This window comes from Abramis brama (assembly GCF_963993115.1).
Source record: "Abramis brama genome assembly, chromosome: 2".
Classification (NCBI taxonomy): domain Eukaryota; kingdom Metazoa; phylum Chordata; class Actinopteri; order Cypriniformes; family Leuciscidae; genus Abramis; species Abramis brama.
In genome coordinates, this window is record NC_139964.1 from 26,073,082 (window position 1) to 26,145,170 (window position 72,089).

At 37.6% G+C, this 72,089-nt stretch overlaps 2 protein-coding genes and 1 long non-coding RNA gene across 4 annotated transcripts in view; 1 reads left to right on the plus strand and 2 right to left on the minus strand.

Moving 5' to 3' along the window:
- Window positions 1–8,323: 8,323 nt before the first annotated feature.
- On the minus strand, window positions 8,324–14,036 carry LOC311078467. The gene is made up of 5 exons (XR_014605173.1): window positions 13,680–14,036; window positions 13,228–13,418; window positions 12,745–12,815; window positions 10,658–10,723; window positions 8,324–8,771 (listed from the first exon to the last, which is right to left on the minus strand). It is a non-coding gene; the product is annotated as an uncharacterized lncRNA (long non-coding RNA).
- Window positions 14,037–27,038: 13,002 nt separating this feature from the next.
- On the minus strand, window positions 27,039–39,204 carry LOC311074092 (somatostatin receptor type 5). Of its 2 annotated transcripts, none has more exons than XM_084100423.1 (3): window positions 39,016–39,204; window positions 35,671–36,799; window positions 27,039–31,099 (listed from the first exon to the last, which is right to left on the minus strand). In XM_084100423.1, the coding sequence occupies exons 2-3, from the start codon at window positions 36,790–36,792 to the stop codon at window positions 30,977–30,979; spliced, it is 1,245 nt and encodes a 414-aa protein (XP_083956549.1). In that variant the 5' UTR covers window positions 36,793–36,799; window positions 39,016–39,204; the 3' UTR covers window positions 27,039–30,976. The 2 variants fall into 2 exon arrangements, with proteins under 2 accessions (XP_083956549.1, XP_083956550.1); XM_084100424.1 differs by having other exon boundaries at window positions 30,960–31,326.
- Window positions 39,205–49,613: 10,409 nt separating this feature from the next.
- The window catches only part of pkd1a (polycystic kidney disease 1a), an 89,855-nt gene continuing 67,379 nt past the window's right edge, over window positions 49,614–72,089 (plus strand). Inside the window, exons 1-5 of the mRNA XM_084099658.1 lie at window positions 49,614–50,047; window positions 67,569–67,640; window positions 68,734–68,802; window positions 69,413–69,484; window positions 71,183–71,346. Coding sequence (XP_083955784.1) covers window positions 49,779–50,047; window positions 67,569–67,640; window positions 68,734–68,802; window positions 69,413–69,484; window positions 71,183–71,346 — 646 coding nt within the window. The 5' untranslated portion in view covers window positions 49,614–49,778. The remainder of the gene's footprint in view (window positions 50,048–67,568; window positions 67,641–68,733; window positions 68,803–69,412; window positions 69,485–71,182; window positions 71,347–72,089) is intronic.

Sequence of the window (72,089 nt, forward strand, 5' to 3'; positions counted from 1 at the left end):
TCATACCCATTACCATGCCAAACACTCCAAGAGTTAACATGAGATATGTATTCAAGCTTGTGTTCATGTCTTCCTGTCTTTCTTTTACCTTGACAGCTCTCATTAATGATGACATCACTGATGACATCGCTTGCTTGAAGACTTTGGCGAGAAGCCGCAGCAAGTTGTAAGTTTCACGCACGCAAAAGCAAGTGCACAAATGCACATATACGATCAGTTTCCGATTCAACCCAAATATCTTGTTTCTAGCAGTGGCTTCAATCCCAAGAAGAGATTCCTCGCTAAGATGTGAGTATGAACACTGTAACTGTTCCTGTGATTGTCCTGCAGCTCTGAGCTCCAGTACATGTGTATTTATGTGCTTCAGGTTGGCAATGGTTCTGGTGAAGGAGTGTCGCTCTGTCGTTCCATCTAAGTATTTTGCTGAGTGTGCTTAAAACATCCCAACGGATGAAGCTTCTCCGTCCGACGGCTGGAACGACCATCTTCACTGCTGAAGCCGTTTTTCAATCACATGCAGGAGATTCAACGGTTACATTTTCACATACTTAACGACCCAGTGAACTCAAAATTGGACCTTTAGGCTTTTAGATCATTTGTATGTTAATGTACCTGAGAAAAACAGAGAAAATTGAATTTGAGGTTATTATTATTCATGGGGAAAAAAAGGTTTATCCATATTTTTGTCCAATAAAATGCTCTATAGAAAGAAAATATCCCACACCCTAAAATATACATAAAGGCTTGTTTATGACAAGAAATAGCTTTTAGCAAGATTCAAACTCGAAAAACAAGCCAATTCTTGGTCTCTTTAAGTTTTTATCTTCTCAAGGTTAGATGAGTTCATTTTGAGTGGTTAAAAAAATCGGCATTTTGAAGATCTCTTTGTTCTCATCCAGTAGCGTTCGAAAGTCTGGGGTCAGTAAGATTAAGTTTTGTTTTTTTAAACAATTTTATTCAGCAAGGATGCATTAAATTAATCAAAAGTGACAGTAAAGACATTTATAATGTTACAGAACATTTCTATTTCAAATAAATGCTGTTCACTGTTTTCACAAAAATATTAATCAGCCCAACTCTTTTCAACATTGCTAAATCATAAATGTTTATTGAGCATTAAATCATCATATTAGAGTGATTTCTGAAGGATCATGTGACACTGAAGACTGGAGTAATGACGCTGAAGATTCAGCTTTGATCACAGGAATAAATTACATTTTACAATATAATCAAATAGAAAATAGTTATTTTGTAATAATATTTCACATTATTACTGTTTTTACCTTATTTTTATCAGCCTTGGTGAACATAAGGGACCTCTTTCAAAAACATATTACCCAAACTTTTGACCGATCTTTAGTTCATCTCTGATGTATTTGTCAAACAAAATGTCTGCTAGGATAATAAATATATTTGGACTCATATTCGTGTTCCTATAACCTAAACTGCAGGTTATAGGAACACGAATATGAGTCCAAATATATTTATTATCCTAGCAGACATTTTGTTTGATGTAGGGATGTTTTTAAAAGCCACAGTGAAGACCGTAAACCACCATAGCTTATATTTAACAGTATAAGCAACTGTCTTTAATGTACTGTCACTAAAAGTTGCAACCTAATATCAAAGTAAAAAAACCTCAGGCTCAAGTTGTTCTTTTTTAAAATCTCAGATATGACCACTTTTTCTTTTTACCCGAACCACATTTTTTTTGTGTGTGAAGAACTGAAAGAAGGCAAAGTGTCCGTTGTCCATGTGCAACACACATCAATAACTCTCTGAAACAGATCTGAGGCAGATACTTTGACTTCATCTATTGAGGTAGACTTATTTCATTCCCAACGAGCCCCGAGCGCTGTAATGACCCTGCAATCTTCTCCGTGGTCTTCAAGTGGGCCGTGGACGATCAAAGGCTCGTTCTCGGGTCACTCGACAAAGGGCCGTAATGAGGAGTGGGGTTAGACCTGGGAAACCTTTACACCAAGGAGAAATTGAAAAGCAGTGAAATGGAAAATACTAAATTGAAGGTTAATAATTCAGGATTGTTTCTTGGAGCCCATATTGCATCTATGCATTCAGGTTGAACAGAATCCAAAAAATCAGTGGCGTATTTCATATATTTTCAGATTAGGATCATTTGTTTTGCCTTTTTTTTTTCTTTTTAGAAATTGAATCCTTCAAACAATTCGTTTGGGAAATAACCAATGCCTCCAGAAAGAGATAATGCAATTACCATAATTTAAGTGTGTGTGTGTGTGTGTAGGCGTTTGGGCTCAGTTGGTTATAGTTATCTATTTTCAAAGAAAAATAACATGAATTTGCTTTAAACTAACAAATGCAGCTCCTACAGTAAATTCCCTTAGAGACAAAAATGAGAAACTTTATTTGGTTGGAAGAGTACCAGGTATTAACAGAGAGACAAGCTTAAAAGCTGTATGACATTTGAGAAACCGTGGGTGTGAGCTGTCGTCATCACACCCCTGCTGGCTAAACAAACCCCACCATAATAAAGATACAAGATAAATTCACTAAAAAAGCAACAATTTGTGAGAAGAAACACAAATGTGTGATTTAATTATTACCCTAAAGCAGGAACACACGTCAAAACTACGGTTACATAATTTACATAGACACTAATGCTGGGCTATTTTGTGTTTCTTGCATTTCTTGTGAAGAGACTATGACTAAACATCCAAGAAATAATGGTTTTCTTACTCACACCCATAGTGTAAGGACTGTAATTATCATAGACATCAGGGGAAGTTTTTTCTGTAAATTCAACATCACTATTGGATGTTTGTCCTATAACAGAGTTAAACTATTTATATTTAGTCATTTAGCAACACTTTTATTAAAAGTAACTTTTACAAGAGTCTACAACACCTGTAGTACAGAGAAGTATTTAGGAAGTGTCTTTTTCATAATTCACAAGTGTATAATTCTGATAGAATGCAATGTAATAGAAACTGCATGAGGAAATTAAGGTAGAATTTGACTTTTTTTAATAACATGATTAATGTAACAGTGATGGCATGCAAAATGGTAAATATTCTGATGAAAAACAAACATTTAAAGTCCCCCTGGGGTGAAAATCAAGCTTTTAATGTTGTTTATATCCAATGAGTGGATATGAGCTGAGCAGCTGTGAGTGAGTGGAGGCGGGGCTAATTTGCATATTCATAAAACCGCGTATACTAAATTAGGCAAAGGTGTAGAGTTACATTCAAGCTATTTTAAATCATGAAGAAATTTGTTTTCAAGGAAAATCGTTTAAATAGGCTATGTAATTTTGGTGATTAAAAAGTAGTTTTAAGGAATACAATTATTGGGGGACTTTAAAGTTACGAAATTAAGGGTTTATTTTTCATCTCATCATGAATTCTTCTTCAATTTGTTTATTTTGTAACTTTGTAATAATACTAATAAACCGAATGTGTTTGCAAAGTTTCATCAATAAATCAAATTTTGTAAAATTTCACCTATTCATTCCACAGCGATTTAACTGAATATAGACTACATTTAATTGTTTTCACAATGAACAGATTTATGCTGATTCTATGCCATTTGAAGAAAAGCATTTTGGAAATATGATTATTTATTTACACACAGTCAAATAGATGCAAATTAATAATAAACTGTGCCATGAAAATCTTAGGCTATGACTGACAAATATACATAACATTAAGTTTATTAGTTTATGTTAAAACTGTGTAATCCAAATGGTATGCAATTCAAATACATAAATCTTATAATTAGGCCTAAATATTTTTTCAAGAGCCTGACCCACCTTATATGCCCACATCTATATGCATGCATGCATGAATAATCGCCTTCTCTATCTCAGATGACTGTTATTTAGCTGTTAGTGGAATTTACCAATTAGACCAGATCGCTGTCCCTTCAAGCCTCTCCTTAATGCACATTCAAGCGAAGAGAGCTGAAAATTATTTTTTGCATATTTCTGCACATCTTAATCTGAAAAACTTCATCAGCCAAAAGCAAAGGTTCAATCACACATCTCCCACCCAGAGCGTGTCACACATAAAATCATCATTCTGTGTGTGATGAGACCCATTATTGAAATGAAAAGAGACTGGCTTTACTGCAGTCGCTCAAAGACATTAACGCCTGGCGGGTTCCCTTAGCTCACTGAATACTGAGTCTTATCATCTCATTATTTAAGGTGAGAAACAATGGATGTGCCTCTGTGACCCTTTACATCTGATTACAGCGTGACTCTTGATTAAAGTTATGTTTATATTATGTATTGTTGTATTAAATGTTTAAATCTAGGTGTATTTACACTATTTAATGATATATACAGTCCTGAATCATGACGCCTGCAACATTGTCATTGTATTTTTAAGGTAGCCTAAACTGGCCGCCAAAGGTGCCAATTTTACCGCGAAATAAATGAGATGTCCAGTGTATCATCCAATATCTCATTATGTCTTCATCAAGTCCAATAAAGGAAGAAAACTGCAGCGCTGTCGTTCCTCCGTCCAATTAGTCCACAGGGAAATTATCAAAGAAGACGCGGGAAACATATGATAAACGTTGGACGTGTGATTAAAATTTGGACGAGCACAGGTTGTTAAGTTTGTTAAATGTGTGCATTTGTGTGTGTCCACTCTGTTCAGATGTTTAAATGTATTACAGAATAAAATAGACCCCAAATTAGGTGACGAAATCACAGACAAACACACAGAGCATTAATAAAGTCATTCGAGGAACACACACACATCAGTAAATTAGACTCTTGGGAAATTACTCTAAAATGCATAAAAAAAGTGTACTCAAACTCATAAATCGGGAAACAGATGTGATCAGTTGCAAGTTTTTAATGCTAAGATGCTAACCTAATTAAAGTTACACTAGGCCTATGTAACTTTTTTTTTTGTTCAAAATTGACAAAATTTAAATGAGTCATTACATCATCAATTCTTCTTCCAAACAGTGTTTTAGTTTCACCCTGATTTACTATGGTAAGCCTATAAGTGTTTATATTTTAGTCCTGGCCGGATGGTTTCTGCAGGAAATTGCATAGGCTATACCTCACTCACCCGTACGTATCTCCTCATATCCGTTAATAGAGAAAGTTTACTCCGGCTTCTTTGACGCCTGTTTCAGAGCGAGAAAGGTTGACATGTTGCATCTCCAACCTCTGGAGAATCTCCTGTTTAAACAAACACCGAAGAGGAGAGTCTGCTGGCAAACAGATAACGTGACAGAGCTCGTAATTAAACAAGAATCGATATTGGCTTGGCTTTTCGGAGACGGCGAGAACAGAGATGATGGCGTTTTTATTACTCAACTGGTGAGTTAGGCATTTTATTGAACAGATAAACTATCATATGTATCTGAGTTCATTGTAAAGTATGATGGTCATTTCATTGTTGCTGGAATTTATTTTCAAGGAAGTACATGTCTATTAATGAGTAAAGCTACAGTAACGTCTTCAGCTAGTCAGCTTGAGATCCTTTCCATCTAAACTGATTATTTCTCTTAAGCCTATTAGTGAATGTTTTATACGCAGTATGATAATCTATCTCCCTTTTTTTTTTTTTTAGTTATGAGACAGAATTATTCACCCGCAAAGTCACGCAGAGCCGAAGCACAACCAAAAACAAAGTTCATGCAGTTTTGTTTGTAACTGCTAGATGGGCAAAAGTTACAGAGTTTACCTTAAACCAGGTGCAATGACAAATATGATGAAGGAATGGAGGGTGTTATGAATGTTAGAGCTCAATCAGACTCAGAATCCAATCAAAAATCTGTGGTATGCTTCAGAAAATGTCCCGCCAATTTGAATCTAAAAATGTTGAATGGTGAATAATTTCGCTGTCTAAACATGTTATTCATTCAGATATATTAAAGCACTCTTTAAATGCTGCCAATGGACTATGGAGTGGGTGAGTATTTTTGTCAATGAGAAATATTTAATTGCAGTAATATGTTATTGCATAATCACAACAGTTTGAAATATGCTAAAAATGTAATGCTAAAGGGCAGATTAAAACATTTCAGACCGATTTTAAAATACAGCATTTAACCTATAATTGTTTTGTAAACCTGCATGTCTAAATGTAATGCAGTGATAAAACAGACTGTTATTGAAGAATAAACCAGAGCAAACTACATTAGACCTGACTGGCAAAATGCATGGCGAAATGTCATATTTCACATGCAAGAGGTTAGCCAAATATAATTGAGCTCATTTACAGAACTTTGTGTACAGTAAAAACAGCCTTTTAAATTCATTGAAGCAAATGCAACATTTGCCGATGCGATAGCGATTCATTTTGTATAAAACTGAAGAGCTGCTGTGAGTGAGTGGAAGCGGGGCTCATTTGCATATTCATAGAACCGCGCATACTAAATGAGGCAAGGGTGTAGAGTTACATTCAAGCTATTTTAAGGCATGAAGAAATGATTTTTTCAAGTAAAAATCATTTAAATATCTAATTTTGGTGATCAAAGATGAGTTTTAAGAAATAAAATGATTGACTTAAGCGGGACTTCAACAACATGCAGATTGTTCAGCTGACGAAACATCTTTCTGGGGAAAAAAACTTTCAGTAGACAAAAGCTCCATAAAACAGTTATAAAAGTTAATGTGATCCAGAACCTTTATACAGTGCATGCAATTAACTGTAAGTCTATCCCTCATCGCCTTGTTTTCATCTGCGTTAAATTGCCATCTAACCTAACTAAGGTCCATTATACATACAATCAGGCTTGCACCGTTAAAGTTATTTGGGTAAGAAGATACATTTTCCCTCTTAAAATGCAGAATAACAGGAAGAAAAATGCTTTCGAAGGGGGTGAATACTTCTGGAACGCACTGCGCAGTCAAACTTCATAAATATTTACCAGAAATGTCAATGTGATTAAAGCCGCGCTTCAGTCACGACAGCAGTAATCGAGACTGAAGGGATCCAGTGACACGGGCCGTTTTGGCTTTATCTGATACAGACAGATAATTAAGGACTGATATTTGGAGTATCCCTTCATCATAATACAGAGACTTAAAAAAAAAGTATTTAAATAAGTTTAAATAAACATCCCCATGTCTGTGGTCTGTTAATGTAGGCAGTGCTGAGGAAATAACATCTTAATTAGAGCGAAACCTGAGGACGATGAGCATATAATGAAGAGGCTGAGAGATGTAACCGCTTCACACACACACTGCACACACTCACTCACCCAGGTGGCAGTGTTAAACAGCACTAATCAAGGTTAAGACTGAAGCTGCAGAGAGAGAGAGAGAGAGATGAGGAAAACTCAAATAAACAAGATGAGATGTTTCTATAAAGATACTTCATAATCATGTTTCTGAAACTGATTTGAGGTTAAGACCAACGCTCTCAAGAGATGAGCGTATCCCTAAAAATCATGGAAAACTGTATTTTTCTTGGATCTCTTTAAATTTAACCAGTCACATGACAGCAACATTTGCAGTCAATAACAGTGTTGCCAAGTTTGCGGTTTTCTTGCGGAATTGGGCTACTTAGAAGTTGTTGCCGTGGATTGATTGATTTTTTTTTTTTTCGGGGGTTGATATCCCCCAGACATGTACAATTTCGGCTCTCCAACACCCCCAAAACCACTCCTCATCCCCCTGGACGTACATCTAAGGGGAATAATTCATCCCTGTGATGGCTATTTTAATTGCTTAGACCTGGTTAATGATGTCAAACTTGGAGTGACGTCCAAAAGTGCCATTTCTTAATTGAACACTAGCACAAATAAAAGCACAAAGCCTCCAAACACCTTCATTATGAGTTCATTTCAAGCTAGAATTTCCACTGAAACAGGAAGACAGGGCGGGACATATCGAGCAGCTCCTCCCCTTTTTCAAATAGCCAATAGCGTTTAGTTTATATCACAGCTTGGCCAGAGCCGTTGAGTTAGGTAAAGGCACAGTTTTCTCCTAATCTATAACCATTTATCCTCCTAATCTCCTCCATACACTCTCAGAAAAAAAGGTACAATTTTGTACCAAAGAAGGTACAAACCCTTGTCACTGGGGCGGTACCTTTTACTGGTACAAAATTGTACCTTAATATAGAGGAACAAATTTGTTCCATTCCAGTTTGTACCTTAAAGGACATGATTTGTACCATGGGCAACCAAAATGTACCTTTTGTTTATTAAAACTTGTTGGTACAATATTGTACCTTTATCAAAGGTACAAATTTGATCTTTTAAGGTACCACCCCAGTGACAAGCCCCTTTGTACCTTAACTGTGTCAAATTTGTTCCTACGAGAACTATTAAAGGCTATTTTTCTATTGAATAACATGCACATTCAACAACTGAATCCAAAAGGCATCAATTTAATCATTTCTGTAAATACATATCAAATACATATGAACGTTTGAATACTTTCATTCCAACTTACAGTAAAGTATTTATTTGTGTAAATACATCAAAGACTTCACAATACAATAAAGACTTAGCAAAATTAACAGAATATCACTTCTTTAAAAAGATTTGAAAGAATTTAAAATGCAATTACACTAAAATGTTACAGTACATAAAATATATTTTCTCATCTACAACAAAGCTAGAATTGTTTTTTTTCCCTACTTTTCACACAATACCCTTGCATTTATTTAACTTTTTTATAACACCATCCTCCAACCGAACTGCTCGGCAATTTCAGATCCCTCCATTTTTACACTGCTGAAGATTCTCCTCTCACTGAAGACCCGTCCAGTCAAGAAGTTCCCAAGATTTGCACAGTGGGTTGAGATAGCCAGTTCTTCCTGAACATAATGAAGAATCAATATTAGTAAAGACAGATGTAAATTTATTAAATTTATACTCCCAATGACAAGCTCAAATTTGACCTCTAGACTTAAAGGGATAGTTCACCTAGAACTGAAAATTCTGTCATTTACTCGCCCTCAAGTTGTTCCGAATCTGTTTACTTGAACAAAAAAGAAGATATTTTAAGAATTGAAAATTAAACAGTTGATGGGGCCCCATTAACTTCCATAGAATATTTTTCATACTATTTTCATACTATGGAAGTCAATGGGGCCCCATTGACTGTTTCATTTTTTGGGTGAACTACAAATCCTTCAACATCTCGTTTGGCATCCATGTAATGTGCTTCTATTACGGATTTCAGCTTAGCCAACCTCAACAATTTTACTTAAAGGGATAGTTCGCCCAAAAATGATATTTAAGCCATGATTTACTCAAGCCGTTCGAGATGCATATGTCAATCTTTTTTCAGACAAACACATTTTCAGTTATTTTAGAAAATGTCTTAGATCTTTCAGTGGTTATAATGTGAAGCAATGGGGTCCAGCTGATTCAAGTCGCAAACTGTGCATGCATCCTTCACAAAAATAATCCATCCGGCTCCAGGGGGATAAACGAAGGCCTTCTGAGGGTAATCCGTGCAGTTTTGTCGTAAAAATATACATATTTAAAACTTTATAAACGAAAATAACTGGCTTCCGGTGGCGGTCGGCGCGCGTTCATGGAGATGGTTGCTGGCTTATGACGTAGGACGTAGCGCAGGAAGCGTCGTGACGTAGAACGAACGTGACAGCGCAGCCAGAGAGCAGAGCAAAACAAAACTCTACGTTCGCTCTACGTCACGACATCATTCATCTCCATGAACGCGCCGACCGCCACCGGAAGCCAGTTATTTTCGTTTATAAAGTTTTAAATATGTATATTTTTACGACAAAACCGCACGGATTACCCTCAGAAGGCCTTCGTTTATCCCCCTGGAGCCGGATGGATTATTTTTGTGAAGGATGCATGCACATTTTCCGACTTGAATCAGCTGGACCCCATTGCTTCACATTATAAACACTGAAAGATCTAAAACATTTTCTAAAATAACTGAAAATGTGTTCGTCTGAAAAAAGATTGACAAATGCATCTCGAACGGCTTGAGGGTGAGTAAATCATGGCTTAAATATCATTTTTGGGCGAACTATCCCTTTAAAGGGTTAGTTCACCCAAAAATGAAAATTATTTTGTTAATTACTCACCCTCATGTCATTTCACACCTATAAGACCTTTGTTCATCTTCGGAACACAAATGAAGATATTTTTAATGAAATTCTGAGAGCTTTCTGTCCTTCCATTGGGAGCAATGCAACTAACACATTCAAGGCCCAGAACGATAGGAAAGACATCATTAAAGTAATCCATGTGACTCCAGTGGTTTAACCAATTTTATGAAGCGATGCAGGTGCTTTGTTTTTATCAAAAAACACAATTTACCACTTTATTTAGTAGGGGGAGCACTACGACGCATGCGAATTGTGTTGACTCAAGACCGGGTGTTGTTCCGTGAATGTGCTTTAGATAATATTATTTTGTAAATATAGAGGTAAATTATGGGGTTTTTTTGTTTTTTTTGGGCAAAACAAAGCTTACATCGCTTCATAAAATTGAGGTTAAACCACTGGAGTCACTTGGATTAGTTTAATGGTGTCTTTACTACCTTTCTGGGGCTTTAATGTTTTAGTTGCGTAGGCTACCAATGGAGGAACAGAAAGCTCTTGGAGTTCATCAAAAATATTTTCATTTGTGTTACGAAGATAAACGATGGTCTTACAGGTTCGGAATGACATGAGGGTGTATAATTAATGACAGAATTTTTTTTTTTTTTGCTGAACTATACCTTTAAGGAATCCTGGAAACACCTTAAATCAACCACAGCATGCATTCGGTCCATTTTCTGGAATAACTGAAATGCAGATAAGAAAACAATTTTCACACACACAAAAAAAAAACTTTCTGCATTTTTACATTTTCCACAAAGTTTTAAATTATTCACTTAAAGCTTCATATAAAATACCCAGAAAATTAAAATGTTAAACTAATCATTTGAAACCATTTGAATTGAGAAGTTTAGTAAAAAATGTCTGAAGAGACTACCGCTTTATATAATAAACAGATTAAATTTAGGATTTTATTCACATTTAAACATTGAACAAACAGAAGCTCAACCGCAGTTGCTTTGACAAGCGAGAACAAACCTCAATGGTTCTTGCGGAAGCTCAAACGTGCTGCAAAACACACGAGAATGAACATCATCGGTTTTCGCACGTCTAGCAAACATGCTTGAGCTTCCGTTTACCTCAACTGATGTGTGAATTGATGAATATTTATATGTGAATAAAAGCCTAAATTAAATCTGTTCATCATATAAAATGATCGTATCTCTACAGAAAAACTTGGACTAAACTGCTCAATTCAAATTATTTTACGATCTCTTTATTATGGTAGCATACAGGTATCAAAAGACATTTTGAAATGTAATATGCAAAATGGCAATGTAATATATAAAATGGCAATGTATTTCTTATTTAAATTTATATTTTCCATACCATATGTGCAATGTTTGGGGCAAAGTGACAATTCAAATTCAATAATATAATTAAATTAGCCATCTCCTACACTTGTTTTAACATATAATTTAAACATATTACAAAAATGATTAGAGATGTTTAAAGGCATAATTCACCCAAAATTAAAAAAACTATGTCATTAATTATTCACTCTCATGTTGTTCCAAACCTGTAAGACTTTCGTTCATCTTTGGAACACAAATGAAGATCTTTTTAATTAAATCTGAGAGCTTTCTGTCCCCCCATTGACAGTCCATGCAACTAAAACTTTGATGCTTCAAAAAGTTCATAAAGAGATTGTAAGACCAATCCATTTGAATCGAGCAGTTTACCGTAGTTCACATTTTCTGAAGAGACATGATCGCTTTATATTATGAACAGATTTCAGAAGCTCAACCGAACATGCTTGACACGTGAGAACAAAAGCCTAAATTCAACCTGTTCATCATAAAGGAAGCACAAAATTTAGACTAAAACACTCAATTCATATGGATTAGTTTTACAATCACTTTAGGAACTTTTTAAAGCGTCAAAGTGGTAGTTGCTTAGCTGTCTATGGGGTTCAGAAAGCTCGTAATTGATGAAAGAATTTTCATTTTTGGGTGAACTAACCCTTTAACATGTTCAACGTAAAATTGTAGCAAAATGATAATTTAAATGCTATTTTTCTTAATTGCATTTACACTCACAGTTAAGACACTTATGATTGCATTTTTATTAAATACCCGCGATGAACGTGGCAAAATTCAATCTGGATTTTAAAAAAAAGGATTCCGAGACGATCATTGCATCAAGTGCCTTAACTTTGAGTGTAAAAGCAACTAGGAAAAATAACCTAAATTATAATTTTGCTATAATATTTGCTTGAACATTTTAAACATCTAATTTCTGTAATACATTTAATTTTTTATTTTTGAACTGATAACATTTTCAAATGTATGTTTTAATTTTATGTTAAAGCTAGTGTAGTAATGCAAATTATTATATTATTGATTTTGAATATTTTTTTGCTCCAGATGTTGCACATATCATATAGAAAATGTAAATATAAATACAGAAATACATTGCCATTTTACACATTGCATTGCCATTTTGCACGTTACATTTCATATTGACATTTGGTACCTGTATGCTACCATACTTTGTGAGTGTCAGAGTTTTAGGTGAATATACTTTCAGTTAAGAGACAGAAATCTTTCAGAGTTCATTTGAAGTGCAGTTACTGTGCTTTATCAAGATTGACATCACTCTGTCATTATGGCAAACATTTTGTCTTAGAAATATAAATTCAACCTCATCAGAAAAAAGAATATCATAAGATTAAGAAACTCAAATAACACATTGTACTGATACTTGCCTCACAGCTGAGGACGCAGGAAGACTTTCAGATGTGTGATCAGTGAGACCAGCAGTGACGGTTTACCCCATCTAAAAATCAAAGACACATTAGCTATGAGTATATGACATGTAACTGTATATGACTTAGGACAGAATCAGGTAATCGCATTCATTTAAACACAGAACGAGTGATCAACTATTTTATCTGCGCACTGTTCGTTGGCGTTCAATCACCTTGTTCCAAAACCGCATACAGTATTGTGGACTAATGTAAAGTACACCAGCATGGCACCTCTGGTTGAGCATTCATTTACAACAATAATGTTTTAAATGTGAACTTACGACACAGAAACTCAATTTTGCTTTAAAATATATTTGCAGACGGCTATCACTGACTGGATTCGTACAATTAACGTTAAGCTATTTACACTCGCTATTATCATGTTGAGTAGCTGTAATGTTTTATACATTTTATTTGGTTAAACATAAACATAAAACCCACCTTTGAATTTCCTCTTCTCTTCGTCTTATAATTCGAGTCCAGCCACTAAAGTACTTCTGACGACAAAGAGGGCGAAGCCATGGCTTGTGGTGGTGCTCCGTGCTCGTAATCTGCTTCGCGAAGTTCCCGCTCTCCGGTCTATTTGAAAATGCAGTAACGGCTGCAACCTTGGCCAATCAGTTTCATGTTGCCTAATAGCAAAGTTAACATTTAACAGTTAACGTTATAGTGGATAATGGAGAACAAACGCCATATATTGTACACGTGATGACTTAATAATAGTCAATAATTGCATTTTTTTTTTTAAAGTGTAACGTTATAACTTACAAGTCAAATGGCTAAAAAGCATTTGGAGCAAAGCTAATTTAACTCGCTAAATTAACGTTAAGTGGCTGAAACATTTATATTTTAGACTTGTGAACTAAATATATACATAAATTATCAGAACTCACCTTTAAAATTCGTCTTCTTCAAGTTTGATAAAATAATCTCGACCGCGCTGCAGTGTGTAATGTTAGCCTGCTGCTTCCCGCTGTCAGTTCGGAAAATTCCTGGCTGAAGCGATTTCGACCAATCAGTGTCTTGTTGCTATGCCAAATGTTCAACACAGCAACCAATCATGAATGAAACAGTAATTTGGTCCATCACTGTACCCTTGATGTGAGAACAATTATGTACCTTCATTTCAATTGTACCTTAACAGGTACCAAACAGTATCATCAGTGGTCTTTCCTGTACCATTAAAGGTACTATTATTGAAAAGGTACAAAACTGTTCTTTGAGGAACATTATTTGTACCACCGTGTACCTTTTTTTCTGAGAGTGTATCACTTTAAAACACAGCATTCAGTGCAGATTTCAAATGGGTCCGACACGTTTTGTAGTCTGCGGCGACTCAATCATATGATCTGCTCTGTGTCTCTGGACCGGAGCTGTGGCGGTGCGCGTGACACCAACGTGAAACCAGACTTCATTCGCCTCAATGAGCATATTTACACTGTCTGAACCGTTCCCTATCCCCTATATAGTGCACTATGTGCCATTCATCGTGTAGAAAACAGTAAATGTGTGAACAAGTGACCGATTTCAGCCGCAGCCTCAGCGTCCATTTATAGTGTAGGGGGCGGAGCTTCAGATTCAAGAGAGCATTTGATTGGACAGAAAATCTGATGAGAAGCTGAAGTGCAGAGTGATGTCATCAAAATCATTGATCCATATTGGCGGAAGTGAGAGATTTTAAGTTTTGAATGCTTATATCGTCTAAATGCGAATACTAGCTTATAGCTAACAGTAAGGCTGACATATTCATACTAAAAGCCAAAAAACTTCATTGATTGATTTCATGGGAACTTTAAATTTCAGTCTGCCAGCTTTCATATTACTATATATAATGTACAGGCATGAGGGTGAGTAAATGATGGCAGAATTTTTATGTTTAGAATTTTTTATGTTGTTGAACTATTCCTTTCATTTTAAGGGTCAGAAAGAGGGTGGAAAATGTTAATGAAAAGCTTTTTTTTTTTGTAAATGTAAAATGTAAAGCAATAAAAAAGTAAAATTCTGCTGAAAAATGTAAACGTATAAAAGTATCGTACATGGTTGCTTTAAAAGTGCTGATTTTCATCATCGTCACCCTGTCATGCTGATAAGTTTCTCTCTCATCAGCTCATGTCTGTCTAGATGTTCACTTTGATTCACTAGAGTTTTGTTCAAGGAATGGATGGGTATGTTTCACTCGTTTTCCGTTTTTTTCCATCTCAAGGGCACCCAGTGTCTTATTACGTTACTCTGATTCTGTCTATATGTTTCTTTCTCTGTCTGTCTTTATTTGTGCACGGACTGTCATCCATTCAGCTGCTGTCAGTATGTGTTCTAGTGTCTTCCGAACAAAAGAATGTGAGAGGCGTAGAAGCGTGAGGTTTTTAATGGTTATTTCAGAAATGTAAGTACACATCGTTCAGTGTGTTCGAGTTCTTGTGTTTCCGTTTAGTGTGTTTGAGCAGTAATAGAGTTTTAATGAAGCAGTGCACACACAGTTCACCTGTTTTAAAGTCAGAAGTGGTGTATGGATAAGAGGACTATACCTATGTCATCACTGTTTTTTAACGCAATAGAAAATGAAACTGACAACAGGGTGAAAAGAAAATTCATTTTTTTACAGGGATAGAGGATTGATACAGAAAAGAGGTGATGAACTCAGTAAATAGTAATAAAATAATAAAATACTGTCCAACAATGCATGTAAAGATAAAGATAACGTGTACAGCTGCAGTAGCTTACGTGCGTGTATGTTTTGCATTCAAATGTTTGTTCAGCCAATGGCAATGCTAATTTCCTTCCATTACCATACAGGATGGGCTCTTGCTGTGTCTGCTTCTAATCTCCCTCAGTAAATTCAATCCAAATGCTATAATGTCTTTACCGATGAGAAGTGGAGAGAAAAAAAGAGGGGAAAACATGGTGAGAGCCTGAAAAATGAAGAAAGGACTTAACTGCATTTCCTTTGTCCATGTGGATACATTGTTCAACAGAATATTTTTAAAAAAGGAATCAATGCATGATTTCTAGGAAAAACTTTTTCAAAATAAATGTATGTAAATAAACTACCCATCATCTGTAGGATGGCATGGAACAATGCAAGGGACTGTAATACGATTTACTATTGGGGTGCAAAACAACTGGAATTGATTATAGCAACATTTTTGTGTATGGCCTCTGAACATCATTAATTAAATTCAGACTTTAAAGTAATAGTTCATTCTATAAATTATACTTTTGTCACCATGTACTGACCAGCATGTCATTGTATACCTGTATGACTTTCTGTTGAGATATTGGGCAGTAATTTATCATCCACTTTTGAGCTTGGATACTTTTCCAAACATCTCCTTTTGTGTTTCACTGAAGAACAAAAAAGATTTTAAACAACACATGACTATAATATCACTTTTATAATAACTGTCTGGTGAACAATCTACAGATGATGAAATGCTCAGGACTTTTTGTTCTGCTTCCATGGCTCAGTGTGATTACCAGAGTCGCTCTGACCTGAAGGATCGCAGGTCATGTGGAGGAGACAGAGGAACAGCATGCTGAGGAGATAAGCCGAAATGACAAGGACAGAAGAACAAAAGTTATTTAGGCCTCAGCATCAACTCATTCGTATTTTTGTAGGTTTTCGAAAGCTAATCATGTTTATATTGAAGCCTACATATCTTCAAAAGTGCACTGTATCCACCTTATTTTACAATGTGGAAGAAAGCTGCGAATCTAACCTGCCCTACTCAACCCACTCCGATCGGAATTCAAACCAGGGTCTCCAGCATGGGAGGCGGGCGTTATAACAAGGATGCTAAAGACATCAGCCACTAGCGTGCCTCTTTAGGCAGGGGAGTGAGTTTAACACAAACAGCTCTTAAAGGTATTGTAGGTAGGATTTTTATAAAAAACTTCTTTTCCAAATTTGTTTAAACTTTATTTATATATCAAAACATAATTAAAATGTAAGTACTCTGAAAAAGAAAGTATAAGAATCGAGTGTCTGTAGACCTCTCACGACTGTTTTAAAGACAGCTCATTATTTCCATTCACTCCACCCCCTCCCTTCTGGGCTCCTTCCAAAGCCACGCCCCCAAAACACATGAACGCGCGACGCCGACCGCTGAGCTGAAGACGCATTATTTACCTGAGACGAGCGGAGAGGAAGGAGCGCAGTGTATGCAGTGACATCATGTCAGAATCACATGTAATTAAAAAAATCTAACTTTATCATTATGAAGATAAACAAATAAGATGTATTTTAGTACTCACTATCAAGCTAGCATATTGATATTGGTAAAGTTTAAAATATATATTTTTTGATTCGCTAACGAGCTAGTTATATCTATAAGGCAAAGCTAAAAACAGGTTGCATGATACACGTTTTTCCATTACCATCATTTACACTGTGATGAAGATGAATTTCGTGTAAGATTCATAACATATATGGTGTTCTGCATGTAAGAGTTTCCATGATGAAAGCATTGTTGACTCTGATGAGGACTACACTCCAGAGACAAGTACCGCATCGTCAGCTCGAGGACAGGTCCGGGATCGAGGGCGAAGCAGAGGAGGTCGTGCAAGAGGCCGTGCAACTAGGGTCCGAGGATATTGACACGCGTTTTATTCAAAGACTTTTTGTTCATTACCTTTTCTAGTACTGTCTTCCTTTTTTGCCTTGTTTGCCTTCGCTAACTGCATATGCCGGTAATGTGAGTTTTGATTGCTCTTTCTCTGCCATTGTTTTGCTATTCCTAGGTTCCGTGCCTCTTGAATTCCTCAAATCAAACGGGTGCGCGCGCATATGGGCAGATCCTGTGTGGCAAAAGGGTGGTTGCCATGGTTGCGAGAGAGTGACAGTCGCCTAAGCCAATCCTTTGTTTCGTCCCGAATGGAAATAATGAGCTGTGTTTAATACAGATTAAACGGTCTAGAGTCACTCGATTTTTATACTCTTTTTATCAGAGTACTTACATTTTAATTATGCATTGATATATATAAAAAGTTTAAACAAATTTGGAAAAAAGTTTTTTATAACAATCCTACCTACACTACCTTTAATGGCCTATGTTACACAGACCCGCCTAAACCTCACTCCCATCCGGGTCACGGCACCAAATGTAACCACTCCTACTTAACCTGCCCTGAGCGGGATTCAAACCGGGGTCTCCGGCATGGGAGGCAGGTGCTAACAAGGACGCAGCCGCTAGCTCGCCTCTTGAGATCAGGGAAGTGAGGTTTACATGCACAACTACAGTTTACACCTATGTCTGTTACACTCACCACCTAAACCTCACTACCATCCAGGTCACGGCACCAAATGCCAACGGTCCAACTCGACCCGCTCCGAGCTGGATTCGAACCGGGTTCTCCGGCGTGGGAGGCGGGCGCTAACAAGGACACAGCCGCTAGCTCACCTCTTGAGATCAGGGAAGTGAGGTTTACATGCACAGCTACAGTTTACAGCTCCGTCTGTTACACTCACTGCCTAAACCTCACTACCATCTGAGTCATGGCACCAAATGTAACCGATCCTACTCTACCCACTCCCTGCGGGATTCGAACCGGGGTCTCCAGCGTGGGAGGCGGGCTCTAACAAGGACACAGCCGCTAGCTCGCCTCTTGAGGCCAGGGGAGTGAAGTTTACTGGCCTACGTCCATTACACTCCCCCCTCTAAACCTCACTCCCATCAGGGTCACGGCACCAAATGTCAACGGTCCAACTCGACCCGCTCCGAGCAGGATTCGAACCAGGGTCTCCGGCTTGGGACAGTGCAGTTGTAGTGCGCATGCGTCCAACGCTCTCACAGTTAAAGAAGTATTAAGTGTAAACTATGTGCAAAACAGAGTGGGACGCAGGACCACAAATTTGGTGTGTATAAAAACGCCACGGAGAAACTCTCAAATAAAACAAGAAAACAAGGAAATTTTCTCTCGTTACATCCCACTCATTCTCTCCGCCTAATTTAATTACAATCAAACCAGCGTCTGAGGGTGGGCGACTCGAGAGGGATTGTGAATCCTGCTTTACCCTGTACTATTTAAAATATCAGAGTTATTGAAGATCACAGTGCAAGACACCCACATAGACAAACATATACATGAGGAAGGCATTGCTTTCTTTCTGGATGTTTCCGTGTCTGGTCTGAGGAGCGTATAATGAATCTCCTGCGGCTCCAGTCGGACACTTCCGCCGATCTTCCCAGAATTTAATCTGACAGGGTGTCCTGAAGCACTACCCTAACCGAGACTACACCATCCTGTTTTGTTTCAGATCAGGTGTGTGGTTTGTTCTAATGGTGGTTTAGCTCAGGACATGTTTTTAGATGCAGGTCCTGGATCAGGGGAAAAGGGAGCCACCCTCCCGCGGTGTCCTGAAAAGGTCACACAGTTAGAGGTCGAGTGAACCGTTGCTGCCTTCATCATCATCACGGTGATTATTTATATAGGACTATATTGTTAAAACATTTTGATTAGGCTATATTTATATATGTTTATGTAAATTGTTATATTTTCTCTGTTACAAATGGTTCATTTATGTTAGATTAAGCCTATTGATGTTTATCATTGAGTTTTGACATGCCATGATTTCTGTACCTGATGGATTTGGATTCTTATCGACAGATTGAGCGATGAAACACATTTTGTGAATTGGCACCTTTGCACATGTAGGCTATAAACAGATGAATGTACATTTTCTGTAGCTCTCAGCGATCTGCATGAAAGACTTTCTACTGTGATTTGGTGTATGGAGATATGGGCCACAGTTAGCTGTTTTTCCAGCTCTACACCCATCCATGGACAAAAACCCATCCAAAATCAAATGCAGCCACCCGTGTCTCCCATGTTTTCCAAGTTTCTGTTGGCAGTGACGCATTTTGTTAGTTTTGTGAAAACACAGACTCTTCTGGGGATCAGTGTGAAGTGTGAACGTGTGTGTCTGTTTGGATTAACTTTGATTAAGAAAATAGTGTCTTTCGAAAGTTTCAGTCCCAATTGTTTAACATAATATTAAAGTGGCTCCTTGTATTACCACTGCAGATTTTGTTTTTGCTACTGAGAGGAACAAAATGTGTTATTGTAATGTAAAAAAGAAAAAACAGAACTGGAAAATTTAGACAACAGTCAGTGCTTGCACAATACGTTGCACAAGTATTTTCAGCCATTGAGTATAAATTTAAAGGTGTTTCCATCCAATAAATCATCAGCTCAAAGATCATTGAAACCAGTCACTTATAATGATCGCCAAGCATTAAACTCTGGCAGAAAAGGTCTGTCTGTGTGTGTGTGACCTGCATGTGTGCAGAATGTGTAACAATCAAATCAGCTTCAGGCTCTAGCAGACAGAAAACTCGACATTAGGAAGAAGGAGAGCTAGCTTTTTTAATGAGGTTTCCAAGGGTGCTCTTGTTGGGTTTCTAGCTTGGCAGCTTCATGAATTCTCAAATTCCCCCATGTCGGTTCCAATGAGTCTGGATTCTGGTTGCTTGACCTTAAGAACGGACACAAAGTGAAAGGTGTAAAAAAAGATCTTGCTGAAGTGCTTCAGGTGTATTAAGGGTGATCTGTTTAGCTGGCAGTTCAAGGAGGATATTCATCAAAAATGGTAAGAACAGAAGCAGACAATGAGTTATTGGTCTTTGCTGTTGGTAGAATGAGGAATCTATCAAGAGGAAAGATTCATTTGACTGGAGCATTTGTGAGAACGGCTTTTATTGATTCAAAAGTATATCAGTAAGCTTCCCCCGGCTTATCTCAAACAATGGGAATCCATAATCTTTCTAGCCTCACTTGATATTTGTGTGAAAAGCGGTTGTGTAAGTTCACTGGTATTTTCAGTCAAGTCTCCAAAACAAAATCTAGCAGACAGATCTCATGGCTGTAAATCATGTCTACACAGGGATTTTCTGAATTATGTCCACTTGTCAAAGAACATCCCACTGAGATTAATTTCCCTTCATGCATTACCTCAGTTCTCATCACCTCCAGGTTCTTTGGGGTGTTTCATTCCTCGTCCTCGTGCCAGAAGTTGAAGAACCTCATCCAATTGAACGTTCCTCTTTAGAGTCTGTTTGCAGCAATGAAAAGTCCAGATATTGTGCAAGAGCTAAATGTTTGGAAACTTTGGAAGTTTGTTACTTCCAGACAAATAATTTAATATCTATCTATGTATCGATCTATTGATCTATCGATCAACATTTTGACGTACCAGATCCGGCCCACTTCTGGCACACGTGGAAAGATGATCTGGTCCACATACAGCGTGGAATGGGCGGCTCACTCCTGTTTGCCAGATCTGGGCCACAAACCGGCCATGGCAATGCCACATGTCAGTCAAGAGCAAAGAAATAAACCAGAACTGGATCTTATCTGAGTCACAAAATCTGTGTATATTAAATATGGAGTCATCTCAGCCTTAATAAGCCTGTTAACAAGCAGAATCACTGAAGGAAAGAAGAGAACAGAAAAAGAGATGAGCAGAAACACAATGGGCCCTATCTTGCACCCAGCGCAATTGACTTTGTACACAACGCATGTTTCATTCCTATTTTACACCCGACGCACAGCGGACTTTTCCCTCGACAGACGTACGTCGGTAAATTAGGGAATGAACTTGCGCTCCCGGGGGCGGTTCATCGAAAAGAGGAGGCGTGTTCTGGCGCAAACGTTCCCTGGTGCTATTTTGCAGCTCCAGAAAACAATTCCGCCACAGACCAGGAAAAACCTTGTCTAAAGTCAGTGGCGCGTTTTCAGTGGCGCATTCAGATGCTATTTTTAAGGGCACATGCTTGGCCATAATGTAGCGTGTGCACAATGCGCATTTACTTTGCTTCTCTCATCTACACAGATGCAGCAGTTGCCATTTTTGCAAACCATAATTACAAGGAAAAATATTCCACATGAGGGAAATCATTGTCGTGTCCATGAAGATGTGAAAAAATAGGCATAAATCTAGCTTACACATTTACCAAAATTATTATACGCCTGTTTACCTTAAGCTAATTTGGGTGGGTTTCTCCATCCCCATACAATGTCACTTCTCTGTCTTTTACGGCCCTGACGAGAACGTCGGTCTCCTCGGCTGTGAACCGCTCCTGGCATCCGCCTGGCAAATCCGCCGTTATAATAGCAATCCGCCATGGAACAAGCGCGCCTGCTCTTAAAGGGAATGTGAGATGACGCTCTGATTGGTTTATTTCACGTTACACCCAAACCACACCTATGAGTAATGTAGCTACTTCAGACCAACCCATTTTAGATTTGCAAGAGTAATTTATCCCGCCGGTATAATAGCAACAGCGCCCGAGACCCGCCCACAAAGTTACTTGCGTTTCGCGTTTGATACTTGCGTTTCAGATCGTTAAAATAGGGCCCAAGATCTACAACTGACTTCAGCCACAGCCTTAGATGAAATCAACTGAAGATAAAAGAAGAGATTAAATCTCTCAAGATCTCAGCAGAGGAGGATTAAACAACTCCACAAACAGCATTACCAGCTTCACTTATTACTAATTTAGACAACATGCATTCAGCGCTCCACACCACTGGGCTTTTGAAGTGGTTTTTAAGCATGTATACCTTCAATATTTGTATATATTGTTAACTTAAACAGGTTGGGTATTTTAAGTGCCACTGCATCAGATCTATAAAATGGTTTGAACTTAGATCACTTTATTCAGTATTATGTTGTTTTAACTCAATTTTATCCCCATTGATTGCATTTTAAAAGAAATTGTGTGCAAAAAGATTTGAAGTATTGTCTATATATTCATATTCACAACCTCCGTAGACACTGAGTATGTGGTTACGTTCTTGCCATCTTGAATTATCTATTAGTTCTTTTGAGTTTAGAAATTGAGTTCTTCAGATGCATTCTTTAAATCAAAGATGGTTACTATTTTAAAGAGTGATCCACAATAACGCCTTTAAAATATATATATGTTTGTGACATTATATTGTTTGCTGTTATTAGACTGGGATTTTAATCCTGTTTGTCATGATGCAATGCCATTTGTCTTTGTCTCAATCGTATCTGGTTTATTAGTTTTTGGGTGCTTGCTTTCATGTGTTATTGGCTGTCAGATCTAAACCGGAGATTTGTTGCCATCGGGCAGGAAAATGGACAGCCTGTCTGCAAGAACAATGCTTTATTACTTCGCAACTTTATTTTTATTTTTTTCTACTCTATTTGTGATTTGAAGTCTACGACAATCCTGGAGCATTTATAGCCTCTTCTATTTGACACAAAATGACTTTTCAGATAAGAGTATACTGTTGCCGAATGAGTTCTCCTGAAGACACTTGAGATATGGAAACAGCGAAAGCCTGTGATGACAGGGTGGAGTGAAGTCTTTTTATCCTCCCTAGGCGGCTGAAAGTAGAATGCGGGAATTGATTTAGGAATAGAGATGTGAGGGAGGGAGTGTAATGTAATCACAGGTTGAAAACTTGGTTGATGTGGAACAGAGGAGTAGATGAGAGAAAAGATGGGAAGTTGAAGTCTGTGGATGAGATCTGATCTTAAGCAAAAGCAGTTTATGCACAATGACTCAAACAAGACCGGAAGCCAGGTTTTATTTTAACCTTTGATTATTTTTTAAATTAGCCCTTTATGGTGTGATGTTGCCTCTTGGCAATAGGACTAAATTTGGCATAATGCAAAAATAAAATAAAAAATACAACAGTGATTTACTGCTTTTGCATAGCCTACAAACATAATTAGTGAAGAGAAGCATTGGAAAAAGATCTGCACGTCATTATTTACATCCCAATAGGCAAGCATGTGTATTCACTGGTAGTATATCTGTATCGCTCATCGCGGTTAGAACTGCCGTGCCAACTCAATTTTGAGGGGCTGTTTACACGACCCCGTTTTCCATTAAAAACTTAGAACATGCGCTTTGGCCGTTCATTTACACGACAACGGCATTTTGGGTGCCTGAAAACGCAAACTTTTGAAAACGGGTTTCAAAGTGCAAGTTTTAAAAAAAATGATACGGTTGTCGTCCCCATGTAAACAACAAAAACGTGGCAAGCGCGCACAAAATATGTTCAGTCTATAGGCTAGTAGTGTTTCTCTACAAATTGGCATTGCCATCTACTGACCTGGCATGAATAATACAGCGGTTTTCTTGGAAAAGGAGATCAACTTTGACAACCTCTTCTGTATGCGAAAAAACTTTTCTGTTTTTAGTAGCCTACATTGTCATCGTGTAAACGTGCCCTTAGTTTCTCCATATTAAAATTTGGCATGATGACAACACACTTAAAGTCTTTACTCCTAATATAGCGCTCGGCACCGCACGTCCAAATGAATGATAACAAAGTAGCCTATCTGTAGTTTGAAAGGCCAGAGCAAACGGGAAGATTTCCTGTGCTCTTTTATAGACCTCATGTAGCCTCGCCCAATTATGTATTTAAAGGGTTAGTTCACCCAAAAATGAAAATTCTGTCAGTAATTACTCACCCTCATGTTGTTCCAACCCCGTAAGACCTTCGTTCATCTTCGGAACACAAATTGAGATATTTTTGATTAAATCTGAGAGCTGGATCACCCCTCCATAGGCTTCTAAGGCATTATAACTTGCTGGCCCAGAAAATGTATTAAAGACATCGTTAATATAGTCCAAGTGACTACAGTGGCTCAATCTTAAGTTTATACGTGCAACACAGATGCGCTGCGCAGTTATACTACGTGAAAAAACTCAAGGCCCAGAGAGAAGGAAATGAATAGTGGAATAAAGTCGTCATTTTGGGGTTTTTTTGCGCACAAAAAGTATTCTCGTCGCTTTATAAACTTAAGATTGAGTCATGGACAAAACAACCACTTGGCAATTGTTCACAACAGAATTGAATTTCTCATTCATTTCATCAATTTGCAAATGTCTAAGTACATGTCTCAATGTCTCAGTACATCTTTGCAAATGATTAAGTACAGGTAGCCTACATTTAGCACAATTTCCAAGTGAATAGATCTTGTTGATCTAAACTGATTGTTGATTCTCAGTCTAATGGTTGTTCGCTCCAAAACATGTCAGCGTCATTTCATTGTATAAGTCATCACATGCACAATAGTCTGTTCAATTGTCAAAATTAGTCAAAAACATAATACCATGAATACCATATGTGTGTATATATATATATATATATATATGTATATATGTTTGTATATGTATGTGTGTATATATGTGTGCATATATATATATATATATGTGTACAGTATATATATGTATATATATATATATATACTGTACATATATATATTATACCATATAATATTATTGGCCTATTGGCCACCAGGCAATGGTGGATGTCCCAGGCCAGCAACAGGGCAATATAACTATGTATGCTGCCATATCTGACAATGGTGTGGCCACTCACATCCCCAGTCTTGGCCCATACAATACACAGAAGCTCCTCATCTTCTTGGACCACTTTCATTTTTATTTGATCCCTGAAAATGAGAGAGGTCTCGTAGGGCCTCACCTACCACTATATGTCATTGTATGGGACAATGTGAATTTCCACCGTGGCCTGCTCATCAGGGCCTGGTTCACTATTCATCCAAGGATGGTCATGGTGTTCCTACCACCTTACTCTCCTTTCCTCAATCCTATTGAGGAGTATTTCTCCGCTTGGAGGTGGAGAGTGTATGAGCATCAGGCTCAAGATCAGAGGTCCCTGCTCCATGCAATGGACGCTGCGTGTGAGGATATCACAGGAGATCAGTGTAGGGGATGGTTGCGACATGCACGCCGTTTCTTCCCTCGTTGCATCGCAAGGGAGAATATACGTTGTGATGTGGACGAGAATCTGTGTCAGACAGACAGCAGCGTGTGGATGGCCAGGAGGGTGAGAACGGTGACCAGTGAAGAACTGTTATTTGTGAAACTCCAGCTTTATTTACAGCAGTGTTTATATTAGAGTATATTATGCTGTATACATTTTCTTTTTACTCTGATGTATGGAAGTTACTTTATGTGTGTGAATGATAATGGTTACAATTTCCTTGGCAGTATGAGTGCAATGTGTGATGTCAAACCTTGGAGGCTACTCTTACCCTAAAATCCTATTTCTTTTTTTCAGTTTTATACACAATTGTATTCTGTTAGCTAGACAGAAAACAGTACAGTAACCATTGTCAATGAAGGACTGGGCTAAGACTGAAAGGTGGACATGAGGGATATTTCAATGGTCCTCTGCCATAGTGACAAAACATCTAAACATTTTGACTTGCAGTGCTTACACAATGCCAAAGGGACAAAGCATTTTGGGGGCACTGACTGTTTAAATCAGAAGGAAATTTAGTTTTGACACATGAGTGAACTGTTTTGGGAGAGGTATGAACTTTTGCAGGTGAACCATGGTGTTGTGCCGAACCATCCACGTTATTTTGGCAAAAGCACCAAGAGTGTTGAGAACGTCCGGTCTGTTTCAAGAAATGAGCCAAAGCAATTGAGAAGGATCTTTGCCGTTTTCGTGGCACTGACTCTTTATATGGGAAACAGATTTAGTTTTGAAGCATGAGTGAACAGTTTTGGGAGAGATATGAGCTTTTGCAAGTGAGCTATAGTGATGTGCTGAACTGTAAGACTGTTTTGCCAAATGATCTTAGAGTTTTGAGAATGTAATTTCTGTTTCAAGAAATGAGCCAAACCAATGGAGAAAAACTGTAAATACTGAAAACATTTACATTATACAGTAAATACATATACACATAGTTACATAGATACATGGTATATTAAGATTACATACATTTTCAAGGCTTCAATGGTAAAATTGGATCAATAGTATGCTGAAATGTTGCTGTATTAGCCTTAAAAAAACAAAAACATCTACAGTTTTGTGAAATACCTCTAGAGATGGTGTCAATGGAAGAAAGCCAACAGACATTGAACTTTTTATAGTTTGTGAAACTTGAAGACTGTAAACACAAAAATACATTTGTCACAATGTATTTCATTTCGTCACACAATCATGTGTGTACGTTTATTCTATGACAGGGGCCTGCATTCATGGATTTTGCATTAGGCTCCATACAACACCCTCAAGATTGATTAGTCACATAGTGGTTCTAAAAGGTCACGTCAACTTATGAGCAAATATGGTCGATTTTAAATTGCGTACTTCGAGGAGGTCCTGCGAGAGCCAAGTAAATGTCATTGAGATGAATGGAAAATCTAACAGACTAATTCTCTCCATTTAAGACCTTCTTGAAAGTAGCACCATATTTCTAGAGTAAAACATGAATTTTTAAAACAACATCCTTGATATTTTCTGCAAGATGAAAACATTGTTTATTGGTAAGCAAAAAAATGCCTTTTGATAAGATACATGTGCACTGACAAACTCAATACATGTGTAACAGTAGAATATATAACTTCAGATTTCAGATTTTTAAAAGCTGACACAAAAAGAATGAAAGATACTCTCAGAGTAGATGGCTTATGTGTACTAATAATTTTTATTTAGACAAAAACATAGTATATGTACAACTTAAATAGGTTTCTCATTTATTGAGGTCTGGTGATTGATTTCAGGTGTATGATTATAGTAATGGCATCAGCTGTTTGTTGTTCAAACACACTCCTAATCGCTGCAATATGCCATCAATATAGATTTCTGATACTGAGTAGTTTTTAACATTTTAGAGTGCAATATATGATTAGAAGGCTCTTTTTCAAGGAACTGTGCCATTTGTGTGCTGTGCTTGTCTCTGACTTACTTAAAGTCCCCCTGTAGTCAATCATTTTTCCCCCTTAAAACTCATCTTTGATCACCATTTAAATGTTTTTTCCTTGAAAAAAATTCATGTCTTAAAATAGCTTGTATGTAACTCTACACCCTTGCCTCATTTAGTATACGCGATTCTATGAATATGCAAATGAGCCCCGCCTCCACTCACTCGCTCAGCTCAGAGATCCACTCGTTGACGATCACACGTTGATCTGATTGGTTACAAGGTAGTTTGTGACGTCAGAAACACCAGCGATTTCAAACTGTGTTTTTGAGACTGTCTTTGATTCACTGCAGTTTTAAGGAGAAAATACTCAGCAATGGTGTCGACTTATGAATTTACACATGGTTTGTCTTTAAGCATATTAAAAACACCACATAAACAACATTAAAAGCTTGATTTTCACCACAGGGGGACTTTAAAAATTAAAGTCAAATTGTTTTTATTTATCTGTTTTCTGTATTTACCCAGAAAATGACGCATTTTAGGGGAGAAAAAACACATTTCTAAACTTTCCCACACAAATGTCACAGGTCTCTGATAAGGAACCAGAAACAAATTCATAATAAAAAGTGAGTAATCCTTAAAAAGTAATAATAATAACAACAACAACATTGCAAAGCATGGCATTTGCTCAGCATCTTCTTCAGCAGAGTGATTTGTTAATGCGTCATTCACAGTTTGACGGCGCTGACTCGTGTCTAAAACACGTTTCGAATCAAACAAGTCTTTGGGTTTAATAAAAGAAGCGGGTATTGATTGTAAAGCTTGCTGGCTGACATGAACAGGCTTAAAATATGCCTGCTGAACTATGAGTGTCATCAAAGTTTACATCAGAGGCACATTCAGCATTAACAAAGCACATTCTTTATAGCTTTTATGAACAGCTAAATATACATGCCGACACGCGGAACAAATAACAAACACGGCCGCCGTCACAAGTAAGATCTCTGTAACTGAGGCTTTAAAGCCTTAAAAAATACATCAAACACCAATAGAAATGCTATGATAATATTTGTTGGCGTGAAACTGGCAGTAACTTTACAATATCATTACATAGTGAAATTAAGTCATATGAATAATTATAAGCATTTAACAATGAAGCACATGAACAGAAATAATCCCCCCCAGTAAAACGATGAGGGGAAGAAGCTGAACAACAAAGAAAGCAAACAACAGAATCACCAGCTTGTGTCTCAACGGGCTCCGCTGACACCTCGCGTTTTCCAGTGTGCGTCTCGATAGTTTGATCGGGGACAAGAAAAGGCACTTTGCTACATTTGGCAGAGAGTAGAGGACAGTTTAAACATGTCAATACGCATCAGGAAACGCCACCTTGACCCTTAAACTCGACAACCGTTGAACACCACACCCTAAAGTACTTCAAAATCCCAGATTCCCGAACCTCTCGGACATGTGAACGCTCGAAACGTCCAGAAGCAATCTTTCACATCTCGTTCTACCTGTCATAGCGAGTCCCCAGATGAGGGAAGGGAAGTTTCTGCCCAGTGTGTCGAGGGTCAACAGCTGACTTACATCCATTCTCTTGATACATCCAACTATTATGGTGTAGAGTTGCTGACCCCCGGAAGAAGAGGTGTAAAAAACAACAGTTCGCCTTGCAGATGTTCAGTTTTCAACAAAGAACTCGACCTGCATGACCAAACTGCGTTAAAAAATCGTGCTCAGCAAAGCTTGCACTTGTTTGGCAGGTGTGTGCTTATGTGATTATCAACAGAGAGGATAATTTACTGTGTTTTACACACACCTCTCTCTGAAAACCAATGTTTTTTTTTACTATCATTGATATTATGTGCCTGGGCCGTGTTTAGTCCTGTAATTATGATGCGTTTTGGTCGATCGGATCACAAGTAGACGAGGGAGACACATTCCCGTTCACACCTGGTGTTTTAACCCGTCTCTTTTGTCCACTTTCAGCCACTTCTGTCCTGATTTCTTCGAGGGGAGGGTCTATGGGCGGGGAAATTTGTTTTTTTTTAAAGATCTTTCGATCTAATGGACAAAATAAGCTCACGCTATTTACATATGAACACGACCGGAGAGACGGAAAAACACACGGAGATCATCAGCTTTAGTTTCTGCTCTGACAGCCACAAGATCAGCCGAACGCTGTGAGTGTGTGTTAGAAATCAGGAATGGAGAGAGAACATTGTGCTTGATAAATTTTTCATCTTCAAACCAAACTCGAGTCTCCAGCCGATAGTTTAAACCCTGTCTGACTAGAGCTCTTCCCATAATGTTCACACATTAGATCAGTAGTTTTGTTTGAACACATTCGACCACATGAGCGTCTACACTACGAAAGCAATCCGGTCGAATGTGTTTTCAACTTCCTCTGGAAGTGGTGGAAAGTGGACGAGCTCAAAACATTTTAGACCCCGTTTACACCTTTAGCATCGTCCACTTGTGATCCGATCGACCCAAATGCATCATAATACCAGGTGTAAACAGGGCCTAAGATTCATTTTGGTCTGTTTAAAAGGGAATGCTTATCATTAACTGGGTGCCACCATGTTTGTGTGACATCATACATTTAGCTCAGAGAGTTTTAGATATCAGTACGAGTTTCCAAGTATTAAGTCAAAACTTCTTGGAGATCTGTTGTCCTTTTCCAAGTTGAATGGTAGGCAGTATATCAGTCTGTGTTTGTGAAGGACATGCTGAGATTTTCGCAATCAGCTCTGGCAGGTAAATGTAATACTTTTCCTGTGTGTGTAGGTTTTATTTTCCTCTCCACATCAATCATTAATTTGATCGTAAAGGAGAAAGAGTATAAGGTGATTGCATGTTTGATGCTGGAAATTGCTTGAAAGTTTTGGTTTTAGAGTGTGTGTGTGTGTGTGTGTGTGTGTGTGTGTGTGAGAGAACATTCATCATCTCTAAATCCCCTTCGCTTGTGTCTGCAATCTTGTCTCTCTTCTAAATCCATCCTCTGTTTTCTCATCTTCTTTAAATTGTGTTTAAAAGTGGGGCCCAAAAGTCTGAGACCACGGTGAAAATCTGGGATTCCACGTGTAATTTAAACCAGAAAATAAACAGAATGTGTTTGGGTTTTGAAAAATTTTAAACAAAAACGCTATGACTCGGCGCCATTTATTACTAAGTCACTAATCAAATAAGCAAATTTTGTGACATTGAACATGTGACGTTTCCTCTGAATTGCTTCCTCTTAAATCATGCTTTGCTATGCTAATATATATTTGTGTTTAAAGGATTTGAAGATTTTCACTAGTGGTCTCAGACTCTATTTAAAAATTTGTGGTTTTTCATTTTACAGATATTGCACTCATATCTAACTGTTGAAATACTTCAAAGCTGATCAATTCAAAATAGAGTTTTCAATGGTTTTTCTAGGCCATTCCCAGGTTTCCCATGGCCGTGAGGACCCTGGTGTTTTCCAGCACACACGGCACCCTCCACCCAAAACAAAGTATCCTGGCATTGTTCCTGGGGTCACAGGTCCCGACTGGAACTGGGCGTGGAGGCGACGGGCACCGGGTGGAGACTGAGCTCTGCTGCGCGGGAATGTGGAGTCGCTGGGACGTTTGGGGGCGTGGCTTGAGGCTGAGGCCACACCTTCCACAACAACGCAGAAGAAGAGACAGGCGGACAGACAGACATATCGAAGGGATGGACAGAGAACAGACGATAGGACAGTAGAGCACAGAAAAGGAGATAGCGATAAAGATGAAAACGACAGACAGAGAGAGAAACAGCATTTAGAGTGTGGTCTGGTCAATGATCTGGGGTCTTGCAGGCTGAGGGCTCTCAGACGCACTCAAGCAAGACTCTAACTGCAGATCCTGCAGAAACACAGAACAGGTCAGACAGTGGCACCTCTGCACTGTGTGTGTGTGTGTGTGTGTGTGTGTGCCTACTTAACTATATTTTGGGGACAAATTTGTACCCATAAGGGACCAAAACCTGACAAAATCTCCAAAAACCTCCCTTTAGGGTCGTCCTCATTTGTAAATCTGGTATAAAAATAAAGAAATTAAAGGTTTTTAAAAAATTAAAAAATGCTGAAAGTTTTGTGTGATGGGTAGGTTTAGGGGTCGGGTTAGTGTGTGTGTGTGTGTGAGTGTGTGATGGGTAGGTTTAGGGGTCGGGTTAGTGTGTGTGTGTGTGTGTGTGTGATGGGTAGGTTTAGGGGTTGGGTTAGTGTAAGGGGAGTGAATATACAGTTTGTACAGTAAAAAAAACATTACGTCTATGGAATGTCCCCAATTAGATAGCTAAGTAAACGTGTGTGTGTGTGTGTGTGTGTGTGGTTAATGATGTTAATTTGCACTTTCCCAGCTAACAAAAATATGTTCTGAGAATGCTTTGCTACCATTCCCATTAAGTTATGAAAGCGTTATTTCTGAATGTTCTCTGAAAGTTCAAACGTTCTTTTATTTCTTATGCGAACATTCCATTTTTGTGGGAAAGTTACTTTTGAATGTTCTCTGAACATTCTGAAATAAATAGTAACATTTTTTTTTTTTTAAATCGCCAAACGAACATCTATTTCAGGAGAAAAACTACCATGAATGATGTATAAATAATGTTTTTGTGCTAATGTTTCGAGAACATTATCAAAGACCAGATAACTATGAAAGAGCATTCTATTAAAGTTACTGAAAGAATGTTTGCTCATAACCTTGACAGAACGTTCCCTGTTAGCTGGGTTAAAAATTCAGAAATTAAAAAAGCCCAATAATGAAAATTCTGCCATTATTTATTTCAAAACATGCTTGAAGTTTCATCAGCATTTGTCCATTTGTGTTGCACAGAGAAAACAACAGCATGTGTCTGTTTTGAAACAGCATCATGGTGAGTAGATAATGGCAGAATTACATTTTTAGGTCAACTCTTTCTTTAAATTGCACAACATTCAGCCCTTCGCTTTCCCCAACATATGCACCCATTTACATTTTTGCCCTTTTTTCTTTCTTCCTGTTTCTCATTCTGTAGAATAACATGTTCTTACTGCAGCACAATGTGGTTTTAATTCAGCTTTGGTCTGAGATTCCCTGCTGGTACTCCATAAAACTGTGAGAGCGAGAGAGAGAAGTAACCCTTTTCCAGCAGAATGATGGGATCTGTGAACCGCAATTAGAGCTGGCCTGCTTTACCACTGACAAAATATTAAATCTATGACAAAAAAAAAAAAAAAATCATTATATAATTAAATAAAGATATATTTATTCGATATATTAAATATGTTCAGATAAAGTAATTTTATTTCACACAGAGTAGCTTGACAAAAATAGGCACAATGTATCTGTAACATTATACTTCCGGAGTTTACAGCTTTGTTTTTCTTATAACGGGAGCGATGCACTTTTTGTTTTGTGCCAGAGCGATTTGTTTGTTCTGAAAACTTCAGTGGCGATGATTGATTCCTGGTTCGAGACCAGCAGGTTTGAGGGTCCATTGTCGAGCCAATTCGTCTGCCGTGTAAACATGCAGAATGAGCCAAATTGGTTTCCGTCTCCAACAGTTGTGGAAAAGGGCTAAAAGAGAGAGCGAGTGAATGTGTGTCTGGTGTCTCCACCAATCAGATTCAGTGTCCATCAAAGCAGGGAAAGCCACGGAGAGACATTAGAGCTGATATTAGCTCTGCGGATGCAGTAATGGCTTAAAGAGACCGGCTTTTTCTCATTGATCTCGGATCTGATGCCAGACAATCCTCAGTCACACAGATCTGATTCAGTCTCTCGAGCCGGACTGCTTTGATTTCCCCGATGAATTAACCATGGGATCGTCTGATCTCACTCTCGTTATGCATTCACATTTCTACACACACATACTTGTATTCCCTCATGGTCCTCTTGGTCAAGCTGAACTATCACACAGATTTCATCATCTCTTCTAGTAGGGCTGAGCAATATGATAAAATATACCTGGAAAAAAGTGCGTTTGTTGCTTATTACTTCAAGTGTGGTTAATCCAATCACAAATTAAATGAATAAACATCAATTTTTATATATTTTCTAACATATATCGTAAAATGTTTGAAGAATTATCTCTTGTTTGGCATCAATAAATGACTTTTTACTGATAAATAATTACATTTAATGATTTTAAGTTAAGTATTAAGTATCAACAAAAAGTGTGCGTGAAAATGTCAAATAACAATGTGGTAACCTGGTTGTTTGACCATTTTATTTGTTGAATTTCCAACAAACTATTTTTATGGTAGTGTTTTTGTTATTTCTACCATTACTGTGATACGAAAAGAAACATTGACGTAAGATTTTGGTCAGCCCTTTCTTTCTTTTTCTTTCACACACAGATGCTAATATACACGGACATTGGGAATGTTTATTGGGAACATACGAGTAGTGTTCTCCCTAAGGGCACTAAGGGGGTTATGACTGATAGACAGGAAGACGCACGCACACACGCACGCACTAACAATCCCTCTCTCTCTCTCTCTCTGTCTCTCACTCCATTTACTGCCCACTAAATCAATTTCACTGAGATTGCCTCTTTGGGGAGTGAGGAAGGAGCAACATGTTGGCAGCTGTATCGAATGTGAAATTCTCAACATGTTTGTAATCTACAGAGGATTCACAAACACAGCGGCGAAGGGCCAAAAAAACCCTTGCTCTTATTGTACTGTTGTTATTCTTCTAGAAAACAGCTTAAAGGACTAGTTCACCAAAAAGTAACAATTCTGTCATCATTTACTCCTAACCCTCATGCTGTTCAACAATCCAATCTACATCTAGAGCGATCCTAATTAGATCATGACTTAAATGCTATATTAGTATGTCCTCTGAATGAGTTTTGGGAGAAGTTTTTTTTGCTCACAGTAGCATGACGTGAAATTTCTGCTAAAAATCTCACTTGTTTCACAGAGGTAAGACAGTCCTACAGGTTTGAAATTACATAAAGGCAAGTAACTGATGACAGGATTTTAATTTTGGGGTGAACTATGCCTTAACCAACTCAAAATAACTTTTGGTAACACTTTACAATAAGGTCCCATTAGTTAATATGCATTTACTAACAATGAGCAGTGCATTTGTTACAGTATTTATTAATCTTTGTTAATGTTCATTAATAAAAACATCAACTGTTCACTGTTAGTTCATGTCAGTTTAAGTCCATTAAATAATATTAAAGAGGTATCTTTTAATCTTTGATCAAAGTGACTCCTTGCAGCGACTTCTCTGATGATGTGTTTACTGGTGCGAATAGCAAACCACAACCATCCAATCAATTTCTCAAGGACAAAATAAAGTGCACTCAGATATGTCAGAATAGGGAAGAAAAGACTATCGCAACTTCCGTTTCATGCTCACTTTAACTAACGTAAAAAATGTGAGTCTTATTGAAAAGTGTTACCAAACTTTCATGATTTAAAACAAGCAGCACATCAGATAAATGCAAACAACAGAATGTCTAAGACTGAAGATATCATTGTTCTAGCAATATAATCAGGGCTTGACATTAACTGGTTTTCCAAGGTTAATAGCCACGCAGCATTTTCACTAACCACAATTTTGACATCGATACCATTAGGAAAAACTGCCATATAGATATTTTTAATACTATCTCATAATTTGGCAGCAGGTTTATTAGGCTGCTGTCTCTTTAAGACCTGATGCACGGATCCATTATACTGTTACACATCCCTTTTCTTTCTCATCTGTTTACATTCTCTTAAAAAAAAATGACTGTGTTTACGTGAATACTCACCAAGACCGACATTTTGACATTATTTTGTGTGTATGTGAATGTTTAAGGACAATAAGCAGCAAAAAAGACCACAATTTTGTACTACAAGGCGACTTTGTTGTATTTGGGTGTGAGCATAAAATCTGCTGGAATTACCTGCGTAAAATTACCTGGTATCCTGTATCTATTCTGCTGAAAATAAGTATTGGAAGCGTTTCAGATATTTCAGTATTGATATGTATCAAAAAATCTATATTTTTGACAACACTACATTGCACTTAGTTTATTATTTCAGATCCCTTTTTAAAAGACTACAATTGAGGAAAAATGTAATAAAAATTAATCAAATTCAACCCGCCAAAGTGGCTAGTAGAAGTGACTGCAGTACACGCCACTAGTGTTAATGTCAAGCTCTGAATATAAACGTTCAACAAATTCATTAAACAATGTGTGATGTGCTTTCAGAGTGACTGTACCTGGCTGCCCTGTACGTGTCCATTAAAGTCATTGTTCCGAGGTGTCAGGAAGGAGTCGTGGGTCGTCGTTTTCTCTGTCCGCGGCAAACTGGGATCGCCATCCTCCACGCCGTTCGCCTTGCGCACGCACAGGACCTTCCGGAAGCTCTGCTTGAAGTTGTCGGACAGGAACCCGTAGAGCAGCGGATTGGCACAGCTGTTGGCGTACGACAGGATGACGGCGAAGAAGTACACCCCTACCACCACGCTGTTCTCCGGGAGTATGAACACCAGGTTTACCATGTTAATGATGTAGAACGGCAGCCAGCAGAGGACGAACACCACCACGATTATCACCACCATGCGGGTCACCTTCCGCTCGGAGCGCCTGCGCTTGGTAAATCCCGCTCGCGCACCGGACGACTTCACCTTGACTACGATGAGAAGGTAACACATGCAGATGACCAGCAGGGGGCCGAAGAATCCGAGCGTTGCCGTGTAGAGTATGAACGCTGTCGACCAAACGTCTCGTGGCTCCGGCCAACTCATGTTGCATGAGTGAAACATGTCCTGAACGTCAGAGAATATCACCACGGGAAGAACGACGACGAACGAAAATGCCCACACCGCCGCGCTAACTGCTTTAGCTACTCGTGGCCGGCGCCACCTAGTGGAGCGGATAGGATGCACGACTGCTAAATAGCGATCGATGCTCATCACTGTCAAACAGAAGATGCTGGTGAATTGATTTAGCGAGTCTGCCGTCATTACAACGCGACACAGGAATGAGCCGAACGGCCAGTAGGAGAGTACGTTTTGCGTCGTAAGGAAAGGGAGGCCCAAAATATACAGCTCATCGGCCACGGCAAGGTTTAAAATGTAGATGTTTGTAACCGTTTTCATCTTTGCGTAGCGCAAAACCACGTAGATGGCCAGAGTGTTGCCGGTAAGTCCAACGATAAACACGGTGAATGATATGACCGCAGTAACCATCGTGCTGCTCCCTTGGAAAGGCATGCTTTGATTTGACACATTCTCAGTGTAATTCCCAACTGGGGTTCCTGAAAATCCCAGTCCAGTGGAAGAGGAGTTATAATCCCCTGGGATGAACCCCGTCCACCCGGATTGGTTAAATGACCCCATTCTGGATCTGGAATGGACAGAGAGATACAAAAGGGTCAGAAACAACAAGTCTAAAGGTGGGAAAGGGAAGAGTGACTGGATGGAAATGGAAGAGAGTATAATGAAGCTCAGTGGCAGGGTACATAGTTTCTCTTTATGTTTGCATGTGTTTGTCAGAGGGACAGAATAAGGCTTATGTAAATTTAATGTGCTTGATTTACAGTGAGAGATCAGAGAGACTGAATCAGTGCAGATGATCACACCTCAGCTATAAAGATCAGAGCCAAAACTGCAAACCCACACAAGGAGACTGAAGTGACACAACGCATGCATGCATCTCTCCCTCTTTCTCTGTCGCTCCCTGTCTCCTGTTTTCTTTCTCTCCTAAGAGCTGCATAGAGGCAGAGCACATTTTAGTCACACCACCACTGAGATTCATTTTTTTTTTTAAACTATATAAAAAAGCCTCCATATTTCAAACACATCTGATTAAACTCAACAGCTCATTATTAGAAACTCCAAGACCTGAAATGGATGTAAAAAAAAAGAGACATCCAAAATGCTTGAGGACTATAGGGGTTTATAATCACTTGATATCTAGTGGACCGAATAAGCTTTTTCAAGCTATTATACAAAGTCAAAACACAGTTAACTATTGGGTTTTTTTTTTGCAGCAATCGCAATGAAAATTGCATTTTTATCAATGCATTCATTGATTCTGGTATTTCTATTAGTCCAGAGATCAATATTTTCACAGTCCTTTTTCTCTGGATTTGAGCACGGATAAGTCAAAACTGTCTGTCGCAGCACAGATCATAGTCTAAGAGACTTGATTTGGTTTCAGTCAACCTGAAACTAGATTTTATATTCCTTCCACTATGTATCAATCTATTGTATTTCAATCATAGTATTTCACCATGTATAGCATCTCTGTTGCTGTGGGGTTTTTAGTCAACAGTCCATTTACACAAATTAGCAGAGTTTGTTAAAATAGTTGAAAACTAATTTAAATAAATTAGTATATAATTATATTATAATAAACCATATTTAATTGTCAACACAATAAAACCACAATGACATGCATTCAGACAAGAGTCAACTATTTGATGAAAGTAGAAAGTTTGAACTATGTTCTTTTCGGGACAAGGGGCAAGGTTGGGGCAACTTGTCACACGCTGTAAATATAATTAGTTAGACTTACTTTTTAAAAAAAACATGCAAACCAATTGCCTTAAAAATATATAATAATATAAATGAAGTTCCAAGTGCCCAACCAAATGGAACACCGATCACCATAATGGTGAACATCAACATCAATTTATTAAGTCATCTTATGCGAGTTGTATTGACAATTCAACATTCATGATGACTTTGGGAAATGAGTGAATGCAACTAAAGATAATTGCAGAAGTGGAGGAAATGAGTGAAAAGTCTATTAAGAATTGCCCTGCCTCAAAAACACATTTTTGTTGTTGTTGACAAAATAGCACTCAAACCAATCAATTAATCTGAACTTGGGTTTTCTGAGTAAACAAGGCATAGTGAATAGTACAGATTACTAGATTTTTACAATTAAATTAAGACATTAAGTAAAGTTAACTAAAAAGTGTTAGTTAGAACAACTGTTCGATTTTACAGTGCACGTCTTAAATGCATTTATACAATTTATGTATTTTATTTTGAATAATACACATCATTTATGTATGTGTATTTTTTGTGTAGACCTTCCCTGGACCTCAACTCATAACATTTGCCCGCAGAACAAACGAGGAAAAAACGCACTTATCTTTTATGGTCTTATCACTTATGAGACTGCAGGGTCTCAGCTGGATCTACAAAACATTTTCTTTCAAACTAACTGCTTCCACCTTGATATAAACTCAAGACAGTGAGAAGAACGGCGGCGTGCCGGTTTTTCTTGCGTGGTTGCATTCCTCAGAGACATTATTTATGATTATTGTTTAAAAATAACACTTTGCAAACTCCGTGGAAACAAACAAAAAATCATATTTCAGGCAATGATATTCGGCTGTGGTGAGGTTAAAACAGAACATTATTGGTCATTTCTAAAGAAATTTAGAAGCACTGCCCTCAAAGTGTGAACGAACACAGTCCTGCAGTAGCCTAAGTTAAGAATATTCTTACAATTATTACTTCAAGATTCCTTAACTTGAATGGTTTTCTTTACTAAAATGAACTTAAATCAAAACCTCACCATAAACAAAAATGTTCCTCTGGGCTTACCTGAGTAGCCTATGTATCAGTAAAACGCAGAGAGGCGTGAAACATCCCACGAAGGAGACGAGAAGAGTATGTACAAATAACAAACACTGATAAACATTGTTGAATCTGTCAAGGAAAGTATCTGTTAAATTAGCCACAGGACAAGCTCTTCCGTGCGCGCTCTCGCTCCACACCAGTGCTGAGCCTCGCGACAGGTGATGGCATCTGGTGCCCGACTCACTCTGAGATAGAACTAAACCGAGAGAGAGAGAGAGAGAGAGAGAGAGAGAGAATGCGCGCGATCGCAGTTTAGTCGCAATCCTGCAGTCAAGCCGTGCGCGCGCTCCATTCACAACGGATTAATATCCCACACAGAAATAATGATTTAAACCACAACATGATAACATACACAACCTTTGCCCATATGATCATTTAAGGAAATAATAACACATTGATATTTATATAATCTGTGAAAACTTGTAAGCTGTAAACACAAAATTACAGTTCTTGTGTTTTAGGGAGTTTTTTGGTATTTTTGGTAGGCTATTCATGGCAATTAATTACATTGTCTTTCCAAATGTTCATTACTACACTGTAAAAAATGATATGGTCAATAAGTTTTGACAACATATGTTTTTACATTGACTCATAATGAGCAATTTTCAACTTAAGATTCAAATAATTTTTAGGTCCATTTCATGTCATTTAAGTTGAAATTACTTTTATAGCCAAGTTGATTGTACTTAAAAATCTAAGGCTGCAACTTTTTTTAACAGTGTATAATGGGTTCGAACTTTTACTTTTGAGTTTGTAGCCTATGTAATTCTCTGTGTTCATTACAAAGAGTGTCAAAATGCAGGAAATCTTTTTAAAAAGTAGCGAAAGAGAATTCTTATTTCTTATTTTTGACCTTTTCTTGACAGGTTTTGTGATATTCACCCCTCTGTGCATCTCTCAGAAGTGCCAACAATGTGGCACATCCAATATGAACTAGCTTTATCCGTTAAAATAAATTCAGTCACTTCTCAGCGGGAAACAGAGGGTGAGTTTCAATCAGCAGTTTCAGTAATCAGGGAGTCGGCCATTTTCACCCAAAAAATGAAAATTATCCCATAATTTACTCCCCCTTCAAGCCATCCTAGGTGATTATGACCTTTTTATTTCAGCCAAACACAGTCAGAGTTATATTAAATATAATATCCTGGCTCTTTCAGCTTAATGGCAGCGAATAGTGTACGAGTTTTTAAAGCTCCATAAAGTTCATCCATGCATGATAAAAGTAATCCATACGGCTCCAGGGGGTTAATAAAGGACTTCTGGATCAAAGTAAAGAATTTTTGTAAGAAAAATATCCATATTTATAACTTTATGAACTATGATCACTGGGATCCAGCAACAGCCCATTGTCCTTACCAGTGCCCGAATTCATGCACACTATACACTGATTCATGAACTGATTCAGCAAACAGATACGACAAAAGAGCTTTGAGGTGTGTGTATAGAGTCAAGGTACACAGAACACACTGTTCCAGGTGTTAATCGGACAGAAACAGAATGCTGTCTTTCATCACGACATCACTGGGGCAAATTCATTTTTTAAATACCCGGCATAAATTATTCCTACTTCCTGACAGATATTACAGAAATAAAAGCATTTTGAATGAAATGTCTCTGCGATTAGCCATGGACTGTAATCAGAAACGCTTTATGTCCGTCAGTCATTTTGTGCAATGGGGTTTGTTGACGTTTTTGGAGGTCTTGCAAGGTTTTGCAAAGAATATCCATACTTCCCTTCCACATAAGGTAAGTCAAACGAGTCAGTCAAATCTCTGAATATGTAGTTTTCATGAAACAGTGACAATGCTGAGATTTGTGAAGTGTGCAAGTTGTTCTTTATTTTACAGTATGGGAACTTACATTTACTTGCCTAAAAAGGACTGGGTAAAGATACATGGGTTAAGGTTTGGTTTAGGGGTAGGTTCAGGGTTAATACCAAGTTATTACCCATGTTATTGCTATTACTATAATACGTACATATGCACATGAGGAACAGGACTGTAAAATAAAGTGTTACTTGTGTGCAACCTTGGCTGAGTAAAATATTTTCCCTTTTGTTGTTAGTGCATCAAAGGACAATGACAAGATGGCGTACAGCATGTTCAGGAATGTATTTATGTTTGTCCTTACAGTATGTATATACATAATTATGGCCACAGCTTTTGTGTGTGATTGTAGGCTAAAATAAGCAAAATTATCTGCCAATGGGGTGAGAAAAATAATCTCGTTTCCGTTTGAATTCAGAATCTTTTTCTGATTATATGCCAGATTCAGTTTTCAAGCAATTTTCTCTCAGAAAACAAGGCATAATATATTGTGCCATTTTACTTATCTAGTAAAGTCATCTTGATGTAAGATTTTTTTATATATATATTGACTGGGAACCAGACACTAATAAGAAAAGTATTATTTTGCAGTGGACAAAAATACTAAAAAAGCATTTTTTTTGCAGTGAAGCGCATAACGGACACACTCATATTCGCACAAAATATCACAATGAATATATAAATATCTTATTTTGATATAACTCTTACAACGCTTTCAAGTGTTGGTGGATAGAAATATTGAATTAGCTGTTTTTTATGCTCAGTCAACATGCACTCCATGCTAAGACAGTAGGGGTTTTGGCAGCTGCGAGAATCCCAAAGATCCAGAAAACACACACACACCGGGGATCAACTGAAGACAAGTCCATTCATGCATGAGGCAGCGCTGAACTTGACAAGCACACAGTGGGATAATTACAGATATTGATTAACTAGAATCCACATGTGTTCCTGCAAACCTTCAGATTGTCTCTGATTCATCACCGTGTTTCCTAGATGGCTCTGACAAGCAGCGTTCAATGAGCACACATCACAGGGTATTTTTAGGCTAAACATTTCCAAACTAATTTCACACTGAATAATACAAAATGCATAACTATGCACAATAGAAATTATGAAGAATCCATCCTCTCAGTATTTAGATAAGCAGCTGACTAATATAAGAGTTTCAGTGACCCCTTTTTTTATTTATATATACACACACTCACAAGTGCCCTTCAACCCCTTTTTCAACTGCTGATAGCCTCCCCTACTGGTCAAAACTCATACTGACTCTATTCTTTTTTTTTTTTTTAAAGGATTTTATATTCCATATGAACATTTTACCGCATACATGTGTAACTGATTAAGCTGCTTTGTGAAACATAGATTAAAGAGAGAAGGTTGTGTCAGAAGACAGCAGGTAAAGGGTTATTGACAGGTGCTGTAAATCATGTTCAGCGGTGACCTTTGTGAAGAACATAATACTATCTGCAGACATATATTGAGTTTGTGAGTGTATGTTCAGACAGGTGGCATCTTCCACAAAATTATGGTTGATTTCTCTCTGCTTCTCTGCCGGTGTAATTCAGTTATGTTGCAGTTAACATGGAACATTTCTGGCATAAGAAACATACGGACAGCCTGAAGTGAGGTTACATCAATGTCCCAACTGAGTTCAATACATAAACATTGTCGAGAGTCTTTAAGAACATTAGAATAACATTTCTGCAACATTAAAGTAGTATTATAAATGCTTGGTAGTTTCTGAGTGAAATATTCAAGATGACATTCAGAATTGGGAGTCATAGCTATATTTCATAAGATGCCAGTGTGTCATTGGGTTTCATGGGCATTTTGCTTGGTTACTGTCACTGATGATTTATTTACATGGATGCTGTTGCAGAGGGTTAATAGGCAGCATGAGAGATTCAATACAGCTTATGATTCGCAGTCTGCATTTTTAATGCCAATTTCTCTTTCTACTATAATAAAAGGCCAACAGATCACACAACAGATATACAATATTGTATAATTGTAATATATTGTACTATACTGCATTACAGTTGCATTAGCACCGTGTTCCTACCAATATTGTATGGTTTCAGCTCAATCTAAGCAGTGAAATTACATTAGGGCTGCTTTTATATCACCAGTTTTATCCTTAGAAAGCAGCTGCTGTAATCTTCTCAAGTGCAAATATATGCAGTTAGAGGACGTCTTGATGCAAGATCAGACGAGAACATGAATGAAAATTTAAATTGATATGGACAGCTTGAGCTGCTCTGGGTCTGAGATTTACAAATGAAATATTTTGGAGTCAAAAATGATTTGTTTTTAACTGTTCAAAGAATACTTTTTGCTGCAACTAGGTTTCACGCATGGTTGCAGGAAACACAATGAAGATGAAGATCAGGTATAACGTCTTTAATAGTCCACTCAGAAGGCAATACAAACAAGATGAGCAAAGGAACCAACCGCTATGCGGAAACATGACCGGACAATGGGTGATATCAACAGTAACTGGCAGGAAAACTGGACAAAGGAAGACAGGAAACTAGTGAAAACTACAGTAGTCAACATTTGAAGTGGATCAAAACCTTTCATAAAAGTTATACATGAATTTTGAAAAAAAGGACAATCTTAGGACAACTTTTGATGAACTTTTTTGATCCACTTCAAATGTTAAAAAAGTCAAAAGTCCTTGATAATGAAACTAAGAATGAGTGTCTGTGACATAACGCCCCTAAGGCGTGACCTCGTGCCGTTAAAAACAGAGACAAAAAGGAGATGAGGTGGCTTTGGAGGAAGACGAGGAGTAGGCGAAGAGCTGGTAATAACAGGCAGATAGAATGGCAGAGAACCCATGAAGGGGCAGATGGTGGGAGCATCCCAGGAGGTGACGGGAGGTGTGACCAAATGTTGCAGACCCAGAGCGCAGTTAGGACGACAGCCCACGGCAGAGTCGATGGGGATCCCAGGGTGCAGACGGAGAGCTGATGGGCCTGAGTGACACCGCTGGCTCTGGAGACCAAAGCAAGGGTGCAGAGACGAGCGCTCGAGGTGTAACCGGGGCATCCGAGGACTGAGCCGGAGCCAGTGCGACAAAGGACCAAGGGTAGAGCTGGAGGGAGGGTGGAGCCGGAGGGAGCCAAAGGGGTGGAGAGCCAAATTGTCGTGAATAGCTCGTAAGTCCGCAGCGCAGGCATGGTGATGGCTGACCGAGGTGAAGCCGGAGGGACGAGGGAGCCTGGTGGAGCCGCAAGGCCGAGGATCTCAGGTGGAGCCGGGGGGACGAGGGAGCCTGGTGGAGCCGACAGGTCAACGGGCCGAGGCTGAGAGAGGAGAACAGCCACCGGATGTGGAGCCGAGGCTAAGGCGTCACGGGGGAAGGCGAAGGACTGCAGGAAACCAACTGAGGCAGGGCTGAGATCTGTAGTGGGAGAGGTAGGCTGGGCTGGATCAAACACGATAATTCACTGTCAGTATAGGGTGAAAATACAGTCATTATGCTGGGCTTTACCAGCGGTGATGAAGGCACAGATAATGATTGTACAGACGATTGTACAGGGTGGGAAGCAGTACCTCCGAGTCCCAGTCTATTAAACAGTTTCAAGCTCCAGCAAGACTCCCACTGGTACAATGGTTGCCGGCTCACACCCCTGGTCAAACTCGCTTTGTGGCATTGGCTCTGGGGCAATGGTTTACATTTACATTTATGCATTTGGCAGACGCTTTTATCCAAAGCGACTTACGTTGCATTGTTATCAGTTCTTGCTTTCCCTGGGAATCGAACCTGTGACCTTGGCGTTGCAAGCTCCAACGCTGTTTGAGCTACAGGAAAGTAAACGAAAGCCTGGCTGGCAATGTCGCTCTGGGTCTGGCTGCGAGACGTCTGCGAGGTGTGGCTGGACGAGGCTGCTGTCATCCTCCACTTCTGTTCTTAGCCGTTCTGAAAGATAAAAACAGTCCCTCCGTTCAAAAGTAGTTTGTTTCCCCTCCATGTTTCCCTTAATGGAAGCGATCTCCATTTTCTTATTTTTCCATCTTCCATTTCGGTCCGGTCATCTGTCACACATGGTTACAGGAAATATGATGAAGATAAAACTATCAGATTTAACGCAGTTGCAGTTTTAGAAAATGTTCCAGCCTAATAGCAGCTTATTCACTCACCAGTGCAATTTTAATCAAATTTAGAGCTAGGCAAGCAGTAATTTAGGATCCTAAATGCAAAAATAAAGAAGTGTGACATTTCCATTTCCAGGTGTTCTGTCATACCTAATATGAGGTTTTTGCTCCTGCATAGCAGTTATGAAATTTCAAATGAATGCCAATGTTTTCATTTCAGACCAGAGAGTGGTGCCAGTATTGTGAAATTTCTCCACGTGGGAATACGTGATAACTGCAGGTTTTTACCTGCATTGCAGATCATTATTTTCCCTCTGGCTTGACCAAGCATAGCAAAGTAATCTTGGCAGAAATTAATAGGCTGACGATGACAACCTATTACACAGTATGGATGGACTGCTTATATGGAAAAATTGCATGCTTAGTGTTTGAATGCTTTCCTGATTTTTGCACCTTCAAATCAAATCAAATTTCATTTATAAAGCACATTTAAAATCAACCTTGGTTGGCCAAAGTGCTGTATGAAAGAAAAACAGAAATCAGAAATCAGAGACCGGTGGGCAATTTCTTCAATCTGTAGAGTCTGCCTGAGAAAACTGTTTATATAATGCATACACAATGCATATATATATATATATATATATATATATATATATTTATATATATGTGTGTGTGTGTGTGTGTGTGTAACAAACACATTCGACTCATCAAAGACAAGTAGTCTGAACAAATAAGTACACAACAAAAATATCCATATAAATTAATACAGCATCAACATTCACCTGCCACTGACATGGAGACTGGCAGAGCACACAGGCTCAAAATAAACGGATCAATGTAATAAAGAAAGGTTAACTTAATAAAGAAAGCAGGTGGGAGAAGAGATGGAAGGATGGATGGAAACGTACTGCATCCCATCAATCAGCTCCGCAGCTCCGCAGCTCAGGCTTGATATCTTTTTATATTTGCCTTGTTGCAGGATAATGAGACAAACTAATCTGCAGACCAGGATCAGGACAGTGAAGCATATTTGAACCTCTACATGTGTGATATTCCCATGGAGAACGTCAAGCAGCTCTATCATTGTTCCTCACACTGCTTTTCACTCATGTAGACTTTTGAGGGTGTGTGCGTGTGTGTGCGTGTGTGTGATTGCATTCATAAGTGGTCAGATTTCATCCACAGAACAATTGACATTACATCCACAGAACAAAAACATGATGATTTTTTTAGCGACAATGATTTACATTTACACTTCCTCATGTAGACCATAGAATATCACAGAGACTTTCGACATACCAACCACTCTGAACACCTTAGCAACACCCTAGCAACTACCCAAAACACTTTATCAACCACATAGCAAAGCGCTACAGAACACCCAAAACACCCTAGTAAGCACATAGCAACACCCCAGCAACTACCCAGAACATACTAGCAACCGTATAGCAACATCCTAGCAACTACTCAGAACATCCTAGTAACCGCATACCAATGCCCTATTAGCCATGCCCTAGCACCTACCCAGAACATCCCAGCAACCACATAGCAACATCCTAACGACTAGTCAGAAGACCCTAATAACCTCATAGCAACACCATAGCAACTACCTGGAACATCCTAGTAACCACATACCAATGCCCTATTAGCCACGCCCACCTAGCAACTACCCAGAACATCCCAGCAACCACATAGCAACATCCTAATGACTACCCAGAAGACCATAATAACCTCATAGCAACACCCTAGCAACTACTCAGAGCATCCCAGCAACCACATAGCAACGTCCTAACAACTACCTAGAAGACCCTAATAACCACACAGCAATACCCTAGCAACTACCCAGAACATCCTAGCAACCACATAGCAACATCCTAACAACTACCCAGAAGACCCTAATAACCTCATAGCAACACCCTAGCAACTACTTAGAGCATCCCAGCAACCACATAGCAACGTCATAACAACTAGAAGACCCTAATAACCTCACAACAATACCCTAGCAACTACGCAGAGCATCCCAGCAACCACATAGCAACATCCTAACGACTCCCCGGAAGACCCTAATACCCTCATAGCAACACCCTAGCAACTACCCAGAACATCCTAGCAACCACATAGCAATGTCCTAACAACTACCCAGAAGACCATAATAACCTCATAGCAACACTCTAGCAACCACCCAGAACATCCCAGAAACCACAATAGCAACATCCTAACAACTACCCTGAAGACCCTAATAACCTCATAGCAACACCCTAGCAACTACTCAGAGCATCCCAGCAACCACATAGCAACGTCCTAACAACTACCCAGAAGACCCTAATAACCTCATAGCAACACCCACACAGAACATCCCAGCAACCACATAGCAACATCCTAACAGCTACCCAGAAGACCCTAATAATATCACAGCAATACACTAGCAACTACCCAGAGCATCCCAGCAACCACATAGCAATGTCCTAACAACTACCCAGAAGACCCTAATAATGTAAGAAACTGCAACAGACTCTGAAAGTAACAGTATGGATGAGCCTGGATCAGCTTAACCTCAGAGTCTACCTGAGAGTAAACTGTGTGGTTGTCTGAAATGCGAACTCTCTCGGTCTCTCAGTGTGTTCTCCGCTTCAGCATCTCTCTTCTCTCCTGTGAGTGTCGAAGCCACACGCGGTCTCTTTCATCTTGAAGGTGGATCACAGACGTCTGTGGTGTTTAATGGCACCCACTGGGATGACTGACTCGACTCCTCAAACACTGCACATGCTGGGGGACAGAAACTCTGGAGGGGGGTGGGAAGAGTTTGTTTGGTTGAGATTTACTCACTCTCATGTCCTCAGATGACTTCCTTTCTTACGGAAATTTGACAGCAGTCAGAGCTGTAACAACCAGACACTGGGATGGATGTGTGTGTCACCGTGTGTTTTTCAATTTAGTCTCCTCAAGTCTCGAATATTTAGTTGCATTACGTTCAACAAATGATCAGTCCAAACCATAATGAAGATCTGAACTTGTTCTGCAGGGCTCCCCCTAGAGTTAAACATACAACACACCCTTCATGCCATGAATAATTCATCCACATACTGCCACGGATCAGATTTGTTCTAGTTAGTGCAAAATAATGTGCTTGAATGATGAATTAGTCATATTTGGTATAGGTGTCTCAAGAGAAAAGATAAGAAACAGAGTCTGTAGTTTATTCATGTCTGCAGAGTAATTTCAGGATCATTCCCGCTTCTGAGCCTTCTTTTAAAAATCAGTAATGTCTTTTAAGAGAGTATAACTATAAAAGGGAAAATCAGAAATATGCTCTGGTCAAGCTCATATTCTGAAACTTCCTCAATAATGACTTGATTATTTATACAACAGCAAGAAAATGAACAGAATGGAAATATAGAGCTATAGTTCGCATTGCTCAGAGGACTTCATCTTTTGAAATGTTGATATTATCACCCTGATTTCTGTAATTTAATCAGACAGAATGTTTTCAAACATCTTGATGGCAAAGATATGAAGATTCCCTTGTGAGGGACACCGCTGATAAATATAAAGGCAGCTGTATATTTCTATCCATTATTTTTTATCAGTTTTTATCCAAAATATTTACTTTTAAGCAAGTTGACAGCATATGCAAGATTTAAAGTGAAAAAAAAGTATTAATTAGTGCTGTCATCCCATCTAACATATACGTTTTAAAAAAAAAATTTAATTAATGCCCTGGTTTCTGAATAGAGTTTAGAAGCATGAAGAAATATAAAATTTAGTGAATATCAAAAATTAATGTTTCAGAACATATTTCATATATATCTTAAGTGCAACACATTCATTTTATTTTGTCAGAATATACCTGCAGATATTTTAAATGTTAATAAAGTTAATATTGCTTCATAAAATAATATTGCTTACATCCATGTTTAATTTGCCGACACTAGAAAGGAAAAAAAGAAACAACTGAAATATTTCTTATTCAATTTATTTTCATGTTACAGTGCAGAACGATGAGAACATCAGCTCAAACAAAAGCACTGAATTTAATGCAAAATTCACACATTCATTTAACGCTAACTAATAGCTTTAAAAAAATAGTATTTCAAATGAATATTGTATCTACTATTAAGACACAGTGGCCCCAAAGCATATTTGGATGCTTAAAAGTCATAATTAATGTCTGAATGTCACTAATCACAATCAAACACAGAGCACAGTCCATTATGCAAAAAAATAGGCAATGTCAAAGGAATAATGGAAGTTCGAATATGAATTCATATTTTCTTTAACATGCTTCTTGCTTTGATGTTTTATCATCCAATGCAGTGACATTTTTATTTGTGGATTAAGAGTCATTTTTGTAGCCACTGCACATGACAGGGATATACAAATGTGCTGCACTGTAAAAAATGCTTAAATAAAATCAACGCTAAAGTCTAAAACACCAAGTTCTGTTAATATATTGGATTGTAATGTGCAATAGTGATTTGTCAGATTTGTCAGCCTCATCCAGTGGAGAGCAGTGGCACTGCAGGATGGGAGAACGAGAGGAAGTTCTTCAGGAACTTCTGGCAGAGCAGAATCCTGAGTTTTTTTCCCCTCCTCGGGAGAAGAAGTGAATCTAGTTCCGTTAACGGAGGAATAGAGGGGGGACGTCATCGAACTTGGGGGAAAACGAGATTTCCGACGCTTTCTTGCTTTCTACGCCGATTCTCTTATGGAAAAACTGGGAAAAGAGTGAACTTTCCTCCCCGCGTCCCGAGGAAAACTTCACCAACAGAAGGGGCGATGAGATGCGAGTGAGCTATGCCTTGTAGAAATGGACAGATTGTGTTTAAGCGAAAACATGGCGTCTGTCTCCCAAAGTTTGGATTATTTTCCAGTCTGCTCTTTGCACTCTGTTGCCTCGAGGCGCGCTCGGGTGTCACGGCAGACGGGGGAGCGTGCAGCCCGTGCCCGGGGAACTGCTCGTGCACGGCGGTGGGACCCCAAAACTTGTGCGTGGTTAATTGTTCCAACATCGGACTGGATCAGGCCCCCGCGGCGTCCGGCCTGCCCACCGAAACACACACTCTGTAAGTGACCGTGGCTCGCTGAAAGCCCCGGGCGGGTTTGCGGGTGTTTGTTGTGATGTGACTGAGGTGACGGGTGGAGAATGTTGGATGATGGCTGGTGTAATACTTCAGACTACCACTGTTTATCTGTCAATCATAACTCGGGATGTCTGGGATGGGGGAAAAGGATGAATCTGGGAAACTTTTGAAAGGCTGGTTTAAAAAACACGTGCCAAGCTCATGGAAATGATGTTGTCACGTTTTTGAAAATACATTTGGAATTCTAAATTCTAAACATCAAGGGGTCTGAGTCTGACCATCTAGTAACAATTCGAATCTATACACTCTTAAAAAAAAAGCTTCCATGAAGAACATTTAACATTCATTGAATCTTTCCTCAGCACAAAATTCTTTAGATAATTAAAATGTTCTTCACACTAAGAAACACATGTTTCTGTTAAGAACTGTTCACTGAAAGGTTCTTTGGGGAACCAAAATGGTTCATTTACGGGATCACAGCAGAGAAAAAAAAACCCTTTGGAACCTTTATTTTGAATAGTTTATTATTTTATTGATGCACAGTAATGATGAGGGTTATGTGACATGAAAATCAACTACTTTGTGTTTTTGTCACATGACAACAAAATGGCTTCCTAGTTCCTACACTGACTTTGTTTTGGTGACCGAAAGTTTTTCAAATGTTAATGTTTTAAATCTTTTATATTTTGTATTATTGAGTGATTTTTTTAATGGAAATACACTTGTGCTTTTTCAAAATTTAACACATTTCATGAGACTTTTTTCTTTCTCTATCTCTCGTTTTTATTTTTACATACAGTTACAACATTTTTTACTTTAAAGTGGGCATGAAATGGAAGTTGCAATAGTCTTTTCTTCGTTATTGTGACTTATCTCCAAGTGAAGTGGTTTCTCAAACAAGAACAAATGTAGAGCGGGACTTTATTTTTTTCCTTGGTGAATTGTTTGGGTGGTTGTGGTTTGCTGTTGGTGGATCTCATGTGAGTGACAGGTTTCCCCGCCCTCGCACCAGTAAACACATCATCATCAGAGATGTCGTTGCAAGGTCAAATGAATTCTGATTACTAGTGCTGTCAAATTGATTAATCGCAATTAATTGCAACTAACAAACATGTTAGTAAATATATATGTTCATGTGTTTACATATATATAAGCTACACACACACATGTATAATATACACAAATTTGTATGTTAGATGTGATTAATCGCAATTAATTGATTTGACAGCATTGCTCAATACTCATTACCCAACTGAACTTATGGTAGCCGCCCTATTGTGTGTGATTTATCTCAAAAAGTCATACTTAGTCTTTATCTAAGTGGATAAAAAGACGTCTCAAGCCAAGGGAAAGGTTGAGATAGCTACAAAAGTGTATTCCTCGATTTAACACACACACACACACACACACAGCAGCTGCATCAAGAGTTCACGCAGGTAGACATGCGGCGCGTCCTTGCGTTGAGAACACTGTGTTCTTTACTCTGGTTTGTGTGGCGCTCGCGCCCCAGCATGTGTTATCCATTCACATAGGCGACAGATGAATGTGCAGAGAGATCTGATACTTTGAACTCTCTTTTTTAGGGGCATAAAGTTTAAGACGCAAAAATGTTTCATCAGGCAACTTTTGTAAAATTGGCAGTAATAATAATATTAATAGGCTACATTTTCAGGGCTCTTCTATACGGGGCTTGATGTTGCATGTTTTTCTCCAGTGAATATGGTGTTTATTTCTGAAAGTCCATTTCTGTGTAAACGCAAAGCATAAAGTCTTTGCTACAAAAAAGTTATTGGATTTTCCCCATGAAAAAAGATACAGTTCATTGAACACAACTAATAGAAGGGCTAAATATAATGATATTGAAACAACAAACAAGCATTTGTGCAATTGTACTTTAGTCTAGAAGTTCTAGAGTTACTAAGATTTACAGTTTGTGACAACTAGCCCCGGCCTAGTTCATGAAGGAACACAGATTTAAGGAGCTACATTTTTTTTCTTCAGCCTATTAATGTTTTTGGTGAGATATGTTTCTGGTAACATAAAGCAGCTGAAGTTTTAACCGAACACGCTGGAGCTTCTCTGTCTAGAGGAAGCGAGGGATGCAGAAAGAAGGATAAAGTTAGCGAGTTTTTATTCGATTATGCTATTCGCAATGCTTCATGGAACTGTTTTTGGTTGTGTTTTTTTCCTCACTAAAGCCATTAGGTACACAAGTACACTTTTCTGCTTGAAAATTTGCTGTGAAAATGACGCTCGCACGCACACACACACGCGAGGTACGTTAGCAGAGGATGTTTAGAAGGACCACTATCTGGCCGAGAGCCTCGTCTCTCAGGTTCACAGCTGCAAACTCGCTGAAATCTGGATGGGAGTGTGTGCGAACTGAACCTGCCTCGGTCATCTTCTTTCATAGGAAGTTGTGAGATTGCATATTGGAAATCCATTTCAATCACAAGGTGCGTCGGACATCTACACACACTGCAGACGCTAAAGTTTCTCTTGTTTCTCCTCATGCAGTGATTCACTAATTCGCTCATGTCGAACAGGAGTCATCATAGACTCACAGCAGTGATGTAATGTGCTTCATCTGCAGTCAGTGTGATTCTGATTCCTCTCAGTTGCGGTGACTCTATTAGGCTATAATGGGTTTTGCTGGTCTGCAGCAGTTTGTCTTTCAAACGTTTTATTTTTATTTTAAAAATATATATATATTACATGTAAAAAATATATATTTTCCATTCCTTTAAGTTAAAGTTAAAGGAATTTGATTGATCTAAGTTGAACACAACCCCCCCCCCCCCCCAACAAAATTGATTAATTAAATAGAGAAAATTAATAATAGAATATAGAATAGAATAGAATAGAATAGAATAGAAAAGGGGGTGCATTCTTTGCCTTTTTGTCTTCACTGATTTGTGTTGGTGGATATTGGTTTTTACTAGTCTGTGCTGGTCTACAGAGGTCTTGATTGGTTTGTAGTGGTTTTTACTGGTTTTTGTTGGTTTACACTGGTTTTTCTCTCAAAGTAAAAAAAAAAAAATTATATATGCAAAGTATTTGATGGTCTTCAGAGGACTTAATTGGTTTGTAGAGGTCTTGATTGGTTTTTGTTGGTCTGCACTGGTTTTTCTTTCAAAGTAAAAAAAAATATACATTTTATGTGCCTAATATTTTACATGCAAAAAGATTGAAACATTTTGCACAATTAAACTAAAAGTCTCCCCTCCCCCCGAATATTAAGAAATATTTTAATAATCAATTAGTTAAATAGAGAGAGAAATATATATATATGCATCCTTTGTGTATTTCAGAGGTCTGGTCTGTGTTGGTTTTACTAGTCTGTGCTGGTCTACAGTGGTCTTCACTGGTTTGTAGTGGTCTTCACTGGTTGTCTTCACTGGTTTGTAGTGGTCTTTCAAACTTATTTCTTTTTATCAACAACATTTGAAATGTTTTATATGTATGATACTTCACATATTAAAATACCTGACACATATACAATTAAAGTAATTTCAAGTTAGCAATTTGTTGAAAGAAGTTACATTTCTATTTCTATTTAATCAGTTAGGTAAACAGAGAAAATAAATAACATAATATAAAAACCAATATTTTATTAAAAAGGAGGTGCATCCTCAGTGTTTTTCAGTGGTCTGTGTTGGTTCTTGTGTCTTCTTTTTACCCGGTTTGTGCTCTTCTGTCTGAGCTTGAAAATGGAGATGTTACTGTGTGGAAATGAGACAGACTGAGGACTGAATTCCTGCTCTCAGAAATGATTCGATCTCGCCAAGAAATCATGAGTTTCTGTCTGTGTACGTGTGTTTTACAGGCTGGGATAAAACTCTCTGACCATATGCGGTGGGAGGTTTATTTTGTTGCCATGACAGTCTCACATCATGACATCACCCGTACACAGAAGCACAGACACCCACGGTAATAAAGACATATTTTACACCAACCATTTGAAAATGGTTTCCTTTATTAGCTGAAAAGAAGCTAGAGATCCACATTCACCCGTAAGTGTTCAACTTTAGCGTGAAGCGTAGTGATGGTTGACTTAGAAAACACTCCTCACAATCATTAACTAAACCTTTTATTCCACATTTGTCATATTACAGTCACCTTTCTTCACTCAAAAAAATAACTCTTTGAATGAACAAAAAAATCATGGAAATGATTTCCACATGATTAACTTGCTTTATTTCAGCATTATGCAATTCTGTTATTCCAATTTAATGTACTTGCGTTGGGTCAAGTTCATTTATTAAGGTTGATTCAACTTATTTACTATGGTTGGACACAGCTTAATTTAATGTCAACATTTGTCAGCCCAACTAATTTGCAATGTTTTGGACCAACTAATTTACTTAATTTGCATCCAACTTATGTGATTGTTATTTTCATCATCCATTAATATTTCATTTATTTTAGTGACACAGAATTAAATTGATAGACTACAGCTAGCTATTTGCTAGCAGTAGCACATGTCAGCATCTTAAATGCTAAGAATAACATGCTCCTTCAACCAAAGCAGTCAAAAGTAACTGTATCAGTCCACAGCCAAACAAAATGCTCCACACGTCTCCACAATGGTAACCCACTGTAATTTAAATTGTTCTAATAATTCCAATGTAATTGAACATTACACACAATTACACACTATCAAGTCTTCCCCTTTTCTCATTTTCTCAAAAAAAACATAAAATAACACTTAATTTTAACATTTATTCTCTCTTAATTCAACCATATGCAAAGCATGCTGGGAACTAACAAGCACTGCCCAGTTTCAGTTAATGCAACACAAATCATTCATGTAATCCAACACAAACGGATTAAGTAACCTTAAATTTTACATATTAAGCAGATTGAACACAATCAAATTAAGTTAGGGCAAAATGGCAGTTGGCGTCGCACTATACTGCCACCCGCTGGATGTAAGAATTTTTTACTTAACATAAATGGTTTGTGTTTAGACAACACGTTAGGATTTTGTACTGTTAAGTTGAGACATAATTACGTGGACCTTAATAGAAAAAAAACATTTGAAGTCAACAAACACAATTATTATAAGTAAACTAAATATAAATATATTATGTAAAGTGCACAACCTTCCTAGTTCATTTTTTTGAGTGTTGCTTCAAGGACGCATGAAAACCACAAATGGACCTGATCTAGAGTTTGACTCCTGTACACACAGAATCAACAGGTTTAACGCATTAGCTTCCAGGAAGGTTTGTGCCAGACACAGTTAGTTATGTGGTTACTGTGGTTTGTTTAGTAGGACACTGATTCATCATTAACTCGCTAATGCTAGTGAGGTTGTTAATTGGGAATGTTTGTGATCACCTCAGTTTGCTTTTTCCTTCTCCTCCTCCTTCACTCCTGCATTTATCTATCAGTTCATTCCCATGCAAGTAAAAATAGCCGCTCTCATGCATTTCCCTGTGCTCTCGCATCTCTTTCCGCCGGCATTGAGAGCCCGAGGCAGTAAAGCGTCAAACCCTGGCAACACACAAGTCCACTCTGCTTGAGTTACTGCACAATGGCCAAATGGGAGAATAATAACACGCTGTGAAGGCTTCGATAACCCTGTGCGTGTGCGTTTTCTGCACATTTATTTACGTCCTTGATACATTTATCACTGTCTTTTCCCACTGGTTCAGGACTGGCTTCCGCTGAAGGACCCCATGAAATCAAAACTAGACTTTTGTGGCTTGTAGTCCATGTCTGTTAACCCCATTTCAACTGTTATGTTGAGGTCTTTCGATGATATTTTTTTCTTCTTAGACACAAAGTACTAAAATATCAACCATAAATTATGTAGATTAGTGTCATTTATTGGTAAGTCATGTTATAAAACATTTTTGGACGTTCACCTGAGAAGATGTGTAACAGGATTGGCACAAAACATGTTCTTCTGGGTCATTATTATAATTTTTTTTATATAATGTAAGATTTATTAAAAGACACACTCATATATTTTGGCTAGGGAGGCACCGATATGAAAATTCTGGCTGATACTAATAACCGATTATTCTTTATATCTGAAAGCCGATAACCGATATATTGGCCGATAAATCTAAATCCAAATTTGTATATCATTTTTGAGAGCCTGATTACAAAAACAAAAGTCTCACCATTAAAATCCATGGACCAAGCACACAATTATCATGATGTTCTCATTATAATTTCATGTATAATTTCTTTAATATATCGGACAAATTTTCTTATCGGGCCGATAACGATAACATTACAAATGAACATATATCGGCCGATACGATACGGTGGCCGATATATCGTGCATCCCTGATTTTTGCATTCATTTCTATTTATCTTTATTTATTTTTATATCAGTTTTAGCTTGTCATTTCAGTGCTTCAATCTAAACTTAGCTTTTTTAGTTGCCAATGAGTCATTTCTTCATCTTGTTTAAGTTTAAGTGGAAGTTTTTCATTTTATCTCATTTTATTTCCAATATGGTTTTAGTTAATGATAACAATACTGTTGAAGAGCAATGATTGTGGACTTCATCGAGCTTTCACATACATGCGTACGTCATTTCCACAGCAGAACGTTCACTGACAGCTCACAGCAGATATAAACATCCTTATATGAGCGCTTCACACGCATAAACACACTCCTTCTGTGTATTAATCTGGCTTTCTCAATCTCGCTCTGTTTCCAATCGATGACTTCCTCTTTGCTCCACATCCTTGAGCCTCTATTTCCTGTGTCTGGATCTTTCCCTCTCTTTTCCCTGTTGATGTTTTTCTCTCTCTTCTCCAGACAGCTGGGCTTCTCCTACTGTGAGTATTTAAAGGGGTCGTATAAGAGCAGATAACACGTTATGCAATAGAACCATATAAATAAAATTGGAGCTGAAATATTTTTGTCTGCTGTGAGGAGAGTTTAGAAACATTTCACATTTGTCCCTGAAGTTTGTGACCTTTTTCCACCTTCAACCAAACAGGGTGTGTTTTTTTTTGTTACTGTATCTTTAAGACTACTGTATGTAAATGACCCCTGTTGATTGGCTTTCGTGTTTCTGCGGTTTAGTTTCAGTAAATGGTCTGGATGGACTGGAGACGAGCTTTGTGTTGTGAACATTGAAGATGGTTGATATTTATTCAAACTACTCCTCAGAGTAATAATAAATAAAAAACAGTAACAATAATATATTTTATTCATAAAATAGAATGTGACATAAACAAATGACATTTTGCTTCAAGAATTAAAAAAAACAAACATTTTTTACAAATTGACATGATTATTATATTTATATGTATGTAATATATTTGATATAGATTATTACAATTATATAAAATATTTATATTGGTAAAGATTTATATTTCTGTCATTTTTACACTTATTTTATTTTAATGATATAATATATTTATATTTTTATAGTAGTATAATATATAGTATGATATTATATTTATGTAATTTACTATATTACTAAAACTACTGTTATTAAATATTGTACGGCACAATTTATTATTCTGTATAAATATTTGGCCATATAAATAATATATTTTTCACACATTACTTACAGTAATGAGATTCTTTCTTTTAAGGTAAATGATAACTTTTATTTTAATGTTTAATTGTCATGAAGATGTCACAATGCAACAAAATCTTAATAGTCCTAAAAACAGGCTTCCAGTTGTTCATGCAAAATAAAATTCCTTGTTTCTTTCTTTGATTTTGGACTGAAAAATGGCCTGGACGTGTTCTTGACAGGCTTTGTGAGATTCATCCGGTAAGGAGGGAGTTTTGCTAATGTATGGTGTCCCTTTTGGATATAAACAGACGTTTGAGCTGCCTTTGTGGTGGTTGGGCTTCATTGATTCGGAGTCATTTGGCTCTACAAACAGTGAGTCAGCGGCTTATGCAGAAAATGATTCTCTGGCTCAGTGAGTCAATATATCACTCCACAAATGATTCAGTGAGTCAGTGTGCAGCTGGTCTGTGGTTGGTGTGTGTGTTGTTTTGATAGGTGTTATATTCTCGATTCGATCTCTCTCACACACTCCTTTGTTACTCTTTTCTTAAAGGACTAGTTCTGTAAACAAATATTAGCAATGACAGAATTTTGAAATGTAGATTTCTTCACTGTAATTGGATGATAGCTTCAAACATCTTGAGATCAGATCAGGTTTGATGTTGTTTGTCGTGTCGTATGTATGTGCGCCTGTGGATCCAGACAGCTCATGCAGCGGCAGAGTTAAAATTAAAAATGAACAGAATGTCCCGGGAAAATATCTTTTTACTGTGAAGGACTGGCAGTTATTCCAAAACAATGTCTTTATAATCTTAATAACTTAATAACCTACTCTGTCTCCCAAGAATTATTATTATTTATTTTTTTTAAATATAAGACGGCATCGTACGTTTCCTCCACTGAGAATAAGCTGAGTAAAAAAACAACAATTTAAGATGGTGAGATGAGAGAAATGCCACTTCATTCACTTCTAGTTTATTCATTACCAAAAAATACAAACAAGAAACAGATGGGACAATTAATCTAAGACAGACTAATTAGTCTCTCTAAGCATTAGAGAGGGAGACAATTAATATTCAGCAAAAAAATATTCATTTTGCCGAAATATGTTTAAATTTTGATTTTAAATGTCAGTTCAAGTATTTTATGAGAGTAGTAACTGTAAAGGAATAACAGCATGTAATTAAATATAAATGTAAGGCGTTTCTTACATTTACAGGATAAAGAAATGACAGTAAGAGTGAATGTGAGGTTTCCTGCAGAACATCTCTAATCTGTTAACACTGAGTTTTCTTTATTTTTATCTTCATTTTTAATGTAGAGATTTAAACTGTACTTTTGCTTTATAACTCATATAATGGATAGCATAGATATAGATATATTCACTGTAAGCCTGAATAAGTTGGCAAAACTCAAAAAAATTGAGGTTCATCAGTTACATAAAAAATTTAGGTTAAGAAATTCAGTAAGTTTAAGTCAGGAGAACTTGCATATTTATGTTTTATTTTTGTACATTTTAATTACTCTTAACTTGAAATATCTGAGTAAGCTAATTCATTCAACTTAAAATTATCATGTAATCTCAATTTAAAAGTTTTTAGTAGAGGAAACTTGGTAAGCTTTGGCTAGCTATTTCAACAAATGCTAACTTGCTGATTGGTAATTTGATAGCATTAGCATAGCATAACAATTGCTGAATTAGTACGGCAATAAAGAACATTTATATGTTCTCAAACCAAGCATGCTAACATAACAGAAACTCATTAGCATAGCAAAGCATTAAACACTAAACCTTCCACATTAATCTTGCACAAAATAATTATATGACACTTAATTTGACCATTTACTCTTCCTTTCGAGTGCCATGGCAAAGCATGCTGGGAAATAGAAATCCCAGCCCAGTTTCAGTTAAATTTAAGTTCGTCTAAATTATAAGAAACAAGTTCATAAAGCTTAAAACAATGAAACGATTCAGATGACTTAAAATGTGTCTGTTTTGTGAACTCAAAAGAAAAAGAAAGTGCTAAAAACTCATTAAAGTTCAGTTAATTCGCCCTACTCAAACCAATTAATTATTTTGAGCGTTAGGGTTTACAGTCATATGTTTTCATAGCATTCAGTTGGCAAGGATGTGGACATTTTTGTTTTATCAATAAAATTGAAAAAAAGAAAATTGGCCTTTTTATCCGATTAATCGAATAAATAATTATCAAAATAACCGTTAGTTGCAGCCCTACTTTGAATGCAAAGTAAGTGTGCTGTGTGAACGCCACTGTCTATATAGGTACTAGGCAACACTGCAATTCACTTGGTGTTGGAAGGGAGCTTCTCTCTCTCCTCCTCCCCTCTTTTCCCGGCAATCGGAAAGTACCCTGATAATCAGTCTCCTGGGACGGGCTTCCAGGAGGATAGGGGCCCGCGCTGCCACACGAGCCCAGAATGAGGTAGCTCTGCCCAGGTCAGGCCGATCCAGAGAGCCCAGCTGAGGAATAGAGCCAGATCGAGCAGCTCACAGTAGGCGATTGTTCACCAAAAGCCCCTGAGATGTTACGGTACCAATCTGGTACTTATCACGACCAAAGGCACACATGTACGGTTGTGCTCGAGTGCATAAACACACTCACTCAGACTCAATATTTACACAAACACACACACATTTTGGCTCTTATTTATATACACACTCACTCAAAAAATAAGACACACACACACACACACACACACACACACACACGAGCGCTGGCAAGAATTGTTCAGCCCTGAAATTTCGAACGTAAACAAAACGGAGCACGCCATAAAATTCTTTCCTTTTTCTTCCTTTTTCTTCCCCTCCTCCTCCCCCACCCTTACTTTTTTTCCCGACACAGCCACAACAGACAGACGGCTGTTGAGTGGGTTAGTGTGTAACTGTGGTTACAGCCAGTTGTGGTTTGGCTGTGGGGATTACGACTCTCCTCTGCTTCATGATGATGGTCAGTGTTGTCATCCTCATCGCCCCAGTCCTTTAATCTTGCACCGCATGGCTATGTTTACTGTTTCTAGTACGGTTTCATTATGCATAGAATTCATATTTAATGTGTTACGTTTGCCAAAGTGCAGTATATTCCACAAATGCAATGTGCAAAACTTGACCTTCCATTACTTCCAGTGTGATGCATAAATCAGAAACAGTTTTTCGTAATTACGTAACCTCTGAAAGCATAGTTTTTTGAATTGTTATTATTATTATTATTATTTTGCTCCATGTTTAATCTTAAAGTCCCCCTGATGTCAATCATTTTATCCCTTAAAACTCATCTTTTATCACCAAAATAACATATTTAAAAGTTTTTTTCTTGGAAAAAAAATCTTCATTCCTTAAAACAGCTTGAATGTAACTCTACACCCTTGCCTCATTTAGTATACGCGGTTCTATGAATATGCAAATAAGCCCCGCCTCCACTCACTCGCTCAGCTCAGAGATCCACTCGTTGACGATCACACGTTGATCTGATTGGTTACAAGGTAGTGTGTGACGTCAGAAACACCAGCGATTTCAAACCGTGTTTTTGAGACTGTCTTTGGTTCACTGCAGATTTAAGGAGAAAATACTCAGCAATGGTGTCGACTTGTGAATTTACACATGGTTTGTCTTAAAGTATATTAAAAACACCACATAGACACATAAACAACATTAAAAGCTGGATTTTCACCACAGGGGGACTTAAATGGATTCACTGTAGCGTACTTCGGTTTATTGCTGCATACCTTCTTCATATACTACTTTTTTTTAGTAGTGTGTACTATAGATACAGGCACAGTTTGCTAGTATTCTTTCCGAACATGTATATTTTTTACAATAGCATACTACTATTTCTACAGAATGTATACTGTGAACAGTATGTAAAATTAATTTCATTATGAATGGAATACCTATTTGATAGACTGCATTTGCCAAACTGCAGTATATACCCATGCAGAGCACACTGTCTAAGAAACTATATCCCACAATGCAATGTGCTCAACTTGATCTTCCATTACCGGTGTGATGACTGAATCAGAAACCACGTGAGATCCTACAATGTATTTCATTTTTTGCATTTTAAATCTTTCTCTTGACTGGTTGGAATGACAAAATGCAAGAAGTTTATGCAAAATTTAATATAATATGCAGCATACTTCAGTTTTATTGTTGCATATTATGTGCCGTTTTATGTTTGTTTTGTTTTTTAAATAGTATGCAGTCAGTAACAGTATACAATAGATACAGGCACAACATTTTTCACAACTGCATACTATCATATTGCTCATACTATTTCGGCTGTATATTACTGTGCACAGTATGCCATTTTTCGCACGCAAACCATGAAGTTTGTTATGATTTTACAGATTTTTGTTTTTGTTTTTTAGACTTTCAGATAAACTTGTCACTTGGTAGGTAATGTGATCTCAATGTAGCATTTTACAATTTGAAAAGTTGATAATTTTTTACTAATTGTATACTGTACATACTGCGCTCCATGCATGTCTTCCATTCTGAACGTAACTTGTGTAAATGTCTATAGTCAACAAACCACGTTTGCAGTGTGGACGGAGTGCTACAGGAGAACTTTAGGGAAAACTAAAGTCTTACATGAATATGGCCAGCTGTGGAATGGCAGTTTTGCCATTTTTCTTTCTGTCTGTTTCACTCTCTCTCTCTTCTAGTAGAAGTGGCACCAGACGGCCCTTCGGCCCTTATAAGGTGAAATCAGCGCGCCTGGTAGAGTAAAACAGAACCATATGTCGCACACTGACTCCCTCGCGCAGCTCCGCCGAGGGGCCCGGGCTCTGGCGCGGAGCTGCACACAGGAGCCTAACTTCTGCTTATATAAACCAAAGAGGTCAGATTTATATGGTCATGTTCAGGCCGCACACTGGTGCTTTATGTTACAGAGGAGGAGGTAACTAGAGCTGCGTTCTCAAAGAAACATGTGTGTCCTTGCATCTATTCATGCACTGCAGTTCTGATAGCTTTATTTTGGCTCTATAATGAATAGCTCATGTTGTTGTGAATATGGATATGTAACAATACCCCATTTTCACCCTCTTGCTGGCCGTGATTCAGGATGGATTCTGATCTCATGCATGAGCGTCTTCTCTATGACATCATTAGAATTCTATTTTTAGAAGCATGATGTCATAGTTGGATCTTCCAGTGACTAATGGGATTGTGGACACACAGGAACTCTTTGAAACGGGAAGGAATGTTTGATTTGAAGTTTAGAGGTGACGATAACATCTTGTGTTTTAGTTTATGATTTATTTAAATATTATGTAAATATTGGGTATTTTGCCTTCACTGTAAAAAGGGATCAGTTGATTTAACTTAAACTAAGTGAGGAAACCCGTTGCCTTAAAATTATTAAGTAAATAAACTTTGTGTAATTGAAAATATTAAGTTATGTAAACCTGACAGCTCCACATAACTTCATTTTTATCAGTTACGCACGGTTATAATATTTAGCCTTTTTCCTCATTTTTTTATGTTAATTCAACTCATCACTTTTTTACAGTGTAAAGCAAATCAAGTCTGTTAAGTTTTTTTTTTGTTCTGTGACATTTAATGCAAAGACAAATCATTTCTCAAATTAATAATAATTATTTTTAATAAATATATTTTTTTACACATTTTTACTATTTACAAGAAAAACAAGCATTAAACAACACTCACTAAAATATTTTTAAAATAACATATACATTAATTAAAATTAAACAAAACATTTTGTTTAGATTAACTATTCTTTTAATTATAATGAAAATGAAAATGTCAATAGAAATTATTTTATTTCAAATTAAAAAATAAATAAATAAAAATTAGCATTCATTTGAACCCTTATTAATAAATCCTTAAATAAGATGAATAATATATTTTCTTTGTATATTATCTTCCTTCTCTTTTGATTTTTAGATGAAATGTGACCTGAACATGTACTTTGAACCATAAACCATAAAAGTGATTAACATAGCATTCATATAGTGCTGTACAGAATACCATGGTATATTTCCAAACAAACATGGAAGTGCCCTGATGCGTTTTGGTGTCGTTTTGGTTACTTGAGCGTTTCTTTGAGCTGTAGTTATGAAGTAAGTGTGTTGTCAGCGTTCCCGCCTCTCCGTCCAGCAGAAAAACAGCACAACCACAATCCGTTCTTGCCTGTTGAAGTGAATCTGGACGTTAAATCAATCCTTTCAAATGCTGCATGGAAAATGTGACCCACACGTGAGAGCTACTTCATATTGGAGCGGCCGTCCTACCGTTCACTTTTCCAGCAATCAGGCACTCGGAAACACTGAAGCCTGTGTGGAAATCATCCGCTTCTGCAGTCAATAAACCGTATAAATAATTGAAGGAACAACATACAAATAAAGAGAGATTTAAAGATTAATCCTGCACAACTGCAAACCCTGGATTAGCGTCATTTCCATATTTATGAGTTTAATACACAACCTTTTTTAACTGCTTGTTTTTCCAGCATGTTAAAGGGGTCTTGCCATTGATTTTTTCTTTATAATATGTTCCTTGAGGTTCACCTATAATGTTTAAAAAAGTTTTTTTTTGCACCCTCTGTCTGAAATGATCAGTTTTAAGGGGTTTGTCAGTAAACAGCCACACTTATGATTGGCTAATGTCACTGCGTCAGAAACGGTATCAGTGCCCACGTGCTATTGCTTGTGAACATTATCCACATAAAACCGTCATTTACAGACAAAGCATTATGAAATCATTTACTTAGAGTTTGTGATGCAGCTGCTGTCAGATTCAGTACATTTGCTGCTTCATCAACATAAGTTTCTTCGCGAACTGTCCATTACACTGTGCCTCGTTTACAAAAGAAAATGCTCCGAACAAACATATAATCAACCGGTGCGATCCGGGACGCCGTTAAATAAACCATCCACTTGTTTCCGATGTTGGGATCCTTCTATAGTCTGTAGAGAGACTTGAACAGCTGTTTAATCTGGACACGTCAAAGCAAACGCCCTTTCACTCGTCCATTTGTCCTGTTTTCGGCAGAATCAAGTGTGTGGAGTGTCAGAAACTGAACACACTGTATCCAGTGTAGACAGCGTCAGTCATTATAATGTGTTCTTATAGCTTTTGACGCGACACTAAAAGTGATAGATATTGATATTGCGGGATCTGTGATGCACACAGGCAAATTCATTTGCATATGACTGCCTTCAGAGAAAGACATTGACGAATAGTTTTACACAATCGCATCATAGGCCCCGCCCACTGGCGTTCAGTCACTTAACAGCTTTTTTCCGAGGTTTTCAAGGTTTTTTTGTCCTACTTTGTCGTACGTGGGGTCAGAGGTCACCCTTCCGCCGGAACTCGACTCTCTCGTGAACGCGCATATGGCCTTCAGAAGGCCTTTATTAAAGGGATAGTTCACTTTGAAATTAAATTTTGGTATGTTTTAGCTTACCTCAAGGGCATCCAAGATGTAGGTGTCTTTTTTTCCGCAGTAGTTTCAATTTTGATATTTTTAGGTCAAACCGTTCTTGTCTGTCAGTCATATAATGCAGGTCTATGGTCACCACCTCAAAGAGCATGCACAGAGTCCAAATTAAAACAATTCCCCGTCGTCCAAATTAAACAATTCCCCATCGTAAGTACACATTTATGGCCTAAGACACGAAACGAGCAGTTTGTGTGAGAAAACGAACAGTATTTATATCGTTTTTACCTCTTATACACAGCCACGTCCAAGTGATCTGATCTGACGTGTACACAGACTGGTGCATAGATATATACACTAGATGTCGCCTTGTCTACGGCAGTTCATTGGAACGAATGTCTTTAAGGCGACATCTAGTGTATATATCTATGCACCAGTCTGCGTACACGTCACACACCAGGATGCGCGTGCGCCCTCAGATCACTTGGACGTGGCTGTGTATAAGAGGTAAAAACGATATAAATACTGTTCGTTTTCTCACACAAACCGCTCGTTTCGTGTCTTAGGCCATCGATGTGTACTTACGATGGGGAATTGTTTAATTTGGACGACGGGGAATTGTTTTAATTTGGACTCTGTGCATGCTCTTTGAGGTGGTGACCATAGACCTGCATTCAATGACTGACAGACAAGAACGGTTTGACCTAAAAATATCAAAATTGAAACTACTGCGGAAAAAAAGACACCTACATCTTGGATTCCCTTGAGGTAAGCTAAAACATACCAAAATTTAATTTCAAAGTGAACTATCCCTTTAACCCACTGGAGACGAATGGATTACTTTTATGATGGATGGATGCACCTTTTTTTTTGAGTTTCCAAAAAATCTTAAACGCCATTATAAAGCTGTGAAGGATATTATTTAATAATTAGGATATTACCCTGTGGTGAAAATCAAGCTTTTAATGTTGTTTATATGTCTATGTGTTGTTTTTAATATGCTTTAATACAAACCATGTGTAAATTCACAAGTCGACACCATTGCTGAGGATTTTCTGCTTAAAACTGCAGTGAACCAAAGACAGTCTCAAAAACACGGTTTGAAATCGCTGGTGTTTCTGACGTCACACACTACCTTGTAACCAGTCAGATCAACGTGTGATCGTCAACAAGTGGATCTCTGAGCTGAGCGAGTGAGTGGAGGCGGGGCTCATTTACATATTCATAGAACCGCGTATACTAAATGAGGCAAGGGTGTAGAGTTACATTCAAGCTGTTTTAAGGCATGAAGACATTTTTTTTCAAGATTTTTTTTTTTAAATGTGTCATTTTGGTGATCAAAGATGAGTTTTAAGGGATAAATTATTGACTACATGGGGATTTTAATATAACTGGCTGTGTTCGGCTGGAAGAAGATAGTCATATAGACCTAGGATAGCTTAAAGCTGAGTAAATTATGGGATCATTTTCATTATATCTAACCCTTTAAGGCATAAGTTTTAACTCCGCTGTTACCTGGCCGTCATCTCGTGACTCTGAAGGTATTTCTTTCCATTCCAGTTGCTTAAATAAACTTTCCGAGACCCTTACACAACACTATATCTGATTCTGATGAAAATACACTCAGAAGAGCACAGCGCAACACTTTCATTCAGTATGCACTGATAACGTTCAGATTTGTTACCACAGTTGCACACACACACACACACACACATCGTGTTGCGTAACGTGATGATGCGTAAGATCTCCTCCTGTTAGTGAGCAACTAAGGAGGATCTGACACAATAACGACTTTAGCAGAGGCTTTTCAACAGCGTTGATGGTCAGTTGAGGAAAACGCCTCCTTCTCTCTTACACAGTCTGTCTGGAATGGACAGATGTTTCCTTCTGGGAACAGTTCATACACACACACACACACATTCCGTTGTGCCCGTGTCTGCTAACACAGGTTACGTTATTGGTTTTAATGATTGGTGTGTTAATCAGGAAGACTGATGATGATTGGTCCATTATTCTGATTGCTTGTACTTTGCATCATGGGTGATGAAACATGAACTTATAAACTACACTTTAAAGTGAATTCAGATAGAAAACAGTTTTACAGTTTAAGTTGTAATCATAATATTACTGTTTTACTGTATTTCGGATCAAATAAAGGCCTTCTTGATGAGCAAAAGAGACTTCCTTGGTTTACCCAAAAATGTAGTTTCTGTCATGATTAACTCACGTTGTTCTAAACCTGTACTGCATTCTTCCTTTCTACACAATTGAGCAGTGATTAACATTGTCGTGGGCCAAAAAAAGTGCCGTGAAAGTCCCACAAGTTAGTGTTTTGAGAGCTACGGCAAAGGGGAAGAGATTACATTTCAGTCTGTTCCTCGCACAAATCAATCGTACGACTTCAGGAGACTTGTAATGTCGTGCACGAGTCACATGATCTCCTTTTATGATGCTTTTGTGACAGCTTTAGTCCCCATTCACTTTCAAAGAGCAGCCTGAACATTCGGCTGAAGGTGCAGCGTTTGAGTGTGTGTGTGTGTGTGTGTGTAAATGTCTAAGCGTGTCTTTCTGGCTTCTGTTGCAGAGATCTGTCCAGAAACCACATTCCCTCTGTGGATTGGAGCCTCTTTGATCACCTCACCGCCCTCAAGGAGCTGTAAGTGCCACGTCTCTCGTGTGTGTGTGTGTGTGTGTGTGTGTGTGTGTGGAGACGCAGTCCTTCGCGTACGTCTGTAATGGGTGGTCTGGAGTAATAGGTGGTCTGGTGTAAACCTGGTGCTAAAGCAAAAAGGCAATTGTTTTCTAATCTGCAATTTAGAAAAAAAAACAGGTATATATTAATTATTATTTTAATTATTATTATTAATTATATTTTAAATGAAAATGAATCCTCTTTTAAGACCAATAAGATTTCTTGAAATTATTTTCAGCCCATTTTCTCTAGATTCTCATTACTGTAATGCAGTCAAATGCTGCCATCATTAATATTTATAACGTGCTTTGCAATTTAAGTAATATATCATGACTTTTTTGCAGTATTTCTGCAATATTATTATTATTATTATTATTAAATTATTATTTATTAATTATAAAGTATTTTGTTTTATTATGTGTAACAGAATATATTAAATAATATATCATGGCATCTTTTATTGCAGTAGACTTTAATATTTTGATGACTTAAATGATTGGAAAATATTGAAATAACCTTAATTAAAATGTCTAAAAAAAATTGTTATTATTATTAATAAATTATTAATTAGAAATTATGAAATGAATAATGTGTAACTGAATAATATGAAATAATATAATATATCATGACACCTTTTATTGAAGTGGACTATATTATTCATGATGGAAAATATTTAAATTAAGTTAAATTAATATTTAAATTAAGTTATATTAATATGACCTTAATTAAAATGCTAAAAACACATCAAATCAAAATGTAAAGTGACATTCTCTTATTTATTAATGTCATCTTTTATTGCAGTAGACACATTTTTCATTTTAATGAAAGAAAAATTATTAAATTTAGTTTATTATTTTATTTATGGGAACTGAACATAATATTAAGTAAAATGCTAAAAACTAAACACATCAAATCAATATTTATCATTTTATTATTTTTTTGCTATTATTAATAATAAAAAAGTGTTTATTTCATTTAATTTGTTTATTTTTTGTGGAACTGAACATAACTCAAGCAGATTCAGTTCAAACACCGTCCTGTTGGCTTTTCTCCTCAGGTATCTTCAGAGCAATCGTCTGGTCACTCTTCCTCACGGGATCTTCGGCTGTGGGCCGTTAACTGTGCTGTAAGTGTGTGTGTGTGTGTGTGTGTGGGTGGCAGGATGCTCTAGTTCCCAGACGTTTTTTTCAGCTCATATGGTGAGAATGTGTAGGCGGATCTTTCTGGAGTCTTTCCCGAACCGCAGAGTCAAACGCTGAGGGACTGAGCAGACGCTCTCAACTCTTTAAGCTCAAACAAAAGCAAAATAAGCAGAAAAGTGAATCGGTTACGTTTATCTTTGTTGTGTGAACAGTAACAGACCTGCACCTACGCTATAGAATTTCCAACACACACACTCACACATTGTGAGTTCAATCACATGCCCATTACAACCAATTAAACGTCATTGCTTCAGGCTTTGACTGCACCATTTCCTGCTCCATTTCGGTACACACACACACACACACACACACACACACACACACACACACACACACACACACACACACACACTCACACACACACACACTCTCTGTCTGGTTCACCAAAATCACTCCAGAACTTTTCCATATGCTGCTCCAACAGCTGAACAAGGGAACGATTATACTGAGAGGAAAAGAAAGAAGTGACTTAGAAAGAAGGAAAAAATCCTGAGCAATAATATACGTTTCACTTTTGTCTTTCATGTCTTGCAGAGATTTGAGCAACAACCAGATCACCACCATCGAGGAACGAACATGTGATAATTTATTTAATTTAACTACAATGTGAGTACGAACACACATGTACAGTCACACACGTCACATATAACCTTCAGACTTTGTGTTCTCAAACATTCAAAACAAAAGCTGATAAGAAGACCAATGACCTTGGATGTAAACTAGATCTTACTGCTGTGTGTGTGTGTGTGTGTGTGTGTGTGTGTGTGTGTGTGTGTGTGTGTGTGTGTGTGTGTGTGTGTGTGTGTGTGTGTGTGTGTGTGTGTGTGTGTGTGTGTCATTAGAGAGACATCCATTGCACATATAAAGAACTTGTGAGACACACAAACTGCTTGTTTATACTTTTATAGTGATAGAATATAAATGACCTTTTCACATAAGTTTTTCACAATAAAAATTGAGTCTCTCATTATTAAGATTTCTTGGCATTATTTTCTCTTCCAGATCCTCATTACTGTAAAGCAGTGAATTTGTCTGGACACAATGCCTTTTACATAAAAATTAGCATAACTTAACTTAAATTCAATACAAATCTTATGCCATCATGTATACTTACAAATGCACACTAGCAATTTAAATCATATATCATGACATATTTTTTTTGCAGTAGTCTATTCTATATTATTTTATTGTATATTTGAGGAACTGAATAAATTAAATAATATGAATTAATATATAATGACATTCTTTATTGTAGCAGACATTCATTTTTATTAAAATTTTCCAATTTTATTTGATTAAATGAATAAATGTAATACTATTAAATATTTTTTTATTGAATTTAATTTTTTAATATATATATATATATATATATATATAATAATATATATATATATATATATATATATATATATATTTTATATATAAAATATATTTAAAAATATATAAATATTTATATTATATATATATATATATATATATATATATATATATATATATATATATATATATATATATATATATAATTTTTTTTTTTTTTTTTTTTTTATAAACACAAAAGCTAACTGGGTAAATGGTCTACTCCAATAACAGATAACATTATATTTTAATTAAATGTATATAAAGTACAATTGTTTGTATACTTGATGGTAGCATTTGTACTGAACTTAATTTACGTTGATTTTATTTGTGTTCAAACCAGATGTTGCTGATCACTGTATTACAGTAATGAGAATCTGGAGAGAAAATGGGCTTAAATATTCAGGAAATCTTAATGGTTGCAAAAAGTCTACTTTCATTTTATTGCACTGACTTTTTACCAAATGATAATGATTATAATCTTGTTTTGAAGTTAAAAGAAACATTAAGATTCTTTTTCCCTTCGTGATTTAATTATAATTCACATATTATCCAATGGTTAAATATTCTTATCCAGATTCTATTGCCGTTTTTATTTGCTAAAGCCTCATTTATTCCCTCTGTGACTTTCCAAGTGCTGCTTTCATACCCTGATTAAAATTCCCTGTTGAACTCTTTTCAGTTCTGCAATAATAATTATAGATTAGAGTGCTGTGTTGTGTTTCCCGGACTGATAAAACTGCGGTGACAGATTGCTCCGCCACTGCTGTGCGATTACTTCATATCCAATAAGACTCGAGCTTGACCTCAGGGTCAGTCCACACGTCGTCAGGCACAGAATAATGCTCTTTAAATGAGTATCCTTATCGCACATTCACTGTTTGAATAAAGACCGTATAATGTTTTCAACCTGTGGCAGTTAATGAAATATTCCCTCTGTTTTGGCAGAGATCTGAGCTCTAACCCGTTCGTCTGCGACTGTAAGCTGGTGCGGTTGGTCAGCTGGTTGCAGGAAAAGGGTGTTCGAGTGAAGCGACCCAACTCTATGCTCTGTGACCGTCCACCGGAAGTGAAAAACCAGCCGCTGCTCAACGTCAGTGTGCACACCTGCGGTGAGTGACACACACATGCACCTAGAGCAGAACAATACACAGTTTGGCAACACTTTTATTTCGATAGTCCATTCCATACATCGCTGCGAGATCTAGTGGGAAGCATTCAGATTCGGCACATGATTCTGTAATAAACCATATCAGATCAAACAGCGCTGATGTGGAAATCATGAGAAGCATTGTGTTATTGAAGGCTTTTCAATCCACATATCACCAACGTTCACCATGGATTTAATGTAGTAATGCTTACTGTAACCATGGTTTTGTGGCAGAAATTGTCGAAATGAAATTCAAGGACTTTCAAGTGCTTCACACTTTTTCCAGCACTTTAAAACTCTAAATATTATCAAATTTTAATGTTATTTTCAATGTGATGATTTGTAAAAGTAAAAGTTTGAAGATGTAGGAAAACTAACACTTTGTGGCTTTTATTTTATTTTTAAATTCCGCTATAACCTTTAGATGGCGGCAGAGGAACACTTATTGATATATTATCCATTTCCACTCCCTAATATATGGAAGTCACAAAGTCTCATGAAAAACTAAAACTTTTCTTCAAATTGTGACTGAATTACACAGAAAGCAAGTAAAGAGCGCTTCTTTTATAATCGCGGAAGCTGTCGGTCACTTCAGGATGAAACTATAAAAGAGCAATGGTACATTTAATACGAGTAGAATCTTAATTTTCACTTTAAAAATGAGGTTTTCGCACATTGCTGTTGTTAATAAATTTTATCTTGTTA

What these genes read in the sequence shown, in the direction of transcription:
- LOC311074092 (XM_084100423.1), bottom strand. Translation starts at nt 36,792, where the DNA reads ATGGGGTCATTTAACCAATCCGGGTGGACGGGGTTCATCCCAGGGGAT. An exon ending in GACACGTACAGGGCAGCCAG is followed by an intron (nt 31,100 to 35,670) that starts GTACAGTCACTC and finishes TTGTTGTGGAAG; the next exon opens with GTGTGGCCTCAGCCTCAAGC.